Raw genomic sequence first — 60948 nt, forward strand, 5'->3', positions numbered from 1 at the left:
AGTGCTAGACGTGTTCCCCAGGTGCCAGACCACATGAAACTCTGAATCCAGTCTTGGAAGAGAGGGTAGATTAGAACAGAAGACAGGATTACTTCTGATGGGCAAATGCTATACAGAAGCAAAACAGGAACGTAGAGTTTAGTTTATAGGGCAAAGAAGCTTGCTTTCCACTGAGTTGTCAAGAGAAGCTTTTCTGAAAGTGGGAGGGGAAACTGGAACCTTTTCATGTGGAAGAGCGTGTGAACGTGGGGGAAGAACATGAGACCCGGAAACCACAGTCCAAAGGCCTTGAAGCAGCACTGTGCTTGGACAGGCCAGGCTCAGGAAAAGCAGCAAGAAACAGGAAGGATGATGTGGGCTGAAGCAGCAGATCAGAGAATCCAGTGATGGGGAGCACCTAGTGACTGGGGCCACGGGTAGTGTGTGACCAAAGTGTAGCAAAAGACAGATGCTGAACGCCAAAGAGTTAGCGAGGGTTTTGACTTCTCGACAGTGTTTAAATATATTTCAAAAGTAACTGATTTTTAATCTAATTTACAGCACGGTTTCTAACATACTGTAAAAGTACATGACGCGTTCATTAGTTCAGCACATGATAATCGAAAAACTGTGGTATTAGGCTGGGGAAATGCAGTTCCTGCCTCGCCGAAGTTACCTTTCAAGCGGGAGAGACAGATACCAATTACTGCGATCCTTTATGGAATCACAACACTGATATATGCTCTTGGGAAGCAAAAGGGGACAGAAAGAAAGAGGACAGCTTTGACTTTCCTGAGGAAGGGACTGACATTAAGATCTACAAGGAGCTGTATTCACAAGGAAGAAAATATCTCACAGGCCAAAGCATCTCAGTGCAAGAAAGACTCCCAGGGGACAAACACGCAGGTGGAGCGACCAGTGTAGCCAGTAGCCGTCACTCCGTGAAGGGGAAACACGGCAAGCCAGTTCCTATTGTCATATACGTGCCTAAAAGATTATTCTCATCATACAGCAATGAGAGGAGATGCCGAGGAAAGACTAGACTCTAACCCGAGTGAGGGATGCGTGATTCACCGAGGGGTTGAGGGGCACAAAGCTGAGCCGCAGAGGGACCCACACCTATGGGTCTGCAGAACAAAATGGGTGCTGGATCGGCGACGGAAGTAGTGGGGGCAGATAGGTCAGCAGTCACTGGCAATGGTCAGGGTTTCACCATTTGGCAAATTGTGGCAGTTAGGGAAACTACATTTTAAGTCTTTCTTTTTTTTATTATTTAAGTGAATAAAGTGGAAAAGAAACATACCACTGAAGTGTGAAAGAAGCGTAAGTATAAAGTGTGACCTGTGACCTACTCACTCAAGTCGGAGAGATGGCTCAGTGTCCAAGAGCACTGGCTGCTCTTCCCGAAGACCAAAACTCAGTTCCTAGCACCTTGGTGATCCTCACCTCTGGCTGTAACTCAAGTCCCAGGAGGTTCAACACTCTCGTCATGCCTCTGCGGGTACCGGGCATGCGTGTGGCACACAGACATGCGCACAGGTAAACACACTCATACACAAGAAGGAAATAATTGTTTTTCAGTGCAGAGCAAAGTGTCGTGGGGCTTCCTGGGTAAACTGCATCCACACAGCTTTAGGCAAAAGTCTCCATTGCCCTTTGAACAGCTGCTCTTCCCCAAGCTGTGGAGAGGACTTCCAGCGGGGTGTTCGGAATGAGTTTTTTCTTTTGCCTGTTTGTAAATTTTATATAAATGGCATTATAGACTATATTTGGTTTTATGTCCAGCCCCTTTGGCTCAAAAGTCATGACTGTGAGAATGCCTATGTTGGTACACGTGGCAAAGAATCATTCACTTTTATGGATATACCTTACAGACAAAAATCACCATTTATTATTAATGTAGTTTTGAGTTATTTTCATCTTAGAAATATGTTTAAGTTTTGGCTATTGTTCAAACGTAAACACTGCCATTTAAAATGCTCTTTCGTGTGTCTTTTGATGAAACAAATACATATCTATTCCAGATAAGAGAGAGGTGGACTGTGGGGAAAGGAACCTATTTCAATACGCTAATTCAGCAGAACAGCTGAAAAATAAAGAGAAGTCCTTACATATCAAACGTGAAGCAAAACCAGGAACCCACCGATAACAAAGGATCCAGCCCACACGGCGCTTTGATGCATCTGCCCATTTCGGTAGTCCTTGGACTTTCTCTTCGGCGGCCCCGTGGGGCAGGGGACAGGAGATAAAGCTCAGTCCCCAGGTGGAGAGGATGATAGGGTTATGCTCCTCAAAGTGGCTTTGCAGATCAGCCCACACTCCAGGGCTGGCCTGCAGATAGGAACTGCAATGGGGTGTTTAGAAACTCGCCGTAACTCCCAAGTGGGGTTCTGTGTGTGTGCTTTCTGAAAACGCCGGTCTATGATGGTACAAAAGGTCTCAAGGCGTGATCGGGGATAAGCGCATAAAGCTGGTGCCCATGCCCAAATCTCTAGATCCTCGGGGGAAGAATAAATGGGGGGGGGGTGAAGGCGGGGATGTCTTCCACGTTTACCTCAAGGAAACCCTCTCACCCAAATTTTAAACTGTGGTTTAAGAAATTCTGGCTCCAATTCTCAAGCCAAGATTTTGTTTCCTGTCTTTGAAGTGTCCCTACACACATTGCAGAAATGAATCCAAAACATCTCCAGGAAAGCAATGGAGCAAAAACTTTAAGTAAGGCTTCAAAAAACTCCTTCAGTCAGGGAGTTATGAAACACCTGTTCACAATCAAAAATTACCAATACCGGGAGAGATGATGTCCCAGTGAGCGATGAGATGGGATGGCCAGAGTCAGGTCCACAAAGGCCTCAGGTATTGGAATGTTCAACTGTCAGTATATAACAATAAAGTTAGAAAAAAATAAATAACATTTCAAATGCATAACTATGAATAAGGGACCATCAGGAATGGCCAGGTATTCTCGTAGTAAAAATTCATGTCAGTAAAAATTTAACTCTTAAGGACAGAGGCATCTGTCCCTGAGAGGCTCTTCATGTACAGCAACTAGGCCCAGCAAAAAAAAAAAAAAAAAAAGTAAATGTATAAGATTATTTAAAGAAAGTAAAGGAAAGCACTGAGATTTTAGGAGACTTTTTTTTTTAAAACTTTATTTAACTTCATTTCATGCACATTGGTATAACGATGTCAGATTCTCTTGAACTGGAGCTACAGACAGCTGTGAGCTGCCATGTGGGTGCTGGGAATTGAACCCGGGTCCTCTGGAGGAGCAGTCAGTGCTCTTAACCACTGAGCCATCTCTTCAGCCCCGATTTTAGGAGACTTTTTGACAGGAAGAAAACTCCTGGCTGCATGTTTTTGCAGGACCTTGTGCAAAATGTGCAGGTCTGTGTTCTGAGCGCAGGAAACCAGTTCCTTTGAAATCACTGAAGTGTTTATTGGAACCACATGAGGGAACACCTGAACAGCATTCACAGGGACGTCCCAAATACATGGAAAGTCAGTGCATGGCAACCAGCCCTGCAGATAAAAAGAGGGAGCAGTGGGCTTTTCAATACATGTTCTGAGGCTATTGGTTAATTTCATAAAACAATAAAATCAGACCAGGTCTCCCCCGCCACACAAACACACACACACACACACACACACACACACACACACACACACACCTACATTATAAGCTTCTTCCAATGGGTCTCACAACCTAGAAACTAGTTTACATGATAATAAGCTTTAGGAAATTGGAACAATAAGTCAGACATTTTTATAACCCTACCCTTTCTATTCTTCCTGACTCCTCTATCACATCTGTCTTTCTACGAACTTTCAAATGCCACTCAGCATTGCGACAAATTCCCATAATTCTGGCATCACTGGGATCTAAGAAAGCCTCGGTCACCTAGAGAGTTCAAGGCCATACGAGTCATGGCAGTTATTGAAAAACAGCCACAACAACACAAACGTTTCAGGATGTTAGTTTTATTCTGTTAGGAATGCATGAAATTATATGCTTTTAAAGATACAGGTATGTTGTATCTTTATATATAACCTGAAATACATGCATTTTAACTCAAGCAGAGTTGTGTGTGTAATAAAATAAAGTCACAGACCTGTGGTCCCCCTGTTATCAGCTGACACATTGAAATCTCCGGTTCCTCGTCCCTGCATCTCCTGAGTCACACACGCAGTGCTAAGGTACACATTGTTCTGTGAGTTCCAGACAAAATGGCTCACGATGGCTAACGATGTAAGAAATATTAAAGGGAAAAAAATCAAGTGACAAATTTTCCAACATATTCATCAGTAGGACAATGTACACATCATTGTTATGCAACTTTCATGATGTTTTATATGACTGGGGAACAATGAATTTTCTGATCATTTCATATAAACAGAATCATAACATCTTTAGGTTTAGATTTAGCTTCTTTTGCTTAGCACAATATTTTGAAGTTCCTTCATGTTGTCGAGTATGTCGGTAGTCCATTTGGGGGCTTTAGTTTGCAAGGTTTGCGGGGCTAGATGTGAAACACAGGGCCTCACACATGTATGCAAGCTTGTAAGCACTGAGCCACACCCACAGATGGGGTTTATTTCATTGCTAGAGCGGTATCCTAACGTATGGTATATCATCCACACGTTTGTGACTGTGAGTGACGCTGCCCGGAACATTTCCGTGGAGCTCTTTATAAGATGCGCACACTCATTTCTCTCAGGAAGATACTTAGGAGTACGCAGTGTGGGACAGAGAGTCTCTGTAAAAGATGCGCACACTCATTTCTCCCAGCCAGATCTTAGGAGTATGCATTGTGAAACAGAGAGTCTCAACTTTGCCTCTGTGATGAGCTTCTTTGGTGGACTGATGAGATCCGTGAAGCTCTTCTTAGATTAATGTCTACGTATATTTAATAACTTTTAATAAAAGATACTTGGGATTCAAAAGAAAGGAATCATATTGAAATGTGAATATTGTCAACACATTAAAAGGTTTAAATATGCTAATATTTTCATGAGCCTTTAAAATAAGATATGGGAACAAAACTAGCAATTAATACTTTCAAAGCTAGGAGGAACTTGGACTGTGTTTAACTTCAAAATATTGTGCTACCACTGATAGAATACAAGCTGGATGCATATATGCTGTGGCTTCAATGACGAACATGGTCCGCGGGCAGCCTCATAACGTGAGGGAATTCTTTAGCCCACACCAGGTTCTCAGCCTGTGAAGAACTTTGAATAGAGTTGTTCTGTAGTGAATGTTGATGAAGAACTGCTCAGACGAGTTACTCTCCCGAATTCAACGTTTAGCTTAAAAATCAAGCTCAATATAAGAAAATATACCCTTATTGGACTGGAGAGATGGCTCAGCCGTTAAGGACTGGGCCTACAACCAAAATATAAGAAAATGAACACTGATGTTAAACTTAGGTAGACGCCAAACAGTACTATCTGTTATTTAAGCATTCACAGGTATACGGTGGAGTAGGAAAAGTGAAGGAAGATAACAAATTCAGAATGGTGATTACCTGTAAGCAGAAGAAAGAGAGATTTTAAGGAAAGATACAGGATTTTTCAGTATATACTGTATGTTTTAAATAGACAGGTTAAATGGGTAGGTCCCCTGGTCTTTGTTGTTATATGTTGTTTTATGTATTTCATTTAACCATGTAATGTTTCTAATACAATTTTGTATAATATGCTATTTCATTACATACAATTATCATAATGAATTAACTCTTAAATTGTGTAATGAAAAATTATATTCCCACTTAAGTGTTAATTATACATTCAAGACGTTAGTGAACATGTCTAAAATACTATACAAAAGTCAAATTATGGAATTAAAACTGGAAAGGAAAATATGATATTATCTCTCACATTTTTTGGTTAAATTTTAAAGCTGCCTTCAAATCCTTTTGGAGATATCCAATCTCTCCAAGTTAATTCTTTTTATGTTTTCTTTTACTTTTCCTGAGCTCCTGTGGAATCTTCACAGACATCATTTCCAGGTAATTTTTTAAAATTCTGTCTAGAATTACTTGTAGATTAGAACTGACAAAACCTTTTGGTTATAACTCAGCAGACCTTAATTCAGTTTAGTTTAATCAAAAGGCAGTTTGCTGATTACGGATACTGAAAAGCTCTGGGAAGTTTTAGCCGCGAACACAGCTGAAATAATGCTGCTGGGCTTTCCATCACCCACTTCTTACTGTTCTTTCCCAGAATACCATAGGTCTCAGGCAAACCCTGGCAGCATGGTAGCCCCTGGACAGTCGAGGTTTGTTTTATCCTTAGAGGATTGAATCTGATTGGGCTGCCTGAGAGTCACGTGTCACCCTTCAAATCAGTGGCTGCAATAGAAGTGCAATTGTCCCAGTCTGGGGCATCTCCCCTAGAGCCCAGTGCAGAGATAGATGCATCTGAAGCCCACACAGAGGGAAGGTGGGCCTCCTGAGGGAAGTGTACCCAAAGAAAGGTGGGGATGCAGAGCAGAGCTAGCAGCAAACATCCCACTGTTAGCTGAGGGTGCACATGTTCTTCCCCTGACTCCCACTGGAAACTCATCCTATGTCAAGTCCTCTAGTCAATGTAGAGTATCTGGTGAGTGCTGAGACAGGCTCATTTTTATGAGTAACATTCAAAGCAAGGTAAATTTTAACTTGTTTTGGTTATTATTATTATTATTATTATTATTAATTATTTGATGTGGGATTCCCTTCTGTATGCTGTGAATATGTTTTATTGCCATTGCTTAACAAAGAAGCTGCTTCAGCCTATGGCAGGGCAGAATAGAGCTAGGTGAAAAAACTAAACTGAATGCTGGGAGAAAGAAGGCGGAGTCAGGGAGAAGCCATGTAGCTGCCAAAGGAGACAGACACTGTGACATTACCAGTGCAGCCTCATGACAATACACAGATGAATAGAAATGGGTCAATTTAAGATATAAGGTTTAGTTAAAAATACACGTGAGCCATCAGTTTTGTAATTGACATAGTTTTGTGTGATTATTTGGGTCTGGGAAGTCAGAAAACAAATGCACAGTCTCCACTTACAATTATTATTATTATCATAATTATTATTATTATTAATTTGGTGGTGACCAAACACAGGGCAAATTATAAACAGACACTCTTCCCCTGAGCAATATACAAAATTCAGCCTAATGAATTTCAATTTCATTTAATAAAAGGTCTGGACCATCATCAAACAGAGACCAGGGTTCCTATGCTCTCTAAAACAACAGCATTAAGTGTCTCTGTTGGACTCTTCAGCATGCCACCCCCACAATGAAATTACATACAAATAATATTTTTTTCCTGAAACCTTTCTAGTATAGTTAGACAAAAAAGAAGGATTTGCTTAATATTGTTGGATTCAATGCTATGTATGCTGATATAATGGGAAAAGTGTTCAGTAATGGGAAAATTATTCAGTGAAATACTCTGAGAAAATACTACCCACATTATTAATGTCTTCCTGTACCTGAGATGACAGAAAACGCAATAGGTGCTTTCAGAACACCTGACTTTTCACTGCAAAAAAAATTATTTTGGAATTCAGTCTTTGATTATCAGTGCTTACAACGTAAGCTTTCTGCAACACACACACACAGAAAGAGAGAGAGAGAGAGAGAGAGAGAGAGAGAGAGTTGGAGAGATCTATCCACTTTGTTCAATGAAACCTTCTGAGACATTTCCTTATAAAAATGTCCTCCCATTGAATACATGTTCAGAGTTCTGCTTATGAGCAGTTACACTGAATATGATTAATTCATTAATTATAGTTCAGCTGTAGAATGCCAGATCCTGTACCAAGCCTTGATGATACAAAATGAATGAGTTAAAGCCGAGTGGAAGAAACACACGCGACTCTTGTGTAAGCAACATCTCGACAACATGAATGTTATGGATTCTGGTCCTTGCAGGAGCTGTAGAACACAGTCAAAGGCAGTGACTGTGCTGCTAGGAAATGTCTCAGTGAGTAAGAAATGCCTTAGGGGAGACTTGGGCTAAGTCTCAAGGACTAGAACTCCCCCAGGGACAAGAGAGTAGAGTAGGGGAGGAAGGAGTAGCCAAAGCATAGTAAACAGAGGCTGTGCAAACAGGTGTCTAGCCAACCAATACAGGCTTACACAAATGCAATGTTCCAACTAAAGTTGCAGGAAGCTCTCATACACCTGAGGAAAGTGCCTATAGGTGTATGGTGGTTGCTGGGAATTGAACTCAGGACCTTTGGAAGAACAAGCAGTGCTCTTAACCACTGAGCCATCTCTCCAGCCCTAGGTTACTTTTCTTGAGATGGCTATAGGCTAAGGATTAGGTTAAGGCCTAGAAAACTTTCCTTATTAAGGACCAGGTAATAAGTATTTGGGGCTTTACCGATTTAATATTATTTATATGATTATAAAAGATTGTATAGAACCATTGAACTTATAACAGGTGTTTACGTGGACCAACTTCACGATCAAGGCACTGGTAGGTGGTGCGCGGGAGGTCCTGGTCTTTGATTGTGCCTTGGATGTTGCACCCTGTAGAGTACTGTTCCTCACAGCAGAAGCATGGATATGGCAAACATCTTCCCATAAGCCGTTTTGTTTATAAGGTCCCTGATTCATTCCTGGGCTCTCTGCCCTTATGACCTAAACCTTTCCCATTAGGTCCCACCTGAACCCTGCTGCACTGGAGATTAAACTGTTGACGACATGAACGTGGAAGGACAAGACCTTTCAAAGCACAGCTTTCGTTGCGGTGCCCCCGAGGCTGGAATAGGTATTTGTATGACTGGTTCCAACACAATTCAAATCCCCCAGACAGGTAACTTTTCCATGATTTCTACTACATGAACCACAGGTGCATTTCTTCCTCACCATGCTGGTCTCAACTGTAAGCTCTTCCTATGACCCAAGAGGCCACGTGAAGGTCTTCCTCCTGCTGAAGAAAGATGTCTGTCTGGTTCATCCCTGCCCTAGAAAGGCAGAGGTAAGGAAACCTGTGTAGGTAAGTGACTTTTTTTGCTCCAAAGTGAGCTTCCATTTTCTGTTGTATTAGGCAGCTTGTTCATTCCTGGCAGCTCAGACTCAAAATAATCACACAGAAGCTATATTAATTAAATCACTGCTTGGCTTATTAGCTCTAGCTTTTTAATGGCTAGCTCTTACATCTTAATTTAACCCATTTCTAGTAACCTGTGTATCGATATGTGTCTGTGGCTTACCGGCAAGGTTCTATCCGGCGTCTGTCTCTGGCAGGGCTCCAGGCCTTCTCCACAACTACACCTTCTTTCTCCCAGCATTCAGTTTAGTTTTCCCTGCCTTGCTCTGTTCTGTCCTGCCATAGGCTCAAAGCAGTTTTTTTTATTTATTAACCAATAAAAGCAACACATATACAGAAGGACCTCCCACACCAAGTTCCTATTGTAGAACGTCCAACTTGCTGCCCTTATCACAGGGTCTGCACACGTGTGGCACACAGGTGTGAATGGACTATGTGCAGCTTACAGGGAACATTTCTGATTTCCTCCAAGTACAGAAAATCATAGTTAAGGTTTCAGTCTGGCCACAGAGGCCTAGTTAGCACACTGAAAAAAATCTATCATGTTTAGTGAATGTGTGGGTCTTAGACTACGAAACTTGCCAAGAGGCACAAAAATGCTCAAGACCTAGGAATGTGTGCCCCTCTTTTAGTGGTGGGGAGATAAAATTGGCCACCTCTGCTAATTTATTTCTCTCATTCTTTGTCTTTATTTGAATTTGAGAACGTTGTTAAGAATTAGTGGGAACTTGTTCATTCCAAACAATTTATCTCTATGAATTCCTTTTCTGTGACGTCACATGTCAGAGACACACAATAAAGCCACCATTACTTGCCAGTTGCATGAACTTTGATCTTAAATGGGTCATGGGTCGGTTTCCAACAAAGTGCTAAATGTCCAATAGTGAGCAACTGCCATGCCGATGATATTACGAGACTTTATTTTTCTCCCAGAAGACACAATGACACATTTTTGTCTTTATTTTTTAGTTAATAGCTAGAATATGAACATAGCTTAAAACTATAGACAATATATAACAGTTCTATCAATGACAAGCTTCCAGAATTACTTGATTTGGCACCATATCTTTTTTCCAAATAGATTAATGAGAAATTCATTAATATTTAATAAGAAAAAGGCCATTTACAAATTTTACCTTAAAATTTAAAGAAATAGAACTTTGAAATTTTTTTTTTAAAAAAACTGATCACTGTTACATATTTCCTGTCAATGTAATGGGAGATACTGCAAGGAGAAATTTTTAAAGTTTAAAACTAGCCAATTCTCGAGACCAGCCTGGTCTACAGAGCTAGTTCCAGGACAGGCTCCAAAGCCACAGAGAAACCCTGTCTCGAAAAACCAAAAAAAAAAAAAAAAAAAAAAAAAAAAAAAAAAAAAAAAACTAGCCAATTCACTATCATTTATATAACTTTTAGGAATATGCTAAGTATATCAAGTTTGACATTAAAACACTGGAGAAGGCTTTGATATCATCCCTAGTACTAGAGGTTTAGTATGAATATAGTAAATGAACTTATGAATATATGCAAATGAACTTGGTCTGTGGTTGACCCCAGTCCTCTGATTGTACTATTGACTCTCACTGGTGACCCCAGTCCTCTGTGTGTACAGTTGGTTCTCACTGGTGACCCCAGTCCCCTGCGTGTACAGTTGGTTCTCACTGGTGACCCCAGTCCTCTGATTTTACAGTTGACTCTCACTGGTGACCCCAGTCCTCTGATTGTACAGTTGACTCTCACTGGTGACCCCAGTCCTCTGATTGTACAGTTGACCCTCACTGGTGACCCCAGTCCCCTGCACAATTAGCTCTCATTAGTTCATACTATTTTAACACACATTTGAGTTTTGTTTCATGAGAACTCATAAATGCAAAAATTCAATAAAATAGTCCTGATAAAATTCATGAATCTAACAAATGTAAGTTAATTATTGGACATTACAGTTATAATTTATTTGCAAACACGATGAACTAGTAGTTTATGAATCACACAAATGGTGGTTTGGATAAACTGAAGCCTTTGAAATTGTCACTATTATTATTTTTCACAAGAACATGGAGCATAAACAGCCAATGCATAAAACTTTGTCCTAACAGTGACCAATTTTGTAACCATTAAAGCATCAGATTTCTCAAACACAATCTAGAGTTTTGTCAATGGATTTTTACATTAAATTATTTTTACTAAGACTCACAGAATTTCTTATGGCATTGTTCTTCCTTTCTCAGAAATTCCCTAGTTTAATTCAAAGACTGTCTACAAGCTCTTCACAACTCACTAACTCAACTTGTGAATATTTAGTCTACACAACCTTACTCCGGTGTTCTTGACACAATGACAATCACAAAAGTCTTTCCTTTAAAAATAATTTGTAATTGAGCACACACACAGTGGTGTAAATTGCTAGCTGCTTGTCTTTCTAGTAAAGGTGGAATTCAAGTCAGCGGTGTTCACAGTCATTTTCTGGTCCGTGTGAGTTGGTTTAGGCCTTTGGGTGTCATAAGCTATGAAAACTGGCAAAGGACATTTCATGGTCCTCCCACGCCTAGTTCTCAAATAGTGCTCAGAAATTCTCTTCCAGTTGCATCTCCATGTCATAAAAGGGTGATTCCTCATTTTCTCTTTGCGAGAACACATTCTAGCCACCCTGCATCCTTCACAGAATCCCTTGGTAAGTGAACTGCAATTCCTTTAAAAGCCATGCAGGTACCATGGAGAGGATTACAGTATGAAAACTCCATGTGATTGGTAGTGATAAGTACTTCCTAGTTAGAAGGCTCAGGGACCAAGATTTCCCAGGAAAGGGACCACACCCCTCCATCCAGGGATCCAGCCCTTCGACCTGGGTGGACAAGTTGAGCAAGGACTGACAGGTTGGTGGATTATTTGGGGTCAGGACTTTTACTTTGGGAAACAAACCCTAAATATTGTATATCACTAAACAGTGCCTTCTGGGAAAATTAGTACTGGGCTTGTGTGACAAGGGTTCTCCCTGGATTTCGGAGTGAGTCACCAGTGGGTGACTGATAAAAGCATGGCACCATGTCCTGCCAGGCCTGTGACCCGGGTCAAAAGAAAAGGAAAGAAATAGGAGAACAATGTTGACAATGGCCAACAACAGAAGAGAGGACTGTGAAGGGTAACAGCATTGCAAACTATGATTGACCTCAAAATGACCTTCAATAGACTAGTGCTCCAGCTAAAGTCTCTCTCTCTCTCTCTCTCTCTCTCTCTCTCTCTCTCTCTCTCTCTCTCTGCCTCTGTCTGTCTGTCTCTCTCTGCCTCTGTCTGTCTGTCTGTCTGTCTGTCTCTCTCATACACACACACACACACACACACACACACACACACTAGGATCTAATGTATTACATTCCAAGCTGGCCTCCAGTTCCCTATATAAGCTGAGTTGACCTTGAATTATCTGGGGTGTTTAAATTACAGATATGCACCACTATATCTGCCCTATGGGGAGCTGGTAATCAAACCCAGGGCTTCATGTATGACAGGCAAGCTCACTACCACTGAGCCAAATTCCCAACCCCTAAAATCAAACATGTGGAAACTAATATGGATCTTTGTCTTTAACCAAGTAAGCTCTATTGATATTAAAAATAAGTTTTACTGCTATTTAGGCCACCCTGGGCTACACAAGATTGAATCTCTCTAAAAGAGAAACAGAGCTCACCACACAGCACTTGGGATCATGTGCCTTTAATGCCAGCACTAGGGAGGTGGAGGAGGAAGGAGTGATATGGCTGGGTGGAGGGAGGGATATAGGGCAGGAGGAGACAGTAGCTCAAGGCAGTCCAAGGTTTAATGGAGACAGATGCACTCTGAGGAGACAATCTGAGGACAAGATTGCCTCTTTGATCTGAGCACTGGTAGAGATAAAAGAACTCTCTAGTGTCTGACCTCTCTGCTTCTCTGCTCTTCCAGCATTAACCCCTATATCTGACTCCGTGTTTTCATTATGTAAACCAGATAGCATTTGTGCTATCACCCCATGAATAGTCCATGCTGCTGAGGTATCTCCCACTCAGCTGGTGTTTAATGCTACACTGTTTAAAGCGGAAACAAAACAGAGAAACAAAAGAGAAACAGAAGCACTGTAAGTATTCAGTGCACTACTTCACAGTGCAGTGGTCAAAGTTTCAGTTTCATGTTACACTATACATCGTTGCAGCATTCTGTTACTGAGAAAGCATTTGTATGTGAAGGGACTCATTTCATTTCATCTCCGCAGTAAACACACAGAGCTGTTATTACTGTGTCGTTCTGTAGATACAGACGACCAGGCTCAGTGAACTTAAAAGGGCTCCATAGAGCTTCATTAGAGTAATAATTAGTAGTTGAATGCTAGGATGTGCCAGAGACAGGTAGTAAATGACAGCCAAAGCTGAACTCAAATCTAATAGTTAAACCTACTGTCAAAAATGTTGTTTTCAGGGCTAGGAGACAGCTCTGTGGAGAAGAGCATGCCATGTACACATGAACACCTGAGTTCAATACTCAGAACCCATGAAAAAACAGCCAACTATCCTGGTCTGAACTTGTAGTTAATACCGGCACTACAGAATGACATAAGGAACCTTGGGGCTCTCTGATCAGCCAATTTATGTCTGTGTCTCAAAGGAGGTAGATGACATTCCTGAAAATGTAACCCAATATCAATATTAATATTTTGATGCTATTATTAAGTTATTAATAGGTATTTGTGTCCTATAACTTCCACATGCATACAAACAAATATGCATATGCAGGCATGTGCACACACTTACTTAAACACATCGGCACACACATGTACATATAGACACACATTCATGTGCATAAAATATTCATATACAAATTAGTAATAAACATAATAATGATATATATATGTCTCCTGAATAACATTTGAAAGGTAAATTTGAAATATTTGAGAATAACTAAGAAGACTCTACTGATAAAGGAATCTTGAAATGGGACTAGCCTATCAAAATCTACTATAATGCTTTCATAAAACAATAATAAGAAAAAACAAGGAAGTAATGGAATCAGTGGAGAGAAAAGAAAAACCAGGTATACAGACAGTCTGATAGCAGAGGAGGGAAGAGTTTATTTAATATAGACAATATAAGTACAGCAGGCTAGTCATGTAGAGAAAAATCACAAACTTCATTTCTTACTTCTCTAAGCACACTGAAATAAATATAGATTTAAATTCAAAAAGCCATTTGTTTGCATAAGTGGATAGAGGCAATATTTAGAAGCCATTAAGTAAACTAATAAACAGAGTCTATATAATGATTTAAAATACTTTTGGAGCAAAATATATTACAAACATTATGACAGCAAATAAAAATATAGGCTTATTGTGTGATAAATGCCATTCCGCATGATTAATATGTCTACATCCTATCACATGAAATGGGTGTTATTTTCAGCCAATTTCACATGATGAGTGTATGACCTCATATTACACAAAAATAGATAAACTTAGAATTTGAATATAGACAGTCTGATCCACAACTGGTCATTAAGTCACCCCTCAGATAATCCGTTGAGTAGGAAAATGTATACATAACAGTTATGGGCACTGATATACAGTGATTCTATAGACTACTGATAATACCTAGACTAACAAAAGACAAGCAGCCAGTTAGACATCGAGAGATTATACAGATAGCTGATTCCCAGTGGGAATCCACCGGACAAATGCAAATAAAAGCTTAATGTCACATTTTTAGGAAAAAAAATAAATTCTAGTAAATGATTCTGCACTTTTTTTCCTTTTGAAACATGTCATCAGGGATAGTAAGAGTGTCTTCTCAAAACAAGCCACATGGGTCTGTTGACTGGGTCTATCTAACGTTTTTCAAACGCTATTTATCTCTGTTAGAGAATTTCAGTCCTGGATTGAAACGCTTTGCTTCTAAGGGCGTGTGTAGTACTGGGTTGATAATCTAGCAAACATGGAGGGACAGCGTTAGAAAGTGCATCAGGTACCTTTATTATTATTATTCAGATCAACTCAGTACACACCATTTTTTACTAGCCTGAATCACAGATCAGGGAAAATGTGTGTGGCTCCCATGGTATTGAGAGGGCAACAAGAATGTCACTCCTTCTAACATCTGAGTGTGGAGAATCCGAAACAAGTCATAAGGCTTGGTGGCAAAAGCCTTAACCATCTCATCTGATCAGCAAAACTTATTTTTAAAGATTTTTTTTAGTTTCATGTGCATGCATGTTTTGCCTGCATGTATATGCACTGTATGTGTGCCTGTATGCATGTATGCACTCTACATGTGTGTCTGTGGTAGTTTGAATGTAATTGACCCCCATAAGCTCATAAGGAATGGCACTGTGAGGAGGTGGTCTGGCCTTGTTGAAGTAGGTGTGACCTTGTTGGAGGAAGTGAGTCACTGTGGGGGCAGGCTTTGAGATTTCTCTTGCCCAAGCCTCGCTCAGTGTGACAGACATTCCACTTCCTGTTGCCTCTGATCAAGAAGAAGCCAGCACCGTATCTGCCTGCATGCCACCATACTCCTCTCTATGGTGATAATGGACTAAACCTCTGAACGGTGAGTGAGCCACCCCAAATAAATGTTTTCTTTTATAAGAATCGATGTGGATGTGGTGTCTATTCAGCAATAGAAATTCTAACTAAGACAGTGCTTGTGTGTATGTATGTGTATTGTGTGTGTGCCTGGTGCCTGTAGCAGCCGTAAGAGGGCTCCGGATCCCCTAGGACTGTAGTTAAGGACCGCTGTAAGCTACCATGTGAATGTTGGGAACCAAGCCTAGGCCCTCTGCCAGAACTGCGTGTGGTTGTTAATCAGAGTCATCGTGCCAGCCCCCAGTTCAAAATTTTATATGTCAAAATTATTGTATGCCAGTCCACATTAAATTTAGTGTTAGTGATTGTGTTGGGAAAGTACTGTACTGTGAAAAGCCATTTGTAATCATCTAAATTATGCTTCTGAAGAAGGTAGACCTTGATCACACAAAGCCAGAGATGCTGATGGTAGACTATAGCCAAACCAGTAGGTAGATGATGGAGGTGGGTCTTGTATCTATTTGTTGCTTTCATTGGTTAATTAATAAAGAAACTGCTTGGCCCTCTGATATGGTAGAATTTAGATAGGTGGAGTAAACGGAACAGAATGCTGGGAGAAAAAAGCTGAGTCAGGCAGTCGCCATGATTCTCCCACTCCAGACAGACGCAGGTTAAGATCGTCCCTGGTAAGCCAGCTCGTGGGCTACACAGATTATTAAAAATGGGTTAGATCAGTATGTTAGAGCTAGCCAATAAGAGGATGGAACTAATGGGCCAGGCAGTGTTTAAAAGAATACAGTTTCCATGTAATTATTCTGGGTAAAGCTAGCCGGGTGGCAGGATGCAGCCCCGCTGCTCCTATTACAACAGGTAGGCATTGCAAAAATCAATAAAAGGAGAAGCCCTTCATTTATAGAAGCCAGTGCTTTAATATCTGAACTGACTGGATGTGTATGAGCACAAGAAAGACATGGAAGTTGTAATTAGAGCTAAGCACATCATTCTAGCAGGGGAGGTAGAGTGAGAAACATAACCAGCTAGAGACCCTGTCAAACAATAACAACATAAGATACCATGCAGATACAATCTGCTTGGTCTGTGTAGTGCTATTTGTATGTGTATGATATGAAGATTGACCACATGGTATTGGAGAGCCAATAAGGGCAGGGTCTCTTCCCTGAGGAAGACTTCTGCTCCCACTCTCAATATTCTTCAGGACACACACACACACACACCACCACCACCACCACCACCACTACCAATGATGACAACAACAATAACAACAACTGCTTTTTGAAAGAGAGCAAGGGGCTACATGGGAGGAGTTGGAGGGTGGAAATAGAAAGGGAATGGTGCATATAATTTTAAGTAAATTTTAAAAGTAAAAATTAGAATTATGAACCCAGAAAAAATAAAAGTAATTATATGGAGGTCCTATTTTTCCTCTTAATTAGTATACATTATAGAAATATAGATGGTGGAAAAAAAGTAGATGAAAGTCGAAGGTCAGGCTGATAGGAAATTAAAATTGGCGAGTAATCATTCTTATGGATATGGATGAGGCTGTAGGTGGAGTTATCACTTCCTCTCTCTCTCATCTCAACTTCTACTGTGAAGTGCTAATTGCTTTAAAAGTAACAATTCTGAATACGCGAATAGGTATTTTTCCCAGGGACTATAAGTAGCAAGTTTCGACACCTGGTGAATCATGTTATTTCTCGTCTCACTTAACAAATCCTTATAAGCAGCAAAAACTCCCCTGCGGAGGACTCATTTCTCTCAAAATGCTGGAGGCAGAAACCTGGCCCAGAAAAATGGAGGAGAAAGATCAGGAAACAGGAATTGTATAGCTGCCATCTCAAACAATGCTCTGTTCTCTGAACAAGGATGGCAGACTCTTCACCACAGGGCACGACCTTCCTTCTGTCGAAACGTGAACTACCAGAAACTTAAAAATCTAAACTTAAAAGAGACAGATTTCTAGTCTCCTAAATTAACTAATTGTCCAATAGATTTCTAGAAACATAAAGAAAATGTTACTTTGGGTGATAAATTTCTGTTAATGGAGGCTGGGCTTTTCTTTTCTGACCACCTAGAACCAAATAATGATGCAGAAACTATGTTCATTACAACACTGTTTGGCCTATTAGCTCAGGCTTCTTATTAACTATCACATCTTAAGTTAACTCGTTTGTGTTATTTTATATTTTACCACGAGGCTTGTGGTTTGTTACACCTGCTTCTCGGGCAGATATATGGCATCTCTCTGACTCCACCTCCTTTCCCCTCCATATCTACTTGGATTTCTTGCTTTTCTATATTCTGCCCTGCCATAGGCCAAAGCAGCTTCTTTATTAACCAATGGGGGGAAAAGCCATATTCACAGCATATAGAGGAATAGCCCACATCAAATTTGTTTAAAAGAACTTAAGCAAACACTATATTTTTTGTAGAATGTGCAGAACCAGCTGCCATCAATGAGATTATACTTCTATCCCTGAAAGAAAAACCTCATGGTCCAAGAAATTACTTCTGAGATTCCCCTGTGTGTGGTCACGTATCCAGCCAACCTTGTTTTTTAAAGGCCTTGTTATCATGTAGACCAACAGGAACATACACTTTAGTTGATTTTTATGTGTTTTCTGTTCCCAAATGGACTTGGGATAGACCTAAAAAACATATAAAATTGAACAAGGGCTGGTAAGTTAAGGGTATGAACAAAAGAAGAAAGGAAAATATGGATTAGGGGCATAATAAGTACTACAAATAAGCCCCAAAAGACTGATTATAATACCTGGACCCTTGTTTTTGAAAAGCCAAAGACCATTCACCGAGCTTCTAACAGTGACTTAGAAAGGGAAGAGCTACATCTTCAAAGAAAAAACATCCCCATGAACCTTTAAAATTGACCTAAACTTTATTTGTAATACTGGTAAAAGTAAAGAAGAAGATATAACCCTGGGTACTTACTATATTTCTGAGGACTTTTCTGAGCGTACTTCATTCATTACATTAAGCAATCCTCACAAAACCTACATAGGTTCATAACATGATTATTTTCTTTTATTAAGAAACCAAGGAATAAAGAGACATGTAACTTGTTTCTGGTGAGGAACAAAGTTGAGATGTTTTTAAATGTATACTTAATAAGTATGAGGGTATGTGCAGTTATTATATATTCATCTACTTCAGATTAATATATTTTATTAAGGATACAAAGTGTCAGAAACAAGCCAAGCTCATACTCTAATTTTATATGGTGAGTTGTGCTGTCTGAAATTAAGTCCCACTTGCAACATCAGTATGGAACTTTTTTTTTCTTTTTTTATTGAGAAAAGGAGAAAAAAAAACAAACAAACAACAACAACAACAAAAAAACAAGTTTCCACCTCCTCCCAGCCTCCCATTTCCCTCCCCCTCCTCCCACCCTACGCCCCCTCCTCCCACCCTTCTCCCCCTCCCCCCACTCCTTTCCCCCTCCCTCTCCAGTCCAAAGAGCAGTCAGACCTAGGACCTCCCACCTCCGTCCATATCTAGGAAGGTGAACGTCCAAACTGGCTAGGCTCCCACAAAGCCATCACATTACGTAGGATCAAACCCCCGTGCCATTGTCCTTTGCGTCTCATCAGCCCTCATTGTTCGCCATGGTCAGAGAGTCCAGTTTTATCCCATGCTTTTTCAGTCACAATCCTGCTGGTCTTGGTGAGCTCTCAATAGATCAGCTCCACTGTCTCAGTGGGTGGGTGCATCCCTCGTGGTCCCGACTTCTTTGCTCATGTTCTCCCTCCTTCTGCTCCTCATTGAAACCTTGGGAGCTCAGTCCAGTGCTCCAGTGTGGGTCTCTGTCTCTATCTCCATCCATCACCAGATGAAGGTTCTATGATGATATGCAAGATATTCGTCAGTATTGCTCTAGCATAGGGTCATTTCAGGTTCCCTATCCTCAACTGCCCAAGTAACTAACTGGGGACCTCAGCTTGGGCACCTGGGAGCCCCTCTAGGGTCAGGTCTCTTGCCAACCCTAAAGTGGCTCCCTTAACTAAGAATTGTGGTTCAGTGCTCCCCTGTCCAACCTTCCTTTATCCCAATCCTCCTGTTTTCCCAAGGCCCGACCTCCTTCCCTTCTAACTTTTCTCTCCCCATCTCCCCTTACCCCCATCCCATGGAACTTTTTGCTAAGATGAAAGGTCATACAAGTTTGGGATGATACAACTTGAGATGGCTCAATTCTCTGTCCACTTTTCTCTGATTAGACTACTGGGACATCCAGTTCACACACCCCAGTGAGAGGCCATTCTGCCTTCCTTGAGAGAGGTCCTTAGTGTGTCAGGGCCACCAGTGTTCTTTTCTTATTGCCTGGCAGCAACTCAAGAAGTCCCTCTTGGCATTGACTCTATTGGAAGCAGGCACATAGCTCAGGCTGTGAGCTTTGGACCAGCAGTTTTAATTGCAAGATGCCAATGATCCAAAGTATGCTTCTATTAATTTGTTTATAGAATGTCATTTAAAAACAAACACAGTCTGGGTGGTGGTGGTGCATGCCTTTAATCCCAGTACTCAGGAGGCAGACACAGGCAGACCTCTGAGTTTGAGGCCAGCCTGGTCTACAGAACAAGTTCTAGGATAGCCAGAGTTATATAGAGAAACCCTGTGTCAGAAAAAAGTTTGCTTTTGTGAATAACTCTCAAATACGCTTTTTGTGAACACCCCTTATCTACTTTCTGAACACTTTATAATATTATTAATTTAAAATGTAAACTACTCAACTATCACTAATATTCATATTATGATACATTTGGTATATATAATGTATATAATATAAGATATATTTAATATACAATATAATAATTTCCCATGGGTGGAGGGCAACATAAAAATCACAGCAAGGAATTAAATCAAGAGGCTTGCAACTCTTCTGTGGAAATAAACAGGGATCTTTGAGAATATAATAGCAATGCCACACCAATGGACGGTTAAGTAAAAATGATCTTGATGATCTGGTTTTATTCACAGATTTCTGTCACTGTTTTACTTATTAACCCTTGATTGCTTGTTTTTATAGTTGGGGATCAAATGCTAGAAAAGAAAATACTCTACCACTGAGCTCTACTGCGCCCCTAATGGAAAAAGTACTTCTAAAGAAAAGGAAGAGAAGACTTAAGGAAAGTAGTTTGTGGAAATGAATTGAAAGATATCAACCACCCAGTTCAGAACTTATATGTTGGCTACAAGGCCTAAGAATTTTGACCTAGTTAGGTTTCTGTTGCTGTGAAAACCCTGACCAAGGTCAACTTGGAGAAGAAAGGGTTTGTTTGACTTACAGAATCACCATGAAGGGAACTTAGGGCATTATCTCAAGTCAAGAATCTGGAGGGAAGAACTGAAGCAGAGAACATGGAGAAACACTGCTTCCTGGTTTGTTACCCGTGGATTTCTTGGTTTGTTTTTCTTTTGTACAACTCAGGACTTCCTTCACAATGGTGGTACCTCCTTCAGTGGGGTAAGCACTCTTATAGAAACCTTTAATCAAGAAAATGCCCCAAAAGTGCCTATCGGCAACCTAATAGAAACATTTTATGAATTGGGATTCACTCTTGTCATATGACTCTAGCTTGTGCCAAATTAGCAAAAAACTAACCAGCACAAGCTTGAACCCCAATAAGGCATATTGCACACCCCTTTATAGAAGGACTGAGACAATTTTCTTAGTATTCTAATAATGTACTTTTATTTAATGTCTTTGAACTTTGAAAGATCTTATGAATTCATTGTTTCCATTTGTTTCTTTACTAATATCAATTATGTTATCAAGCTGACTTAGGCAATAATAAAAATATATTATCTCATAGAGCAAAAGTTAGTACATATGTAGCATGGCTGCAGCTTTGGTTGATTTAGCAGCTTACAAAAGACCATAGATTTCTATTTTACAGACATTCTTCTTCCATCAGGATACCCGGCAGCCAGGAACATGGCTGCTAGTTGCAATAAGACACATGACTCCATGCTTAGGTCTAACAGACAGCAAATTATTTACCCCTGCATTCCTTTTAGAAAGACTGTAGTTCCATTGGAGTGGCAAAACATAGGTCACATTGCTGAAGACGTGGCAAGAACTATTGTTTTTCACAGGCTTGAAACCAAGGAACAAAACACACACCAAACTAAGACAAGAACAGATAGTATTATCTAGCATAACAGTTATCCCAAACCCAGATGACTAGACACTAGTATAAAAGGACCATCACTAAATATGGACCAATATGTCTCTACTAGTGCCCAGCAACCCTATTATATAATGTAGGAGGTGTGGCTTTCTTGGAGTGTGTATGTCCTTGTTGGAGGACCTGTGTTATATCTTCCAAGTGTGATAAGGCCCAGGCCACACTTTACAAAATCTTCAGACTGAAAAAATGGGTAATCCTGTCCCATTGAATCTTTAGACTGAATCAGGAAAACATTTAATTCAGAGGAATTTCTTACAGTTTCAGAGGTCCATTATCATCATGGTGAGGACCACGGTGGCATGCAGGCAGACATGGTTCTGGAGTAGTAACTAAGAGCCCTACATCTTATAGGCAACAGAAAGCCCACTGGGACACTGGGTGGTATCCTACACGTAGAAAACCTCAAAGCCCACCTCCACAGTAACACACTTCCTCCAACAAGGACATATCCACTCTAACAAGACCACACCTCCTAATAGTGCCATTCCTTATGAGATTATGGGGGCCAATTACATTCAAACTACCACATTCCACTCCTTGACCCCCATAAGCTTGTAAAATATCATAATGCAAAATGTAGTTAGTCCAACTTTAAAAGTCCCCATAATCTATCACAGTCTCAGCCATATTTAAAAGTCCAAGTTCAAAGTTTCTTCTGAGATTCATGTAATCTCTTAACTGTAATCAACTATAAAATAAAAATAAAAAACATATCACATGATTCCAATATATAGTCACACAATATATACATTACCATTCCAAAACATAGAGAAGGGAACATAATGAGAAAACGCTGGACCAAAGCAAGACAAAAATCCAGCTGTGCAAACTCCAAACTCTGCATCTCCATGTCTGATATCAAAATGCTCTTCAGAGCTTCAACTCTGTTCAGCTTTGTTGACTACAAGACACTTCTTTCTCTTGGGCTGATTCCACTCCGTGTTAGCAGCTCTCCTCAGCAGGTATCCCATGACTCTGGCATCTCTAACATCTTGGGTTCTCCAAGGCAATCCAGGCTTCAACTTCACAGCTTCATGCAGTGTCCTTTCTATTAGACCTCCATTCAGAAACACCCCCGACATATGCCTGCCTTCACTGGCTTTCTTTAGGCACAGAACAAATTCCATAACCCATTTCTTCTATCCTTAGCTCTAAAACTGGAACTATGTGGCCAAACTGCCACGTTCTGCTTCTTGTTTGGGTTCGAACATGGTCCCCTTGATCAATTACATGCTCACCGGCTTTCTGTCCTTCTCTATGAGATTATGGGGGCCAATTACATTCAAACGACCACAGGGATGTATCTGGATGGGAGGGGAGGTTGGGGAAACTTTGGGTAGGAGAGGAAATTGTCATCAGGATATATTATATGAAAAAATATCTATTTTCAATAAAAGAAAAAAGAAACTCTTGTTGGTGGAAGCACTTTGCTTAACATTTTATATTAAGTTCACAGGATAAGACAGAGATCTGGATCATCTGCTTTTGGAGGGCAGGTGTTGTGTTCTCCTTCTGAGCTACAACCCTCCACACTCCTGTGCGTCTCTGGATACGTGTCTGTCCTTTAACAGTTCGGTCATGCCAATCAGACAGTGTAGTGAGAAAAGCAGGTGGGAATGATTGCAAAAACGCCAGAACAGTGCGACTTATTTTACAAATAGATTAAGTTACAGCCATACAGATATTTCTGCTGAATTCCTTTGAGCTTCGTAGCCATGTCACTAAGTACACACTGATTGTTTACCGTGTGTTCAATTTTAAGCAAAAGCTGCTCTGTCCTCAGATATTCTATAATCCAACTGTTTTATAAATTTTGACAGGCAAGCCCCAGTAGAGCCCTTCTACTCCCTGAGATGAAGTTTAATAATAATGAAAGATGTCCCCCAGAAGGAACGAAGGAACTAATGCATACTTGCCAGGACATCAATCTCTCACCTCCCTCCCCTCAGCTGCTGACGTTCCCCTGAGCTACTTTACTTAGATTCTTTTGTCAGGTTTTTGTAGCACATTTATTCTGCTCCACTCGAGTCCACGATCACACAATTCCCACATGATTTCAGGAAGTTTTAGTCTGAAAAGAAACGTCAGTGTTAGGCGTACAAGTGCTAGAAGGACCTCACTGGGGAAGAGCTGGAGGACACAGACAAAAAGAGACATGAGAGTAGTGGTTTCTGTCTCTGCTTTGAAGTGTGAGGGTGAGCGGGTTAGACAACACACACAAACAAAGCTGTCATCTTAAGAGCACCCGGCCCCTGTTCACTTAAAATGAATCCTCAAGCATAATTCTCTTAGCTTCTCCAGCCCTCTATTCCTCTCAGATGTAAGATAAGAAAATATTGTTCAGATATTGTCTACAAGAGCTACAGTGGTACTTAAGTATATAGAATGAACTCAGAGGTCATTGTAGTATGTATGTATGATGTATGTTTGTATGTATGTGTGGTAGGTATGTGCACATGTCCATGTGTGTGCAAGGGGAACAGGTGATGTATGCACATGTATATGAAAGCCACATCTGTCTAGGGTCTCTTGCTTCCTTGAAACTTACCAGTAGGCTAAGCTGGCTGGCCTGGAATTCCCAGGAGTCCCCTGTCCCTGCTTTCTCGGACCTCAGACTGTAAGTACACACCTCCACAGCTGGCCGTGTTGTAAACAACAGGCTCTGATGGTCTATAACAGTGTTATAAACTCAGGTCTTGGACTTGCGTGGCTGACTAAGCCATCTCCCAGCCAACACGATTGTTTTCATACAGCTCTAACATACTGAAAAATCCCAAGAGCTTGCCCCAATACAGCTACAAAGGGAACAGGTAAAGGCAGCTTTTTGCCCTTTGTAAATGAAGGCTCAACAAATTAAACTAGATGTTAAGCCAATCAAGTGTAAATCAAGTGAGTTTTTAATAAAAGCTAGAAGTGTTATCAAATATTAAACTAATTTTCTGAAGACTGTCACTTGTCCTTAAATATTTTACTCAAGGGCTTCCCTTCCTTTCTTCCCCAGGATCATTATTCTTCCTTTTGGTGCTGTGGGTAAGAAAACAGAATAGAGTAGCTGTGAGAACCCAAGTCCTGGAATGGCTCGGTCACAGGACTGGATCCAAGCACAAATGCCCACTTCCCTGTGGTGCTGCCTTTTATGGTAAATGCATATGCTAGTGCCTGACCCTCTTCTGCTAGGACCACTGCTGAGATATGCACTTGATTATACAGATCCAATAAATATGACCTGTTAAGACTAGCTATATTTCTAAGTGTATGTTTGTCTGCAGGTGCACTTGTGGGACTATGCATACAGGTGTATGGGGGTGCATGCAGGTGTGTGGGGAGGTGCATGCAGGTGTGCAGGGGTACATACAGGTGTGTGTGAGGTACATACAGGTGTGTGGGGTGTGTGTGCAGGTGTATGGGGGTGCATGCAGGTGTGCAGGGGTACATACAGGTGTGTGTGGGGTGCATGCAGGTGTGTGGGGAGGTGCATGCAGGTGTGTGTGGGTGCAAGCAAGTGTGCAGAGGTTCATACAGGTGTGGGGAGTGCATGCAGGTGTTCATGGGTACATATAGATGTGTGTGGGAGTGCATTCAGGTGGGTGGGGTGCATGCAGGGGTGCAGGGTGCATGCAGGTGTGCAGCGGTACATACAGATGCGAGGGGTGCATGCAGGTGTGGGGGGTGCATGCAGGTGTAAGGGGTGCATGCAGGTGTGCAGCGGTACATATAGATTGTGAGGGGGTGCGTTCAGGTGTGCGAGGTACATACAGCTGTGTGAGGAGTGCATGCAGGTGTGTGTTGATGCATGCAGGTGTGTAGGGGTACATACAGATTGTGAGGGGGTGCATGCAGGTGTGGGGGTACATATAGGTGTATGTGGGGTGCATGCAGGTGTGGGGGGAGTGCATGCAGGTGTGAGGGTACATATAGGTGTATGTGGGGTGCATGCAGGTGTGTGTATGGCGCATGCAGGTGTGTGGTGAGTGCATGCATGTGTGTGGGGAGTGCATGCATGTGTGTGGGGAGTGCATGCATGTGTATGGGGTCCAGATACATGTGTACTCATGCATATGAAGGCCAGAGAACACCCTTGGGTGTTATTTTTCAGGTGTGACCCTTTTTTGAGACAGAGCCTCTCCTTGGCCTGAGACTGAGCAAGCAGGCTAGGCTGGCTGGCCATTGACACCAGGGATGCACCTATCTTTGACACCCCAGCCCTGGGATTACAATTCTATCACCATTTTTTTGTTGGCTTCAATATGAGCTCTGGGAAGATCAAACCCAGAACCTAAGCAAGAACTTTACCAGCTGATCTCTCTCCCAGCTGGTCCACATTTCCTTTTAACTGGGTAATTGTCTTTTCTTAGGCGATACGCAGCATTTGTAGTGGAAGAAGAAACACACCGTGGCTCCTATCAGGAGTTACTGGATGGCTTCAGTCTATCAGCGAGTCAATGTCAGAAGCCACAGCCCTGTTGTTTCCCAAGAAGGGCAGAGGCTCAGCAACAGTTGAAAAGTATCTGTGTGAGAAACAGATTAAAGTTTCTGCTTTCAAGTTTTGAAATTCGGAAAGAACTGCTTCTGTGTGAGGATTACAGATGTTGAGCTGGCCCTTGCCTTCAGGGGTTTGAGGGAATGGAGCATAAGACTTCGGGGCTGACTGAAACACTAAAGGGCTGTATGTCTCTTTCCTGCCCCAACACCCGAGCAGGAAGATCATCTCTCATTTTAGAAAGCTTTCATGTCTCAGGGGCCCCTGACTCTCAGCTACATTTTTATATGGGTTGTAAACTGTTATTTATTTTGGGGGTCAGTCTAAATTTATCTTTCTAATGTTTTCCTTTGGACGTATTTTTCAGATATTGCTCTTTTGAGAAAATGCTCTTTGGGTTCAGACCTCAGTTAAAACACATTAAGGACAAAAGTATCACCAGTGAGTTTTTATGAACTGATAGATAATAGATCAACCTAAATGTATTTTTAAAAGTCTGATCTTGGAACTGTTCTTACAGGTTAAGAATACTGTGGCCCAACATGTACTTCAGTCATTTTGTTCTGTTTTGGAGGCAGGGTCTCGCTCTGTAGCATTCACTGACCTCAAACTCATACAGGGAATCCTCCTGCCTCTACCCCCCAAGCACTGGAGTCAAAGCCCATGTGTCACCACTCCTGGCAGTCATTCATTTTTGTGGACACATTTAAGAAATGACATCACGTGGGATGTTCTGATGTCTGAAGTTCTCTCAGCCATCATTTCGTGGAAACTCATGGGCTCAATAAATGATGTAATAAACTGAAGTTCCAAGAAGGATTTCAAGTTTTGAATGATTATGTAGCCAACCTGGACATTGATCTCTGGTGTCTGGACCAGCTCAGGATTTTGTGTGTCCTTCTCAGTATGAAGCAGGGGTTTTCTAGCCCCTCCATGCTGCCCAGTTCCATTCAGGAATGTGGAGAGGATCCATGGATATTTATTTTCTCTGTATTTGTAAAACAATCTCCCTTTATCTGAAGTTATGTGTTCTGAGATACGCAGTGGGTGCCCAAAACCACTGATAGCACCAAAACTGGTATTCATGCACTGACTCAACGGTTGATCTCATAGCAGCCTGACCCATAAACCTGCCAGAGAAGCAACAGACACTGGAGAGGAAAACCTCAGGTCAGGTGGGTGGGTCAGCATGGGATTTTATATTGCTCTTTAGAATGCTGTTCGATTCGGAACGTACATTGTTTGTTTCTGGAATTTTCTGTGGGATGTTTTTGGAGCATGCTTTACCATAGGGGAACTGAAGCCACAGAGAGGCGCTGATTGCCATGAATACGATTTTCAATAATCCTGACACAGCAGCTTGTGAATTCTGCCTTGAAATTCACCCCTTAATCTCCGTGGAAAGCTCAAACTGAGTCAACACGTCACTGTTAGAGACCAGGCAATCTCCATGATAACTTTTGCTTTTTAGACCAGTGTATTCATATGTATTGTACACATACAAGTATTTAGCTAAAGATGTTTTTAAAAATATTTCCCGCTCTCCGCCTGATCGCCGCCATCATGGACACGAGTCACGTGCAGCCCATCAAGCTCTCTAGGGTAACCAAAGTGCTGGGCAGGACCGGTTTTCAGGGACAGTGCACGCAGGTATGTGTGGAATTTATGGCTGACACCAGCCGCTCCAGCGTCCGAAATGTCAAAGGTCCCGTTCGAGAGGGAGCTGTGATCACCCTACTGGAGTCAGAAAGAGAGGCTCGGAGGTTGCGCTGACCTTCCTGCTGGGTCCTGAGTATCCACCACTTGGCCAAAGATGACCTGAGACTAATAAATAAAACATTTGTATTGTTTAAAAAAAATTTCCTATGAGATCACTGAAAAACAATAAATCTGGAGCTGGAGATGTGGTTCAGTATCTAAAAGCACCGTGGCTTTTCTTACAGAGGAGCCAGGTTCAAGTCCCAGTACCCACATGAACAGCGTTCTCCATTCCCAGGAGATCTGATGCCCTCTTCTGGCTTCCAGGGGCACCAAGCATGTACGTGGTACACAGGCCTATATGTGAAGCATATATACATATAAAATAAAATAAGTAAACAAATCTTTGAAAAATAAGAGTGAATCGACTACATGTTAAATAAAACATTGCTAGTAATAGTAACTATTTTTCTAAAACAAGTTTAGCGATGTAATTTTTCCTTTCGCAGGTCTATTAGCATCTGGGTTAATGAAAATAACTAGATTCTCATATCTGCTTCTGCATTCCATCTATTTCAACCTTCTACTTTGGGCTAAATTATAAAAAGATAATTGGGCCTCATACATATTATTTGGAAAAGTAAGACTGTTTTAATCTCTTTTTATGTAAATGCAGTATTACTTTTGATACTACAAAATTGCAGATCTCAATGAATGCAAGTGGCTTGAAGGATGGTTACAACATAAACCCCATCTATAAATTCTTTCTGTTTTATCACATTGAAAATCATATGTCCAATTTCTATTTTAAATCATCTTTTATCCATTTTATAAACCCACCCTATTACAGTCGTTTGGAAAAATAATGTCTTGTTGGATTGCACGGATCTTGCAACTTATTGTATATTTCGTTTTTCCACTTTTTTTTAGTAATTATTGATAATCTTCCAGATTCGTGGTGGCAGACATGAACTTTCCAAAATTTTAATTTTCACTTGAAAGTTTGAACTCTGGCAACAAATACCTCCAGCTTTCCCTTGTGACTGGCTTATCTAGCCTGTTTTGATGGGTCTCAAAGGACGTAATTTATGTGTTACGATTAAAATGATGAAAAGAATATTCCATCAAAACAGCTTGGCCTGGATGAAGAGAAGTATACTGGCTTCCAGTGCCCTGTGAGCGTATTCTGTTGCTCACAGATTAAAACCTCATCATCTCCACAAAGCGTGTCATCTTACTGCTTCACTGAGGATGTTCTGAACGGCAGCTAGGTTTTGCTTTACTCCAAGTGCGTGATGGTGAACTCTGTGATGACTAACACACCTTGGCCTGTACGAAGGCATCTGTTGCTCAAACAAGGCAAATGTAAATATTGGTAAAAAGACTGACACCACCCAATGCTTTATTATTATTATTATTATTAAAAATTTCTACCTCCTCCTCTCCTCCCACTTCCCTCCCCCATCCCTCACTTTCCCTCCCCTTCTCTTTCCAGTCCAAAGAGAAGTCAGGGTTCCCTGCCCTGTGGGAAGTTCAAGGTCCTCCCCGCTCCATCCAGGTCTAGGAAGGTGAGCATCCAAACTGGCTAGGCTCCCACAAAGCCAATACATGCAGTAGGATCAAAACCCACTGCCATTGTCCTTGGCTTCTCAGTCAGCCCTCATTGTCCAACAGGTTCAGAGAGTCCGGTTTGATCACATGCTTATTCAGTCCCAGTCCAGCTGGCCTTGGTGAGCTCCCATTAAATCAGCTCCACCATCACAGTAGGTGGGCACACCCCTCGTGGTCCTGACTTCCTTGCTCATGTTTTCCCTCCTTCTGCTCCTCATTTGGACCTTAGGAGCTCAGTCCGGTGCTCCAATGTGGGTCTCCTCTATCTCCATCCATCGCCAGATTAAGGTTCTATGGTGATATGCAAGATAATGTTTTTAAAATGAGTTTTGATCTTGCAGACTCTCTGAAAAGGTCTTCAGGCTCTTGGGATGGTGGATCAGACTTTGGAAAGTGTTGCTCTGGAAAGTCATGCTGCTGTTTCATATAATCCACTAAACAGATTGATGAATTTATCAGATTGTCTCTTTTTCTATTGATCCATCCTTCCCAAAAGAAGTGTCACAGTGAGCAAATAACCTAACTGACCATTCATTTTTAAATGAGCTTTTAAAATTCACTTTGTTTTGCAGAGTTTGTAAGCTGGTAATATGTACTATGAGATTAAAAACAACATTGTTTACATAATGAATTTTTAGGCATATGTGCTACAGTATCTGGGAAGCCTCCATTTGTACTTATTTTACTCTTGGTCAGTTATAAAATCAGGACTTTTAAAGGGGTGAGTTGTGAGGTCATAGCTCAGCAGTAAGTTGTTTGAAAGAGGCCCTGGATTAGATCCCTAACACCACCAAGGAGGAGAGAGGAAATGAGGAAAAGAGGAAGGGAGGAAACACACAGACACACAGAGGGGTGGTGGTGGTGGTTAGAATTTCATTGCCTACTACTTAAATAAAACTGCTAAACACACAATTAAATTTTAAGTAGTCCTTAATAGTATTAATTAAAAGTCAACACAAGTAATAAGTTTTCACCTATTAGAATGCATTCAAAATGCATTCATTAGCTCCCTAGAATGTGAAATTATATATATGCAAAATTTATTTACAAAGACCTCAATTCATACAGACCACAAACTACAGTATCTAAAGAGTCTTATAAAAGAAATGTGAGATTATGTATGCGTGCATATATGCTGATCAGTAAAAGACTATTAGCCTTCAACATTAAAGACAAGGAGGAACATTGCAGATGACTCTGGGGATGGACGAGTCTTCTCAAGAGTCTACTTCATGCTTCATGTTCCCAAGTGTGCATTTTAAGACATATTAACCTCTGCCAGTCCCTAACTAAAAAGTTGTGTTGCATTCCTTAAAATTGAGAATACAGGAAAGACAAGCATTTTTCTCTATCAGTGCGTTCTAGGTTTTCTGGGGCCTGAGGCAGGGGGATTACTTGAATGCCCTTGGCTGTGCTGAACAGCAGCTCTCTGGAGACTGTGGAAGGTGAAGACCCAATCTGTGGCGTTTGCCAGTTTCGTGGTAATAAATCTTCTCAATCTGGGCCCATTTCAAGCAAACAAGCTTTACGATCAGTTTGTAGAAGTTCTGGATGCTTGATGTTCCAAGCTCTTCTTCTGGTAAGAGCTGACAGGAACACGAGCCTGGGAGCTCCCTGGCTTCTAGCATTGGTGGAGGCTTGGAGCAGAGCCTGACTCTGCAGCAATCAGTCAACAGCTTCAGTTACAGGTAAACAATCGGAAAGGGTTCCTCCTGGCACTGATTTATAGGTAAGTACACGGAGTCCTGGAGAGGTGGCTTGATTTCCCAGGAGCATCCAGTGTCAGCGGATCACTCATGATTGTACTCCTGTCAAATGCTGTTCTATGTTCGAATCGCCTGAAGAATACCAAGAAGCCCCAGGTCAGTGATCCCTCCCCAAGCCTCTCTCTCAGAAAATCTGAACGAACCCTAGATGTTGAGTTTCTAACAAGGTGGGGTAGGTAGTTCTGAGAAGGGGCCTGAAACAGTTCGCCTTGGATATGCATTTGCTACTTTTTCAATGCCATGCCTGGATAGCTAGGAAAACAGCTTAAAGGAAGGGAGATTCCTTTTGGTTTCAGATGCCTCCACTTGTTCTGACTGGCCTCCTTACTCTTGGGACTGCAGCAAGGTACTCCATCTACTACTGAAAATGCAATAGAAGAAAAACCAAAGCTACCTTCCCTCCAACACATTTGGTAATTCTTGATTATTTGTTTGTTATTATTCCTTGCATTTGATATCTTTGTCATTAAATAAACATTGAACAGGTGTTTACTTGCATTGTTCCAGTCTCATGTTTCATGTCAAGGACATCAAAAAGATCCAAACATCTTTGCAATTAGGAGTAGGCATGCACGAGGGATTTCAGCACAATATGAATTGGGTCATAGCTTGCCCTGATACCATGGAGTCACAGAGGTGCTCAAGTCAGTCTGAGATATCTCTCTCTAAGAGAGCTGGTGTCTGAGGCAAGGCTTATAGGGAGTTAATGGACAGACATGGTTCCAGAAGTGGGAACAACAGGCATGACTCATGAAGAAATGTCTATGCCAGAGTCCCCTTTCCAAAACGCAAATGTAAACAAAACTACCATTCCCACCGCAGCCAGAGTGGCCTTTATCAAGACAATAAATGATAACAAATTCTAGTAAAGATGCAGGGTGTAGAGGCAGGGGGAGAAAGCCTTCTACACTATCGCTATAAATGTGAATTAATCTAGTAAGCATGGAAATCAATATGGATGTTTTCCCCAGAACTAAAAATATAACTACTGTATGATCTAGTATACTATTCCTTGGTATTTACCTGAAGGAATCTAAGTTAGCTAACAATAGGATATCTGCATTGCCATGTTATTGTGGCCCATCAGTAGGGTGTAAGGATGAAGAAGATATGGTATATGTATACAGTTATTCATCACTGAAGGAGAGAGAAATTATAATATTTGCAGGAAAATAGAAAAAAACGAGATTATCATGTTAAGCAAAAAAAAAGACAGATTTAGAAAGACAAATATGACATCTCATATGTAAAATCTAGATTGAAAATAAAGCCATGAAAATAGAAGGGGCACCTTGGCTTGGGAAGACAAATGGGTGGGAGGGAAGATGAATAAGAAATTGTATTTTCCTATGTGGATCTATGTATGTCTGTCTGTCTTAAGGCCCTCTTTATTCTCTAGGTTCTCTGCAGTTGTGGACTCTATAGACTGATTTTTCTTTTCTAGGAAGGAGAAAAAGACAAGATCTCCTGAGTAAATTGGGACCATTGGAGAGGTAAAAGAGGAGAGGGGCAGAAAGAAGGGGGAGCAGACAAAAACGTATAGCTCAATAAAAACAATAAGAAAAAGAAATTGTATTTTATCTCCTTTGACATTTACATCTCTGCTTCTTAAAATTATTATTTTTTATATTAAGAATAGAAACCCTATTTCTCCTTCCTCCATTATCTGCTCATCACATTGCTATGGTCTGAATCTCTCGACAATGCGTGTGCTAAAAACCCTTTTCTGAATCGAAACACTACCAGTTGAGTTGATGCCCTCATGAAAGAGATGCCTGGAGCAGGCCTTCACCGGAAACCAATCCTGGCGTCCTTATATTGAACTCATGTGATCTAGAACTGAAAAACAACAACAAGAAAACCTGTGTTGCTGAAAGCTGCCTGGTAAAGCAGATGTGGTATTTGCAGACACAAGATTCGTGAGAGCATCTATTCCAGTAAAAATGTCTAAAAGCTACACTCTGAATTCTGGGACCACCTTTCAAGGGCCATTTGCAGATTAGGATTAATTTGTATTAATCTCATTTGTTGCCTAGATCGGTGCTTTTGTTAATCATGAACTAGCAACAAGACGTGAACAAGTCCTATAGACAAAGAAAAGGCAGAGCGCAATGTAATTGTCAAACCATGGGACATTTATGGATGACTTGGCCCTACCGTACTGCAATCTCTCATTGTGACCTTACATTACATCTTTACAAATACAATCTGCATTTGAGATTATCAAGTTGAAAAGAAGATGCTTAGCTTAAAATTTTCTCAAACATGCATTTTGTCAAACATATAAACTTCCATGATATGACAATAACAGAGAGTGCAAAGAAACACTCCTCCCCTTCTAAGAGCCGTAGTTCTTTTTACAGCTCTTCGCTGAGAAGAAAGTCTTTCCCACAGCTCCCCAGCCAACTTTCCCTTCTGTTTCACAGAGCTTGGGGAGGCTGCTAATTGGTAATTCTGAACAGGTCACTGTCAGGGGAAGTGTGGAATCATGATGAGTTCAGACTAATTTCAGGAGGTGGGCTAGACGCTAGGAAGGCAAACACTGTCATTATTAAAACCAGCAATCTCTACTAGATTTTTCTCGGCATTCTTTCAGCTGTGTTGGGAGCAGGGCCACACCCTTTCCATGCATTGTATTATTTAAAAATAAATCCATTTAATGGGTGTTATGCCCATTTAGCAGAATTGCGCACCGGGTGGTAGTTAAAGCAGAACATCACACCTGGCCGAGGCACTGAGAGTAAGCATGACCCAGCATGGGTCAAGCCAGCCAGCACCCAGTATGGAGAGGGGAGGGGCTCCTGATTCCTCACCCCTAACTGGGGAGCTATAAACACTCCCTATCTTCTGGGGAATGAAGAGTCGGTTTTCTTTAGGATGGAGTGCCTGTACATCAACCACACATCACTTCATTGGATGGTCCCACATCCAGGACAGCACAAATTGAAGTTGATGGGTTATTATAAGAAAAGACGAGAAGTTGGGGCCGTAGGGAGGAGAGAATGAATATGGAAAAAATTAGGGTAGCAGTTGGGTAAATATGACGAAAACGCAGTGTATGCAATTTTTAGAGAATTACTAAAACTATAATTAAAAAGGAAATGTAACAGCTATAAAATTAAATAAACCCAAAAGATATAAACCTTCATTATTTCCACGTCACAAACAGGGAAACTGAAGCTATGGTTAGTGAATGACTACAAATTCATCATCAGTAACTGCTGAGCTAGGACTCAAGCCTGAAGGCTACTCCAAAGTGTGCAGCACCAGAACACTGCCCTATAAAGACCGCTCTGCTGCCCACAGAAACATGAGCTTATAAACCCAAGTGCGTCGTTCAGATACTGAGACAGTTAGTAAGGAAAGTATGGCAGAAACATCAGCAGAAAGGAGTGGTAAGATAGAGGAGAAGTGTCCAAAAGAGGCTATATGAAGGAGGCTTAAATGTACCCAAATCCTCTAGTTCAAAGTGGGGTGCACTAAAATGTGGCCTGTGACTTTTATGATGCCATGAGAAAGGTTGGAAGAGCCAGAAAAGGGGTTAAAAACAAGTCCACAGGTTGCTAAGGTGTGGAGAAAATAGACTACTGGATAATGAAACTCATAACTACTGAGTGCTTCCCTGTGCTCAGACTTGTTCCAACAATTCTGAGATGCAAACTTATTATTTCCTGAATTAAAGATGCGATATGGAACTCCAGGGGTTTATAAAAGGATTAAAGATATAATTAAGTAAGTAAACTCCAGGAAATGCTTCTTTGCACAGAGTAGAGTCCTCCACAGATGTAGGCTGTGACCGCGAAGGAGAAGTCACGGGTCTTTCCACATTTCAGTGTGCCATTTTCATTGTAGACTATTATTATTGATAGCTAGTGTTTGCTTTTCTAATTATTTTCATTAGCAATATTTGAAAGCAATATTATCTATAAAAGAAGGGTATGGCGTGGAAGATTGGTTCTACAGGTAAAGAAACCATCGTAGATGAGATGCTGGCTGTGAGACTCTGAGGTGCACTCGCTGCCTGATGCAGACTCAGCACCAGCAAGAGCAGGAACCAAGGATCTCGAAGCTCATATTTATGACTCACCTGTTCCAATGACACCCGGATCCACGCTCTGCCATTCTCGGGCCTGAGAGATGAATTTCTCAACCGATTTTAAACTGCTGGGTCTGCTCTTTATGAAACTTTTCTTTGTTCCTCTCTACACTGTTGGCCTTTGTCTGCAAACAGTCATAAATGTTTCATAAAATGACAGGTAAGGGACCTGGAAAAGATGCAGGCACATGGTATTTGACACTCAAAAGATGTATGTGTCCTTCAGTGAACTCTGAACAAAGCAGTTCTCTGGGCATTAAAGTAATAACAAAGAACCCCCGTCCTTACAAATAGTAAATTATATTGTCGTGGGAGTTATTTTGTCCAATAAATAGCTAGTTTTACACACACACACACACACACACACACCACATACACAAACTAGATACCTTTTACTTTAGATGCACATTTGAGTCTTTGTAATGTCTGAATAGTTGGACAATAAAAAATGTGCAAAATTGCAAGTGTGGGGAGTTGGAAAGCTGGTTCAGTAGGTAGGAATGTCGCTTGTGCCAGCATGAGGATCTGAGTTAGGATCCCAAGTACCCAAGAAGCCTGGCATAGGTTAGGGTGATGGCACACTTTTTTAATCTCAATATGTAGAAGGTAGAAGCAAACAGGTCTCTGTGAGTTCAAGGGCAGCCTGGTTTAAAAAATAAATTCCAAGCTGGCCAGGGCTACACAATGAGATCCTGGAAAACAAAAACCAAACAAAGATGAGGTATGACTACCCATCTGTGCCTGTAATCACATTATTGGCAGGGCAGAGACAGACAGGTTCCAGGACATTGCTGACAGGCTAGCCTGGCCTAAACTGTGAGTTTCTTGTTCGGTGAGAAACACTGCTTCAATGTAGTAGGTGAAGAGTGATAAGGGATCCTTCTAACCTCTACACGTATACATATACCTATATACACTCGCATGCACCACACCCACACAACACGCATACAATGTAACTAGAATAAAATGTTTGAGCAGAGGATTCCTCCTTTCCTACCCACTTTTCTGTTTCCATCTTTCATGTCGTTACTTAGAGAGAATGTTAAGACCTCCACAATGTGGGTCTTAGTTCCACTTAATTCCCACTTAGCGGCTACATCAAATCTCTGGAAATGGACTCTGTGTAGAAGACTGAACCACGTGAGGAATCCTTGGCTTTGGATATTTCCGTGGGATGTTTATCAGATAGCCATGACATTAAGACATTATTATAGAATATTAGGCCTGAACTAAATTATCTTCCTTTCTTCTAAGTGGCACTATGTCTATCCTCACCCCAAGTGTTCTGTTTACTAGTGCAAGCAAAAATCACCCCATCCGGCAGTCGGTACGGATGATATCCAATGGGTGAAAACCTGTGCTTGTCATGGAAAGGTCTGGAACTGACCAGATGCTGTCCCTGCATTCGCTGTGTGGTATGCATCCGATCTTGCGGGGCTTTTTGTAGGCTGTAATTTACTATATGACATTGTATTAGTCAGGGCTCCCTAGAGAAACAGAACCGGTGGGATGAAGCTATGCATCCACAGATTAATATTAAGTAAGTTTTAAAATAGTAGCAATATCAGAGTCACCCCTGAGAGCTGAGAACCTAGTAGTTACTTTTTCCTTGAGGCTGGGCGCTTCAGCATTTGGTGAAATCCATGATGGCTTTCTCTTACTGGAGAGAACCCAACAACTGGTAATAGCTTAGTCCACTAGGTGGGGTGCACTAGCAGTTCCAATCTGACACCAGAAGCCCAGATGATTCCTCTGAATCTGTAAGCAAATCCCTGACGAAATGCCTTCTTTCAGTGAAGAGCTTTGGTCGTAGTGAACACTTAATCCCACCATAACACTACTGTGAAATAAGCTGTGAGTGGTGCCACTTCAGCATAGTCTCAATGATAAGTCTTCAAATAGCGCCTGACCTAAGAGAAGACCTCCTCCTTTGCTGGCTCCTGCAGACCCCTTACATTGTGTGTCAAGTCCCAAGTCTCAGAACCATGGACAGCACCCGTCCCAACATTCTCATTTGATGAAAAGCAAATATTGCAAAATGACATTAAATTCTTTCTGAAGGCAACCTAATTATTCAATACAGCAGCATGGGTGAGGAACACAATCTCATTTTCCTTCTTTCATAGTTGAAAAAATGAAAGCTCCCCAATATTACTTAGGGTCTTAGCTGGGAACATCCTTATGGATTTCTGGGAATTTTTCTAGTGCCAGGTTTCTTACTAGCCCCTCAATCAAAATATCTCTGTCCTTGCTCTCCGTCTCTGTCCTTCCCCCATCTCTACCATCCTGTTCCCTCAAGTTCTCCTCCCCACCTCATCCCCTTCTGCCCCCACCCTCATGTTCTCATGAGATCTTGTCTACTTTCCCTTTCCAGTTGGATCTATATATGTTTCTCTTAGGATTCTCCTTGTTACTTAGCTTCTCTGGGGTCATGGACTATAGGCTTGTTATCCTTTGTTAATATCCACTTAGGAGTGAGTACACACCATGCTCATGTTTCTGGGCCTGGGTTACCTCGCTCGGGATAGTTTTTTGTAGTAACAGGCATTTGCATGCAAATTTCAAGATGTCATTGTTTTTTATTACCTATAGTAGTACTCCATTGTGTAGATGTACCACATTTTCTTTATCAATTCTTTGATTGAAGGGCCATCTAGGTTGTTTCCAAGTTCTGGCTATTACAAATGATGCTGCAATGAACATAGTTGAATAAAAGTCCTTGTAGTATGATTGAGCATCCTTTGGGTATATGCCCAAGAGCGGTGTTGCTGGATCTTGTGGTAGCCCTGTAGTCAGTTTGATGACAATCTTAAATATCATCATAGAAACTTCATCCAGCAACTTATCGAAGCAAATGCAGAGATCTGCAGTGGAAAACTGGGCAAAGTCCAGTTGAAGAGTGGGAGAAGTAAGAATATGAGCAAAGAAGCCAAGACCATGATGGGGACACCCACTGAAACAGTCTACCTGAGCTAATGGGAGCTCACTAACTCCAGCCTGACTGTGAGAGAACCAGCAAAGGACCAAATTAGTTTCTCTGTATGTGGATGCAGTTGTATGGCTAGGGAGGACTATGGGACCACTGGTGGTGAGACCAGGATTTATCCCGACTGCTTGTACTGTTTTTTTTGGAACCCATTCTTTTTAAAGGGATATCATGCTCAGCTTAGATATAGTGGGGAGGGACTTGGTCCTGCCTCAGAGTGAGGCACCAGACTTTGTTGACTTCCCAAGTCTCTGAGGAGTGGATGGGGTGTAGGATAGGGGAAGTGAGGTGTGGAGGGAAGAGGAAGAAGGGAGGGAGAGGCATGTATAATGAGAAAATATAGCTTTTTAAAAAAATACATAAATAAACAAATTTTTTAAAAAATGAAAGCTCGGAAACAGAGCCTCACATGCAGGGAGGAGGGTGAAGCGAACTTTTGAAAGTTCTTTAAAATGCAGATGATCTATAGAAACTTAGTGGTATTCTAAATCCTTCAGCTGGCAACACAAAACTGCTGTCTTTTCTTTGTTAAAATTAATTTTAAAATTGGGCCTGGGGAGATTGTTCAATGGATAAAGAACTTGCTGTGCACGCAAGCATGAGGAACTGAGTTAAATCCCAGAACCCACAAGAATGCCTGGCAGGTGTGTTTGCCCACCTTAAACCCCAGTGCTTAGGAGACAGAGAGAGGAGATGCCCCCTAAACTGGCTAGCTAGACCAGCTGAGCTGGCATGCCTTTGTTTTACTAGGAGACCTGCCTCAGTAAATATGTGCAGAGCAGTTGAGGAAGACATCTGATGGCTGTGCTTGGTTTACACACACACACACACACACACACACACACACACACACAGGCGTACACATGCATGCATACATGTGCCCATTGCGCCCATACATACACAGACACACACTCATACCTGCAAACATATACATCCATACATATGCAAGTATGCATAAACACTCTTAAGAACATCACATACATATATACACACAAAACATAATGATTTAAAATTCTTCAGTTATATATAATGTGTAAAGCTGAGTAAAAGCTGGACTAGTTACACATTTACATAAATGGAACCATGTGCACACACACGCATGTGCACACGCTCCTGTGCACTAAGTGGTCTTGGCGCCATTGACTTTCCTGAAAACGAATGTGAAAGCGGTAACACTATTCCTAAAACAGCGGTCTACGCGTGTTGCTGTTTTGGGGAAGTGATGGGGGAGTGTCATATATCAATCTGTTGATTTCATTGGTTAAGCAATAAAGAAACTGCTAGCCCCCCCCCCCCAAAAAAAAACAAATTCTTTAATGGTAGCATGGAGGCGAGTCTTTTCTGGAAAGGAAATGCAACCTAACAAGATGAGTCCATCTTCAGGTGTTCTGGGTAGAGCAATGGTAACCTCGAGCACAAAATTTGAGCGCTAACAAACTTCTTGGCAGTCTTGTTCTGGGAACCCCACTTCTGTTTCAAAGGACAATGAGGAGTGTGCACTGTGATTCCATCGCTCATCAAATACAGAGTTCTCACCACAGGGTAACTTGCTTCTCTGGCTACTTCACGGCACATCTGGTGGGCTTGGGAAGGTTTGCCCAGGCTTCATCAATGTCTGGGGATTTGTGATTCATGGAAGAGATCAACAAACTGGTGCAGGCTGGTTGTGCTGTTGCTGAACGGCACCATCTGCCTCAACTTGGAGATCATCAAAGATTTCTTAAACAGTGGTGTGGAATGATCTCATAAGAGGTGTTATCAGTGGTTTTCCAATGCCTGTTGATAGAAGTGGAATCCAAACCATAACCCTAGGTGGTGAGTTTCTGAAATGAAATGACTTATTGTGCCTAAGTCTCCTATATTCAAAATGAGCTTTCCCTAACAGCTTTAGCAAAGAGGAGAAAAAGTGCTCCAGAATCTCTGAATATTAGTTTAGACCCAGTGGTTGTCTCCTTGGCTTATAGATAATAAGAGTTTAAAGGGCAGAATCTGGATGCAATAGGACTGTGTTGCTAAAATGAAGTGTTAATCATTTGGAGCATGGCCTAAGATTCATCCTTAGGTGCGGTGACAGCAGCATACAAAATACTCACATGATCTCTCCACGGTGGCCCCTTTAACAACGACAATGAAAGCTGTGCTTATTTGGGTATTTCCCTTCCCCCCCTAAAATGATCTTATATCTTCATTGTCCACTTCCCGTTTACTCTCTCGGTTAGGTTAGGGCCAGATTGCTAAGTTTACATAAGGTCTTTGTCTCTCTTCCAGGCTGAGGCAAGTCGGAGCTGGTAGGCTCTTTCCTTCATTCTGAAACCCCCCAGTAGAGGCAACCTTGGAGAGTGTGTGTTCCAGATGTCACAGCAGATAGAGTTCTGCCTGGCCAATATTGGGCTGTGATGAGAATGAGAAATAAACTCTTATTGTGTTAAACCCCAGAGATTTAGGGGTTGTCTATCACAATTAATTACTTCAAACAATGCAGACCACAATTATCAGATGGCATTGAGATTTCTCACCACTAAAGACAAATCTCATTTTCACTACTAACTAGGGTATGCCAGGAAAGTTTTTTGTCTTATTAAAGGGGGGAGGCGGAGAGATCTGTATTAACTCTATAGCATTGCTCTTAAGAATGATGCTCTTCGGTGCTTTGTGTAGAGAGGAGCCTATACTCCGATTAGGTGGAATTGCAGTATGATTAAAAAAAAAACCCAGAGACAGAAATTGGGGTTCAACCTCAAGGTCAGAAAAGCAAAATAGCCAGCCCTACCTCTTACCTTTACCTCAGCCTGAAATGGTGATCCTGCTTCCTGATATCTCAGAATGAGACTGAGTGAGAGCTGTCACCTCCTGTCTTTTATTTTTCTCTAGTGCTGGGGTTAAAGGCGTGCACCACCACCGCCTGGTTTCTATGGATAACTAGTAGCATGGTTAATGGGATTAAAGGTGTATGTCACCACTGCCTGGTCTGTAAGGCTGATCGACGGCTGTTTTAGTCTCTGATCTTCAGGCAAGCTTTACTTATTAAAATACAAATGAAATACAAATGAAATATTACTACATGGAATGATCTGCAAAATAAACATTTATGTCATATTATCACTATCTTGGTCTTATAACTAGGCTGGAAGAACAATGTCTAATTCTAGTATGTAATTCTCTCTCTCTCTCTCTCTCTCTCTATATATATATATATATATATATATATATCATTATAGTATCTCTTATGTGTCTCTCAATAGCCCCTAGTCTGGCAAAGCCACCTCTCCTGTAGAAGCTTCAATGTCAAAAGCAGTAATGTTTTCACAAACAACGGGAATACATTCCAAAAAAATATATTCCATCATTGCACAAGCACCATGGATTACTTCTACACAAATAAAGACCAGTGTTACGTCACTAGACACCACAGCCTTATGAGACCACATCTTATGTTTTTGTCCATTGTTGACTGCACTATCCTTGTATGGTATGTGGTTCATGTTGTTTGAGCCATCTCCTGTTAGGGGGAGTGTATGTATCACCCTAACCTCCTGGATTGAATCGCAGTGTGTGCTGACTGCCAGAAGAGGACAGAGGAACTCAGGCTTTAACAAGCTTCCATCATGAGCTCTCTGCTCATGACTTCTAGAGGAAACTCATTGTTACTATAGAAGGCATCTGTCGCATTATCTTAGCCACAACAGGCGAAACCCAAGGAAGCCTTCCTTTGCCAAAAGTTCCTAGCCAAGAACTGCATTCAGTGACCTGGAACTGAGTGTATGATTGTCCAGGCTGTAAAGCCCATGGTGGAGATAAGATTACTGCCTGTAACTCACAAAAGAGACGCAAAGAAGGTTTGCCCAAAAATATGTGTCGACTTCCTAGACCCACTCTAGACGGAAAGCTCTCTATTTTAAATGAGGTTCCTGATATTTTTTCCACAGCGGCAGACTTAATGTTGCATTAAAGTTCTTGAAAAAGAAAACACTAGTAGCAAGTCCACCTGGCTTTAAAGTCCCGACAGTAACATTCCCCCCACACCGGTCTTAGTCCTCGCAGAGGGCTATCTGTCTCCACAGCACCCTTGCAATCCCTGCATCCCCTTCTCATCCATAACAAAAGAAGGGCTATTACCTAAGGAGCAATTTTAAGGACAGGCTTGGTGACTCTGTACCTTATCTTCTTCTTTTCCACGCTGGGATTTGTTTGACTGCAGACGACATGCCGTTGGTTTCCTTTCTATCAAGGGTAAGCTTAGGCACAGCTCTGCCTTTTCAGGTGGAGGCCCCAACGTACCTGTGATGAGATGGTAAAATTCTGGGATTCAGACTAGAAACCTTATTAGACACCTAAACCACGCCCCGCGATTCACCATCAACGGGAAAGAAAACTGATTCTTTGTTTACCTGGCTTCCTTGTCTCTCAGTTTAGAACCTGACTTGAGAACATGTGTAAAAGGATAGAAAATGGCGAAGCAGATACCTTGGGCAGACCCTGCCAAGGTAAGCACCTAAGAGAACAGGACTCTGCAACAGAGTTAGTGCAATGGTCTTATTGGGGGAGGGGGAGAGGATAATGGGGGAAAGGCTATCTGGGTGGGGAGAGGAGAGAGGCAGGGAGGCAGACAGACAGGAAAGCAAGAAGAGCCAGAGGAGGGACCAACTGAGAGGCACTTTGAAGAGGTGCACATCACCTGGCAACCGGTGATGTCAGTGCCTAGGCAGGCTGGTCACCGCGCAGGAGCTAGCAGCGTGTGAGCCAGCCCAGTCCAGAAGTCCATCATCCCAACTATGGAAATCTGTCCGACGGTTCAGGCTGTGAAGTTTTCTTCTCTGCGATAGCTTACTGTAAGCAGATGGAGGAAGAATGAGGAGTAGAGGAAGGGGGAAGAGAATGAGGAGAGGAAGAAGGCAGAAGTGTAAGAGGAGGAGAAAGAAAGAAAGTGCAGGGGAGATTGGTTTGTAAGAGGACAATGGTTCACAGGATCAAGGCAAAGACAAAAATTGCTGTAGCCCTCAGGAGGGAGAAGGATTCAGGGAGCATGAAGCAGCAGGGCTCCCTCCAGGCTGCCTTTTTCCTGCCCTCTTCACTGCTGTCCTTGTAGGCAAGTTTCCTGCACGCCTCCAGACCGTACCGTATTTCATGCTTCCTGCATGCCCCCAGTAAACACGGTATTTCGTATTTCCTTACATACTTCCTGCATCCCTCCAGTACACATGGTATTTCATATTTTCTTACATATCTGAAGGCATTTTTTTTGTTTTTGTTGCCAATCTAAGTCTCATTTTTTCAAAAGTTGTTAGTGTCTTTTTCTTAAGTGAAAGTATTTGTGATCTTTTCTCCACCTATGGAGTTTGAAAGTTTCTGATTTTTATCTATTTATCGGCCTTTTCTCCATTCAAATTAGAATTTCTTAAGAGCAACCTTCACTGAAGACATTCTAATTCGTGTTTTTATTGGTTCAGCGTCTCCCTTTCTACTCTTTCTCTCTGTACTTTTAGTGCCATAAAATTTACACCCTTACATAACATGTAAGGATATAATATGTAGTAATAGCTTTATAATTATAGTCACATGACTCCATAATTTAGAACAGCAGAAAAGGGGGATTTTTAAAAATTTAGTTTTCTTTTCGGTGGTGCTGACATAAATCCCAGGGCCTCACAAATCTACGCAAGATCTCTACCTTGGGCTATATTTCCATCCCCAAAGGCAATTTCCGTGTAAAGATCTGTCTCTCTTTAGCTCTGGAAAATTTCCTTCTATTATCTTTAGTGATGTCCCTTGTTTTTCTCTGCTTTCTCAATTTATTAGTCAATCCATAAAACACTAATTTCTTCATGTTTCTAAGACATTTTGTTACATTTCAACCCATGCATGTGCTGCATAATGTTTAAGTCAGGTTAAACATATTTACTCCTCGAAGATAAATAATTCATATTATTATATTATAGTGGAAACTTTCAAAATTCCTTCTTCACATTTTTTAATACCATATATTATTATCTGCATTATCTGTTTATTATTGCAGCTGCTTTGCAGGGCAATAGCGCATCAGAATTTTCTGCTCCATCTAAGTGTTACTTAGTACCCGTTGGCCTTCCTGTCCCATGCATCCCCACCACCCTCCCCAGCCTCTGGCTATCACCACACTATCTTCAACTTCTATGGTAGAAGCTGCCTAAAATTTTACAGAAGGTCGGGCATGTAGCTTTAATCCCAGTAAACGGGAGGCAGAGTTAGATTGTGTGTGTGAGGTCAATCTAGTCTACACGCTGGCAGAGGAAGTGCATGATAAATCTTGCTTAAAAAAGAGTAAATCCCACATAGGAATAAGATCATGTAGCATTTGTCTGTGTCGGGACTTTGTTTAACATCATGGTTCTCTGGTGAAGGCATAAGTCACAAACAATCCCACACCAGTTTGGAATTATGATTAATAGGGTGGTATTTATTTAAAGGGGAAAAAAACTTACAGATCACCGTCCCAGACAACAACAGCCCTCTGCGCAATTAGGAAGGAGTCTAGTCGCCTGAAACGGAGCAGGAAGGAAAGAGAGAGCGAGGAGGGAAGTGGCCACTTTTTTAAAGAGAGAGACCATGCCCCAGTGGGCTGGTATCTCAGCGGCTATTGGCTGGAGGAGCGGAAGGACCTCCCGCAACACTCTGGTTTAGATCTTGTTACAAATAGGATTTCATTGGCTTTATGAATAAATAATCTCCCATCATCTCTATGTGCTACATTTTCTTTATCTGTTCATCAGTTGATGGTGGGTGGATTAGATTTCCTAGCCATTTCTCTATCATTTTCAATGTTCACAGGAGGAGAAATGTCCCTTGGATATAACTGATCTTGTTTCTTTGTGAAATGTTAGTCAGTAGCATTCCTTGGTCATACGGCAGCTCTAAATTTAATCTTTTGAGGAACTTAAGTAGATTTTTAACCACTAAGTAAATATTAATTAACTTATATTGCAATCATTAATATACAAAGGCTCCATTTTCTCTTCATCTTCAATGACCATTTGTTAACTTGTTTGCTTGTTTATGGGCTTTGTTTCTTTTTAATTTCTTCCTTCTCCCTCCCTTCTCCTCCCCTTCCCTCCCCTCCTCCCCCCACTTCTTTATTTTTAGAGGCAGGGTCTTTACTCTTCAGCCTGGACTAACCTAAAACTTGTAGAAATCCTCCTTCCTCTGCCTCCCAAGTGTACCGTGCCTGGCTTGATCGCCTTGACAGTAGCCATTTCACTGGGGTAAGGTGACATCTTCTTATGGCTTTGATTCGCAGTTCCCTGGTGATAAAAGATTCTGAGAATTTTCCCCATGTACCTGCTGTCAATTTGCAGATCATCTTTTGAAAAATTCCTACTTACAGATATTGCCATCAGTTAATCTTTTTCGTTTTGCTTCTTGTGTGCTTGAGGTATTTCTCACATATTCTGGATTCTAACTCTTGCTCAAATATGACGGAGTGTGTTTTCCTCCAGTAGATTGTGCTTTTCTCTCTATTGTCTGTTTCCTTTTCTGTGTAATTTTTTTCTTTACTTTAGAGTATAATCTCATTTGTCAGTGTAATTGTATCCATTTTAAAACTTCCTTGATATTTGATATGTTTTTGAATTTTGTAGAAGAAACAGATCTGGTGGAGATACGCTCTTGTCTTTTGTTTGGGAATGCCTTCATTTCTAAAATTATAACCTTGTTGGCTAAGATATTCTCAGATGTCAGATTTTTTTTTTCGTCCTAGCTGTGAAAAATCTCACTCCCTTTCTCCTGGCTTGCAAAGTTTCTGCTAACAGACGTACTTTCAGGTTAATGGAACATCCTTGTATTATTGTTTTGTGGAAGCCCTACAGATCCTTTATCTTTGCCTTAAAAGTTTGATTATAAACTGTCTTAGGATAGACGACCTTGAATTAAGTGTGACTACTGTCTTCGATTTTCCTGTACCCGGATATCTGTAACCTTTCTAGGAAGGGGAGAGATTTTTTTGTTTTTTTGTTTTGGTTTATCTTGCATCTTTCTTTCTTTCTTTCTTTCTTTCTTTTCTCTTTAATTCTTTTCTCACACATCACATTCTGACCATAGTTTCCTCTCCCTCTACCACTCCGATGCCTCCTTTTACCATTCTTCTCCCCAGATCCATTCTTCCTCCATTTCTCATCAGAAATAAAAAGAAAAAAAGAAAGAAAAAGTAGTGGGCTTCTCAGGGATATTAACTGAACATGGCCCAACAAGTAACAATAAGAATAGGCACAAACCCTGATATCAAGACCGGACGAGGCAACTCAATAGGAGGAAGAGGGTCCCAAGCACAGGCAAAAGAGCGAGAGACACAGAGGAATGAGAAAGCAGTCAGTCAGTGGGTAGATGAAATCAGTAGCTCAGTCTTCGGGTATCCGCTAGCATGGGGCACACTGGCGTTCACTGTAGTAAGCACAGTGCTGAGGCTCAGGTTCAAAGCCTAGACTTCCTATTTCTGCCTGTCTGAAGCAGGAGGCTGCTGCTTGAGATTAGAGGAGGATTGGCACAGGCAACTTCTTTTTTCCCATCTTCTACAGCATGAGTTTCTATTTGGCTTCATTTGAAGCAGGCACTGTGGTCTCTTGTTAATTTCTTTAGCAGGTTTTTGGTGCATGAATAGTTGTTCTACTTGGATCGGATCTTACCCAGCTGCCGTCTGGTTCCACTTCCTTTCCTGCTTTGTAAAAAGTTTGTTTATTTTTATTTTATGTGTATTATTATTTGCCTGCATGTATTTATGTGCAGAGAGAGAGAGAGAGAGAGAGAGAGAGAGAGAGAGAGAGAGAATGTTTGGTGACTACTGTAGGCTAGAAGGCATTAGATCCCCTGGAACTGGAGTTTTAGGCAGGTGTGAGCCAACATTTGGATGCTGGGAAACAAATTCCAGTCCTTTGCAAGAACAGCAAGTGCTCTTAAACACTGAGCCATCTCTCCAGGCCCATAGGTCTTTAAAAAAAATCAATTTCAAACTCCTAGTAATTGAATAACATTTTTACTTCATAATATCTCTCTGTTCTCTTATTGTTCCTTATTGAACACAAGAGTAGTTCTTAATTTACAGGCAGCTCAATACTAACCTAGGTGTGGTGCATACTCCAGAACAAATATGGTATACAGAATGTGGAGTAGAAACCAAGTTCTCGCTGATCCACTTCCCAGAGACCCAGCCGTTGTGAAAGCTCTAATGCAGTCTCCCAGAGACAAATCATGACTTTAAAGACAGGCATAGCCTTTAAATAATTCCTGATTACATTGAAAATGTAATCTGAGTTTGGCTTTTATTATTTTTGACATTTTCATATGCTTGTATAATCTATTTTGGTATTCATGTTTTCTTTTTATGCCCTTGTCTTTTCTAGATCAATTCATTTTTATTTAGGATCACATATTCTCCTCCTTTTGGACTTCCTACTTCAAGTCTCTGGTTTTCTTTATATACTGCATTATTTATTCTTTTGTAAAAATGGACTGTGCTATTTTTTCCTAGTTTTATGATACAAATTTCCTTGTGTGATTTGTGTATGTTCTTGCCTATTCTCACCCCATGTGGAAAAGCAGTATCTCCACACAGAGTAGCGGTGGTAGAAAGACAGAGTGGTGTGTACTTCAGAAAAGGGGTAGAGAGTTGGTCAGTATGTGGGGAAATGAACCAGTCCCGTCCAGGTCCTCACTCCTCTTCAGGCCGTTTGCTCTATCTCCCCGTTAATGTCATGGCTCATTTCTCCCCTCTCACTGCCACATTCTACCCAAGCCAGTGCCATTTACAGAGACCTCGCTAGTGTTTCCCAGCTGCTTGGATTCCTTCATGCGTGGCCTTGTTTGCATTTGCACAGGAACATCCAGGACACAGCCTCGACAAGGTCACTGTAATCATCTCTCATCTGCTAGCGGTTCACACAATACACAGTCCTTAGGAAAAGTTCTGGCCATTGATAGCTCAACTGAGGCTATCAGTCTATCTGCCATGATACTTGCTTTTAGTTAAAGTAAAATGATTTCTCATGGTATGTTGAACAGAGGTTTCTGTACCACCCAGTCCTGCACCCGTTCAGTCCCAAAGAAACACACAGAGGTCTACATTAATTAGAAATTGGTTGGCCTGTTAGCTCAGGCTTCTTATTTATAACTCTTACATCCTACATTAACCCATAATTCTTGTCTGTGTTAGCCATATGTCTTGGTACCTTTTATCAGTGAGGCTTTCTCATCTTTCTTCCTCTGTATCTGGGTCACAACTGCAGACTGAGTCTTTCCTCTTCCCAGAATTCTCCTGTTCTCATTGCCCCGCCCATGCTTCCTGCCTGGTTAATGCTAGGGGTAAGTGTCTGCAGGAAGATACTTCCTAATGAAAGGGGATTATCAATCTCCTCAGTGCTTAGTCCTGAGATGCCTGTTTTAGGGGAGCCCTGGGAGAGGAAGTAGAGAATAAATGTATTTTTATCTGTTTGTTTCTGTGTATTTCCCCTCTCTCCATCTGCAGAACTGATATTTTCACACAAGACACCTGCCAGCCCTGTCTGTTCCAGGACTTCTCACTAATAACAACAAGTTAAATGAACCGCAAGTATCATTTCCTCTTTACAAACCTGATATCTTCCAACGGTTGTGGCACTCAGAATTATGGTAGCTTTATCTCTTGGGATAGTGTCTCATTTCCTGTTTTGAGGTAGTTGTTCCCTTCTTCTGATAGAAGGAAGTTATTCATCTGGCTTCTAGCAACACTATAAAACTAGAAGAAAAAAAAAACTTTGGAAGTTGCAAAACTGATGATTAGCAGGAATGCTGTGGCCTTGTTCAGTTACGGGGTGCCACGCTATTCACCCATTCACACTTGCTGATTGATTTAATGTTTGTAAATTTAGCTCTCCTCAGTCTCAGCTGATGTGTGGGTACATACACCAAGCAGACTGATATTTATGCCATAAGTGAGAAATAACTCGATAATTTATGAGTGGTGAAAACCCAAAGATGAGAAGGCTTTCCCCCAGAGAAAGAAGACACACACACACACACACACACACACACACACTTTAGACAACTCTCCTTGGCACTTTCATTTTAAGAACGTGCGTATTTTATGGTGGAGTGGGAGAGAGAAATTGTGCAGCCCCCATGAACTTTTCCTTTTATGAGCTGTCTCTGAGAGAAATGCTTCTGTATAATGGAATACTTTTCTTTCCTTTCTGTCTCCATCGGCACAGAGGCTGAGCCCATGCTGGTAAGAACGTGCAAAAGTCTATTGCCTGTGCACTGGCTATCTGGGGGCTGCTAAGTGGCTGAAGCGCTGAAGAGATGCCACGCTGAGGGCACAGCTTGTGAGCGGTTTATGTGCTGTGTCCGGAGTGTACTTCCCTTTCTTCATAACTCTGTACTTGCTAACAGAGTTCTCTATATGTTTCTTTCAAACCGGGAAGTGGTCTGCTTACAAAAGAACAATGTTCTTCCAAGGAAAAGAATTCTGTACAAGCTCAGAGAAGAACAGCTAAGGAAGAAAATTACTTGAATGTCTGCTTGAAATAGCGTTTTAAAAAAGACATTGAGGCAGATGATTGCTTAAGTGGTTAAAGGTTTGGGTGACATCTAATTCCACCATAAAATGTGTGTGAGGCATATGCCGATGCTCAAACGAGTCAAAATGACAGCCACACGTACAGGCTCACACGCTGCTCATCTTACATATATGTACTTCAGCCTGAGGATGGAGGCAAGTGTATAACGAGGAGGCGATTGGTCAGCTCCCCTCCCCCAACCTTGCCTTTCCCTCCTTATTCCCTCATGTTTGGAGAACTCTGTAAAGATGTCGGGAGGAACTAAGTCAGAAAATTGATCAGGACTGCAAATGTTTACCCTGCACAGCGGCGTGGACTCACCAGAGCTTTGAAGCAGGACACAAGCTATTTGACTTTTTTTTTTCTTTTTCTTTTTTCTTTTTGGCACCAGGCCTGAGAGAGGAGAGGAAGAATTAGATGTCAGGAAGATATCAGAAAGGTTGAAAGTGGACAACATCCACTGGTCCAGAGCAGTTTTGGGGAAAAATCTGGTACATGTCACCAAATGGCTCAACAGAAATCCAATACTACCTCCTTGAGAACCATCAATTGTTCTTGGTTGTTCTTAAAGTTTTTGTAAGTTTTAAATGAGTTGTATTAAAGTTTAGTCCTTTGACAAGAGATTTTTAATACCCTCATATTATCAGGTTAGATTCCTTACCAGCTTCGAGTCCTTATGTAGATGTGCGTGACAGCATCCTAATGCCAAGAGGCCGCAGTGCCTACAGGGCACCTGGGAGGATTTACAGGACCTGCAGCTGTTTGAGAAGGTTGGTGAGTGCCCACATTAAATCACCCTGCATCCTGGGTTAAATATTTGCTGAGAAGCTTTTTCTTTTCTTTAGAAACAAATGTTTTTCATTTTCAAAATGATTCATTTATTTTATGCGTATGTGTGCGTGTTTCATGAATGTGTGTACATCCTGTGTGTGGCTGGTGCCCGTGGACAGCAGAAGAGGGCATCAGGCTCCTCGGAGATGGAGTTACGGGGGCTTGTGAGATGCCACATGGGTGCTGGGGCTCTGAAGACAGACCCTCTGCAGGAGCAGCAAGTGCTCCTAAGTGTTTGGCTATTCCTCTAAGCCTTCTTTTTTCTTTAAGTTTTCTTTATTCTTGAGAGATTCATATCTGTATCAATGAAATATAATCATGTGAAACCCATTTACATTTTATTTATTTATTTTGTGTACATGTGTACACACAGGCCACAGTGTGCACATAGAGATCGGAGGATAGCTACCGAGTTCTCCCGTTCCACCAGAGGCCTCAAGCGGAGATCAGGCCTGGTAGTAGATACCGTGACTATTGAGAATCTCACTATCCCCAGATACTGTATCTCTTCTAGAGAATATTTAACTAAGCTTAAGAGGTAGAAAATAGATATGCTTTCAAGATGTCATTATTTGTCTTCTTTCTTTTCTTTTCTTTTTTTGAAATTTGCAGGCAAATGGATGTATCTAGAAAACATTATATTGAGTGAGGTAACCCAGACCCATTAAGACAAATATCACATGTACTCACTCATAAGTGGCTTTTAGATATAAACCAAAGAAAACCAGTCTACAATTCACAATCCCAGAGAACCTAGACAACAATGAGGACTCCAAGAGAGACATACATGAATCTAATCTACATGGGAAGTAGAAAAGACAAGATTTCCTGAGTAAATTGTGAGCAAAGGGACCATGGGAGAGGGTAGAAGGGGAGGGAAGAGGAAGGGAGGAGAGCAGAGAAAAATGTAGAACTCAACAAAAATCAATACACACACACACACAAACAATTTAAAAAGCATACATTTATTTTCTGACAGTTTCTGTAAATAAGGAATCAGCTGTGGCTTGAGTGGTTTTCCCAGAAGCACGTTAGCAAGTTGCCGCCCCATCTGCAGCCTCAGCTGAAGAAAGATTTGCTCCCCAGTCCTGTATGTTGATTGCGGAAAGTATGTATTACTTTCACATTCTTGCTATGCAGCGACTTTCTGCCTCTTCATAAAATGGGACTACTCCCTCCTCCCACCCCAGGTGTGTGCCTGTGTGCAGGAATGTGTGTCTCTGTGTGTGTTGTGTGTGTGTGCGTGTGTGCATAGAAGTCAGAGGTCAATGTGGGGTGTAACATCTCTTTTTAGAGGCAGGGTCTCTCACTAGGACTGGAGTTAGCTGACCAACTAGGCTGACTGGCAGAGAGCCACAGATTTGTCTGACGCCGCCTCCCCACTACCCCAGTACTGGAATACAACATATACTATACTGTCTGGACTTTTACTTGTGTGTTGTGTCCTCAAGCTTGTAAAACAAGCTCTTTCTCAGTTAAGCAGTCTTTCCTGTTCACTTCCCCATAAAATGTAAAAGGACTCACCTGTGAAGGCCATGCCCATCTAGGATAATCTTTGAGGATTTTTTTTGTTTGTTTGTTTTTGTTTTTGATTAATTCAAAGTTACCAATTAGGGGCTTTAGTTACACCTGTAAAATTCCTTCTTCGCTGTCGTGCATTATTCTGCTGTTTGGTGCAGTGCTGGGGTTGGTTGAGATCATGGCATCTGCTCAGAATTCTACCTGCCTTGTTTTCTGCCCACCACATTACACTCGGTTCATCTCATCTCCATTTTTACTCTTGGCAACTAAAATATCCTATGTAGCAACATCAGCCCCTTACACAGACACTTCCCTAACCAAATCATCCCTTTGTTACATTTCCTATTCTGCTGTCATATAAGAAGCACGCCCATTTCCTCAACTTTCTAACAATGCCTTTTAGGGCCCTCTGTGACAACTTCAGTGGGACATTTTAGACACTATTCCCAAAGCCCTGCAGGTTTTCACAAGCATTCCCTGTGTGTCTCCTCCCCAGCTTCTACCAACCATAGGTCCGAACGCTGAGGACATAACCTAGACATTGATGGCAGCAATATCAACTGAAGACTAAGTGCTGCAATTCACAGCGGTCTGGCAAGCACTCTGCAAGTTAGTGAATTGCAGCACCAGCCATATTGACTCATACATCTGTCACCATTCCATATATAGGTTTGTGTTTGCTGAACAGTTACTCTGATAAGCTGAGATAATCCTCTTAGCTTAAAATTCACCATCTAGAAGTTCTCAGAAAAAGCCACAGGAAATTGGATGTCTAATTGGACCAATTTACTTCTTGAGACCTAGAAAACCTGGAATACAAACTGACACATTAAGAGATAAAACCACATTCAGCTTCTCTATCCAGTCAGCAGACAAGCTTCCTGCAGGTAGGCTGCTCCAACACCCCCATCCCATCAAACAGACCCTGGAAGCTACAACTCCTATCCCACCCCTAAACCCTCTTATCCCACACGACTTGAGAGGAACTCTGAAAGTCCACATGCAAATAAACAGAAACACAGACAACAGATAACCTCATACCAGCAAACCCAAAAGAAGGGAAACACACAAACACTATCACCAAAAAACAACAAGCATTAAAAATCACTGGTCATTAATATCTCTTAGTATCAATGAACTCAATTAACCTATAAAAAGATACAGGCTAAAAGAATGGATACAAAAGTAGGATCCAACCTTCTGCTGTATACCGGAAACACACCTCAGCCTCAAAGACGGACACTACCTCAGAGTTAAGGGTTGGGAAGAGATTTTCCAATCAAATAGACCTAAGAAACAAGTGAGTGCAGCTATCCTAATATCTAACAAAATTGATTTCAAACTAAAATCAATCAGAAGAGGTGGAGAAGGACACTTTATACTCATAACAGGAACAATTCATCGAGATGAAGTCTCAACCCTGAATATCTATGCTTCAAATACAAGATCACCCACATATGTAAAAGAAACATTACTGAAGTTTAAATCGCACATCAAACTCCACACACTATTAGTAGGAGACTTCAACACCCCTCTCTACTCAATGGACAGGTCAACCAGACAGAAGCCTAACAGAAAAATAAGGGAACTAACAGATCTCATGACTCAAATGAACTTAACAGACATCTAGAGAACATTTCACCCAAACACAAAAGAATATACCTTCTTCTCAGCACCTCATGGAGCCTTCTCTAAAACTGACCAAAACTTGTTAACAAAGCAACAAATTAAAAAAAAAAAGTAGGAATAACCCCATGTATCTTATCGGATCAAAATAGTTTAAAGTTCAAATTTAACAACACTAATTGTAGAAAGCCTACAAACTCATGGAAATTGAACAGTGCTCACTTGACTCATGCCTGGGTCAAGGAAGAAATAAAGAAAGAAATGAAAGACTTCCTAGAATTCAAAGAAAATAAAGGCAAAATGTACCCAAATCTATGGGACACGATGAAAGCAGTGCTGAGAGGAAAGTTCATAGCACTAAGTGCCCACATAAAGAAAATAGAGAAATCTTACACTATTGATTTAACAGCACACCTGAAAGATCTAGAACAAAAAGAAGCAGATTCACCCAGAAGGAATAGATGACAAGAAATAATCAAATTGAGGGCTGGAATCAATAAAATAGAAACAAAGAAAACAATATATATTCTGTTAAGCCATTGGCCGAAAGCAGCTTCTTTATTAACCAATGGCAATAAAACATATTCACAGCACACACTAACTTCCACTTCAAAAGATAGTTTTTCTCTTTTTTTTTAAAAAAATAAATAATAATAAAGAGTTATATGGAACAAATACCTTAAAGAGAGGAACAAAACCTCGGAGTCAACTCTGGATTTGATTCTTTGAAGAGAAATATTGTTCTTCTAAACAGTCTTTTATTTACTGATTTATTTCTGTGTGTGTGGTATGTATAAGTATGTTGTTGGGTGTTACACATATGTGTGCAGATGCATACACACATGCCTCTCATGGTGATGTAGGAATACAAACTTCAGTGTTATTTCTTGAGTACCGTCTACATTTTGCTTGAGACCAGGTCTCTCATTGCCTTGGAACTTGGCTTCCAGGAATCTGTCCATCTCACCGTTACTGGGATTCCACACGTGACTGGGATTCCACATGTGCACCGCCACATCCTGCTTTTTGTGGTGGGTTCTGGGGACCCAAACTCAGGTCCTCACTTGCAAGGTCAGTGTCCTACTAACTGAATCATTTCTCCTGCCACTAAACATAACCTTTTGCCAACAAACATAGCATGAAAAAACTAAGTGTACAGATTGTCAAGGAGGAAGAATAAATCCTGGAAGGGAGCTGGGTTGGGGCTAGGGCTAGGGCTAGGGCTATGGTTAGTTCCATTCCATTCCATTCGGAACTAAACTTTTTATAATATATAGAACTTATTATCTTCTTTAATGGAGTTTCATAATTTACCCAGTATTAGGCAACCAGACAGTGTTGCAGCCACGAACCAGCTCAGAATTTTGATTTCAAACTCTATATTCACAACAATTGCACTGCAAAACCAAATTAGAAACAAGAAAATTATTTAAATATCGTTAAATAAGAAAATGAAAAAATCCAAATCTTTTTTTTTCTTAGTAAGGTTTTAAAAACTCTCTCTCTCTCTCTCTCTCTCTCTCTCTCTCTCTCTCTCTTTTCTCTCTCTCTCTCGAAGGAGTAAAAATTTTGCAAAGTAGGATTTTTTTTTTCTCATGGTAACTGTCTTCTGTCAGGAAAGCAATGACCTTACAAGTCAATATTTACTGTAATTGACTGAAATCTGGACACACAGCAAGTCCAACTGGGAAAGGAAGTTCTCCTATATCAAAGAACTGTGATGCAGATAAAGGAGAAAATGATTAATCCTGGAAGAAGCCGAACTTTGGTCCCATGTTTACCCTCTGGCAAGTTAGCAGCAGAGAATCGAGGAGAGGCCACTAAAAAGAACCAGAGACGCTGGGAGTTCTGTGTGTCCATCCACAGTTCTTCCTGGCCTACAAAAGCTCATTTTTCTCTGTGGCCAGGATGGCTTCTGCTCAGAGGTCTCCCGTTCTCCACATTTTCTGCTCACCAAATCCTCAAAAGCTGAACTCCATGTAGTTCAATCATAACATACTATCTCATCTCAAAAATATGTATTTTGATTAACTTTCCATAAAAAACAACAAGAGAGTTTATGGATAAATATTCCACATACTACTGCAAAAGAGCAGGGGTCTTTTTCACTACTTGGAAAATGGATACCTCTTTCCTCTTTGCTCTCCTGAAAAAAATTTTCTCAGTTCCTAAAAGCACTGTTAAAGAAATCTGAGCTAATGAACTCTACATGAATAAAAATGATGTCAGGTTTCTATAATAAACATTTAGGGTTGATGGGCACCAATTTAATTGATTGATAATATAGTGTGAGCCACTGCAAGAGCTGTGGTCATTTAGCCATGCCCATAAACCTGTAAAAAGATTCAATCTAACCCCATCTTGTAGCGTCTCAGAGGGAAGTGGCGTCTGTCTTGGAAACAGGAACGCGTATGGTTGGACCCACACATCCTGGCTGTGGGTCCTGACGCAAGCACCTATTAGCTGTGTGATCTTTTTTTAAAAAAAAAAAATATTTATTTATTTATTATGTATACAATATTGTGTCTGTATATGCCTGCAGGCCAGAAGAGGGCACCAGACCTCATTACAGTTGGTTGTGAGCCACCATGTGGTTGCTGGGAATTGAACTCAGGACCTGTGGAAGAGCAGGCAATGCTCTTAACCACTGAGCCATCTCTCCAGCCCCCTAGCTGTGTGATCTTGAGCCACCTTAAGTTTCACTTTCCTCTCTGAAATGTATGAATAACAGCAATGTCTGTTCCAGAGGTCTGTTGAGAGTATGAGCTGTGCTTTTTAAATAAAATCCAGCTAGTACTTGATTATTCTCACAGTAATTGGATAGATCTCCCAGATATATGTCAATGTTGTTTGAAACGGGATAAATAATATCGTGTAGATAAGAAATCCCAAGAGTAACATTTGCAACATGTCTTAGCTAATTCCATTCGACCTCAAGACCCCTTACAAGTACCTCCAACATATAGGATCTACAATCGTCAGACATTATCAAAAGGTCGTCTAGTATTTATTTTCTAACATCCTGTAGTTGCCGTGTGTCTCTTCCTTGTGTTTACTTTCTCATTTTTCTTTCAAGTTATCATTTAAAGTTCAAGCAAGAATGTAAGTAAGCTACTTAAGCACAGAAAATTCATACAATAGTTTGTTGAGTCCTTCCTTGTAATGACTTTTTCTATTATCTTCTCAGCTAAGACGCCCTCACCCCTCCACACACATACTCACAGATTAGTAGGCAAAAGGCATTGATGGGCAGCAATCTCTTGATTGCTGCATCAGTGTGTTCACTGAAATGCTGAAGCAAGAAGTAGGTCTAAGCTGAGAAGGCAGCCCAAACCTTCCTGGATGCAGATAGAGATTTCCTATCTGTCCCTTTGTGATAGTGGTGAGTGTTTTTCTTCTTAGGGAAGACAGGCTGATTGACTTCTGAAAGTTGACCCTTGTTCATTATCAACCCATTAAACACTGGCAGTTAAGAGGATGTCCTGGCAAAAAATCATTGTCAATGCTAACCAAAGATGAATATTTGTTGAGTAACCATGTTTATTTACAGACCGAAGAAATCCTACTGATGCTTTTCTTTGCCTAAACAAATCCCAGTAGAGTTGAAGAAGAGTTCAGAATTTGCTGTATACCTTAATAATTTTTGTAACGAACTTTCTAAGAGGAGGTAACTACATCTGAAACAGGTCAGGAGAAGAACTGAGTTTTCAGGTTATAAATGAGGAGAGGCTGGTAGGGCAAATTCTAGTTCTGTTATCTTCCCAGCTTTGCCCTCAGCACAGCCTTGCCTCTTCTCTTCCTGCTATGGGACTGGTAGACTATATCCTATATCCTGGAACATCAGGAAGTCACAGAGGATAAAGAGCCACTGGAAGTGTGGGTGGACGGGCACGCACCTGGGCATCTTGCTCCTCTTCAGACTCCTTGACAGCTGAACACTGACAGCATCCTTGCATCTATCTCAGCCCAGCTGCTCCTGGAGAGGGACGGAATTCCAGGATATAGGAGGGATGTAGGAGTATCTGAGTCCTGAATTTTGTTACAAGAGACTCTGTCACGAGGCACCTCCCCAAATCATGTAGTATAGATTTCCTCATGTCCTACCTCACATGGGGAAGCACCAGCCTAAGCCTGACAATCTTTTGCTCTTCGCTCCAAGATAATGTTATTAACTGAGTGTACTAGTCAGGGTCCCAGTGAGAAACAGTGCAATATTGAAGCTGACAATTTGAGGAAATGAATTATAAGACTATTTTCAGTTTTGTGGCTAGCATGTTACAATATCTCAAGTAGGCTAGAAGTGGTATCAACACCACAAGGAGAAAGCCCTTGCAGAAGCTGTCTGGATGGGGCTGCTGGTCTCAGCCAAGGTCACATCCGACAGCACAGGGAAGGAGCAAGGGTGGGTGCTCCTGACCTCATCCACTTCCTGGCTGACTGTCTCTGCCTAGGGCTTCCTTGTGACTGAGCCCAGTGGGAAGGCCAAGGGCAAGGAAGCCTGTGTTGGTGCACCTAGAGGTCAGCCTGCAAGCACTGAGCAGGTGCAAGAGCTTACAGGGAGCTTCTGTAGGGGCATTCAGAAGGCTTCCGGATGACCAAGTCAGAGATGACCCCAACAATCACTAATGATGACCTTATGAGCCGAAACACTACGAAATATAGATAAATTGAGAATATGCATAAGATAGGGTTAGAGAAATAGACTCAAATGCTAAATAAACAGATAATTAAATGAATTTCAAAGTTACAAGAAGGAATATTTGAGATGTGTGGCAGGAAAGACTATTCTGAGAACCAAGCCGATGGGACATTTGCAAGAGAGAATAAAAGAACCCAGTGGGTCACACGGGAGAATTGAGCATGCCCAAGAGCACATTAGTGAGCTGGAAAATCACATCAAGGGATCTTTCTGAAGATTCCACGAAAAGACAAAGAGCCCGAGAGTAAACAGCAGCTAGCTATGACGGAAAGGTGAGAACCATCTCGCAGGCCCGATAGATTCAGATAAAGATGAAATGGAACAGGAGACAAGATAAAGACTTCCCAGAATTGAAGACATTACTGGATAAGATTCATCGTGCTGAATATGACACAAAAGAAAAATGAAAAGAAGAAGAATGCACTCTAAATGCGATCTGATGACAATTTCAAACATCAAAAGAAAGGAAAATCAGATATTGGGAATAGTAAAATTGTGAAAGAAGACAGATATACTTTCTTCAAAGAACCAAAAGGGAACAATGTTTGACTTTGAATTTAATAATCAAATGATCGATCATTTATATGTAACAATGCGTGAAATAGTCTCCGGCCTGTGGGTCTCAGAGTTTGCTACTGACACACACTGGCAGTCTGTCCTGCAGCAGAAAGACAAACAAATAGGGAAGGAGATGTGAAAAGATACAGGATGGAAAGATAAAGAGCACAGGGAAGTTGGCTTAGTTTAGTTATACTGGGCCATGACAAGGGACAAAATTATGTCATGATTATCTAGAGGTAGCGCAGTAGGGAGAAAGGGACAAATGAGGAGCCATGAAGAGGAAGTGTTCAAAATGCATCTTCTTTTTGGGGAAATGTAATCTATGTCATCTTCAGATATTTATAGGGAAAACTAAGCAGGCGTAAGGATTTACTAAGTTAGCACTAAGTAGTGTAAGATCAGAAATAGACATTCGAGATTCATACACAAAGAGAATTCTCAGCTATTCCACAGAAGATAGGAAGAAAATTCTTCCTATTTTTGTCTTGATTTTAGTCTAGAAGTGTCATGAAACATCGAAACTGAACCAGCTCAGGACCCGTCATTATTATCTCCTTTTCTCTGTCCCCATCCCAACACTCCACCCCACCTGCCCCCTTGGTCCTCCGCAGTGACACCTGGGGAAACGGTGTGTCCCACCTGCCCCCTTGGTCCTCCGCAGTGACACCTGGGGAAACGGTGTGTCCCACCTGCCCCCTTGGTCCTCCGCAGTGACACCTGGGGAAACGGTGTGTCCCACCTGCCCCCTTGGTCCTCCGCAGTGACACCTGGGGAAACGGTGTGTCCCACCTGCCCCCTTGGTCCTCCGCAGTGACACCTGGGGAAACGGTGTGTCCCACCTGCCCCCTTGGTCCTCCGCAGTGACACCTGGGGAAATGGTGTGTCCCACCTGCCCCCTTGGTCCTCCGCAGTGACACCTGGGGAAACGGTGTGTCCCACCTGCCCCCTTGGTCCTCCGCAGTGACACCTAGGGAAATGGTGTGTCCCACCTGCCCCCTTGGTCCTCCGCAGTGACACCTGGGGAAACGGTGTGTCCCACCTGCCCCCTTGGTCCTCCGCAGTGACACCTGGGGAAACGGTGTGTCCCACCTGCCCCCTTGGTCCTCCGCAGTGACACCTGGGGAAACGGTGTGTCCCACCTGCCCCCTTGGTCCTCCGCAGTGACACCTGGGGAAATGGTGTGTCCCACCTGCCCCCTTGGTCCTCCGCAGTGACACCTGGGGAAACGGTGTGTCCCACCTGCCCCCTTGGTCCTCCGCAGTGACACCTGGGGAAACGGTGTGTCCCACCTGCCCCCTTGGTCCTCCGCAGTGACACCTGGGGAAACGGTGTGTCCCACCTGCCCCCTTGGTCCTCCGCAGTGACACCTGGGGAAACGGTGTGTCCCACCTGCCCCCTTGGTCCTCCGCAGTGACACCTAGGGAAATGGTGTGTCCCACCTGCCCCCTTGGTCCTCCGCAGTGACACCTGGGGAAACGGTGTGTCCCACCTGCCCCCTTGGTCCTCCGCAGTGACACCTGGGGAAACGGTGTGTCCCACCTGCCCCCTTAGTCCTCCGCAGTGACACCTGGGGAAACGGTGTGTCCCACCTGCCCCCTTGGTCCTCCGCAGTGACACCTGGGGAAACGGTGTGTCCCACCTGCCCCCTTGGTCCTCCGCAGTGACACCTGGGGAAACGGTGTGTCCCACCTGCCCCCTTGGTCCTCCACAGTGCTGTCTCAGTC

At 41.7% G+C, this 60948-nt stretch overlaps 1 protein-coding gene and 1 long non-coding RNA gene across 2 annotated transcripts; one reads left to right on the forward strand and one right to left on the reverse strand.

Annotated features, from left to right (window-relative positions):
* Positions 1–27837: 27837 nt before the first annotated feature.
* On the forward strand, positions 27838–28047 carry LOC121434619 (40S ribosomal protein S28-like). Its single transcript, XM_041633533.1, has one exon. It carries the CDS (start codon positions 27838–27840, stop codon positions 28045–28047), a length of 210 nt encoding a protein of 69 aa, XP_041489467.1.
* Positions 28048–40787: 12740 nt separating this feature from the next.
* Positions 40788–49154, reverse strand: LOC121434636. Its single transcript, XR_005972497.1, has 3 exons — positions 49024–49154; positions 42588–42709; positions 40788–40822 (listed from the first exon to the last, which is right to left on the reverse strand). It is a non-coding gene; the product is annotated as an uncharacterized LOC121434636 (long non-coding RNA).
* Positions 49155–60948: the final 11794 nt, after the last annotated feature.

The sequence above is a fragment of the Microtus oregoni genome, unplaced genomic scaffold (genome assembly GCF_018167655.1).
Source record: "Microtus oregoni isolate MIOR12 unplaced genomic scaffold, Mior012 000044F_ref0000062, whole genome shotgun sequence".
In the NCBI taxonomy this organism is placed as follows: Eukaryota; Metazoa; Chordata; class Mammalia; order Rodentia; family Cricetidae; genus Microtus; species Microtus oregoni.

What these genes read in the sequence shown, in the direction of transcription:
- LOC121434619 (XM_041633533.1), top strand. Translation starts at nt 27,838, where the DNA reads ATGGACACGAGTCACGTGCAGCCCATCAAGCTCTCTAGGGTAACCAAA.